Raw genomic sequence first — 55,254 nt, forward strand, 5'->3', positions numbered from 1 at the left:
TCAATATACTACACTAATAACGTTCTAGCGGGGCTATGGACTTCATGCACGGGAACATGGCTGATTGCTCATTAAGGAGCAAGGTTTCCAATGTAGCCAAATCTTATGCTTATACATGTAAGGTAAATTTGCTTCCATAAATACATACATTCATATATGATAGTGCAAAATGTAACTAGTTTCAGCCAACATCAAATATGTATGACATGATTCATTATCACATGCAAATTCTTCATATGTATAATCATACAATGAATTTAATACTAGCACAAAATTGGTTGCATCAGGAATGATTATGTTGCATCTAGTTAAGCAGTTAAAATAAAATAGAACACTCCATTTGCACCAAGTGTAATCAATCAAAATCATATGGAAATAACCATCCGTTATCAATGCTTCAACATATATTTCTTACCTTATTGGATTGCTCACCCTCCACGACGCAATGGTTGGCAACGTTGTCATGTGAATTTGATGAATTGTCGTTACCGACGGAAGATGGAATACAACATAGCAGTTCAGCGAAATTGCACTCTATTTACGATCTTCCGAGGGGTGATAGACGTATCAAAGAAAACACACTTGTGACCTTTCTATCTTGCGAATGACGACGTCGGGAGAGAGAAACACGCTGACTGCAAGGGAGGGGCTGCACGATTGGGGCGATGCGGGACAACAGGAACGACGCAAACAATCAGATGGTGCTGCTGAGCATTAGCATTTGCACATGTCGGTGTCACCCAGATCTATGTCGGACGGCGGTTGGTATTTGTGGCGGCGCAGCACCGGTGAGAAATGAGGAGACCGGGCGAGAAGGAGGTAACAACAAATAGGGAGAGAAAGGTCGTTTTTGTGTTTAGGTAACTGACGGGAATTCTAATTTCCTTCAAATTTCAAATTAGAAACTATCAAAAATTAATTAATTGATTATAATTTGAATTTAATTTCAATTTAACCACATTGTACACACTGTACACTACATACATTGGCTCCTAATATTTTCTCATTCTGATATTATCTGTAAGGTGCAACCCACCCACTTGTAGATATTATTTGTTCCGACACTCTATGTCTCACGATTTTGTTTTTGATAGTTGGAATGATGGCAAAATTTTTTACTCTCTCCCGTTAAAATAAATCCACAAAAAAGAGGTCTCTATATTTTTATAAGACATGTTTTGCTTCGTCTCTCTAATTGATATGAAACCCTAACCCCCTAATGAAGCCCAATATCTAAGTCTCACCATTTTATTCTTAATGACAAAAATAATGGCAAAATCCTCTATATTCACGTATTAAAATGTTAAAAAAAAAGAGGTTCTAACATCTGTATAAGACATGTTTCCATTGTTGTCAATTTCTTCTCTCATATATGTAATGTTGTGTTTTTCGGTCCAACTTAATCAGGTTAATTTTTTTGGATATGAAATTTAGGTGCGTGTAACGCAACATTATGGACGTTAGGGGTATTATACTCTCTTCTGACGGCGGTGAATTGATGGAAAAAAAATCGGATGGTCTGATTTCTTTGAGGAGAGAGAGGAACACAAATTGGACTGTTCGATTTGTGTTGAGCAACCATATTTTGGCTAGGAAATCGGACCCACCAATTTCATGCATACAAAACAAAGTTTTTTTGGCAAAGAAAATCAGACCCACCTATTTCATGCATGCAAATTTTTTTACTATGACGTAACTCTAATCGGACTGTCTAATTTAGGTTCTACAAAAATTTGAAACGGTAAAAAAGGCGGTCGGATGGTCTGATTTTAATGTTTATATCTAACCCACTAATCGAGCTCTCCATTTCATCTTATTCTTCTCACAATCTTCAAATCTTCTGAAGCTCCTCTCTTCTCCTTCTCTTCTTCTCCATTGTTTCAAAAAATTAAAACCAAAGTTACGAGTGTTCAATGTGAGTATATTATCATGGATGATAGAGTTATCTTAAAATTATATTATCTTGGACATATTTTATTACAAACATCTGAAAGAGTGAAATTTGTATGTGAAAATCTATTAGATATTATTATTCCATTCACATTATCATTTGAAGAACTAAAAGATGTGATTTGTCAGAAGATGCATTCTCAAAATCTAGGAGAGTGTCATATATTTTGTATAGATATCATATATCTGTATTTGGTGGGTTCGTTCAATTTCAAACAAAATACGTGACCGATGAAGCGAGCATGCAAGAAATATTTTCAGTATATCTTGAAAGTCGGTCCCGAATATCGTTGTATATTGAGTTCGAGCAATCTGCAGAGGACCTAGATATTGAATTGGAAGATTATAACAGTGATGGCGAGGAAGAGTTTGAAAGTAACTATGAGGTCGTTGATTCGGGTGTAGATGAAGGTCAAGATGACAACACTATGGCAACAGATGTGGCGGATGTGGCAAATGTACTGGCAAACCAGCATCCGTTTGAAGAACCGACTTTCATGCAGTTGTTGAATTTGGAGGTCATGCATGCACCGGAGTTTTCTCAATATATAAATACAGGTATGTAATAATTTTAAATTATGATTTATACATAGATAAAATATAGCATATAATTACCTGTTTAATTTTTATTTATCAAGTATTATGTATGTTGAGGAATTTATTATTTCGCATTCTTGTGTGGTTATTAATTTATTAAATAGTATTTGATGATGGTATTTTATTAAATACCATTTGATGACTTAATTTATTAATTTATTAATTTTTGAATGATTTATACTTGATTTATAGATCATAGATAGATTTTATTATTAAGACACGTATTTAAGAATTATTTATCAAAATATAAATTTTGTGGTGTGATTGCAGCAGAGTTTCCTATTCTGACGGATGGTAAATTCACCATGGGAATGAAATTCAGTTCTAGGGAGGCAGTGATTAAGGCGATGAAAGATTATACCATCCTTAGAGGTATAGATTATCAAGTGCATAAGTCGGAACCAATGACATTCTATGCTAAATGTACCCAATACAGCTGTGATTGGCTAATCAGGGTTAGCAAAATATCCAGGAAGTACTGCTGGGAGATAAGGAGATACAATGTTAGTCACACCTGTACTAAGGTCACCATTTCTAAAGATCATTCGAAGATGGATTCCAACACAATTACAGAAGCAATAAAGCCGTTGGTAGAAGTTGACCCGTCTATAAAGGTGAAATTAGTGATTGCGGAAGTACAGTCGAAGTTTAACTACACCATAAGTTATTGCAAAGCATGGTTAGCAAAACAGAAGGCAGTGGAGTCAACTTTTTGGAGGTTGGGAAGCTTTGTACGAAGCTCTGCCCATATGGTTTGAGGCCATGTATCACAAGGAGCCATCAGCAGTCGTTCATTTTGAAACAATGCCTGTGTACCAGGAAGGATGACTTGGTTCCTAATATCCGTGTACTACACCGAATCTTCTTGAGTTATTACCCTTGTATTAGAGCATTCAAACATTACAAGCCAGTAGTGCAGGTAGACGAGACTCATTTGTATGGAAAATATAAGGGTTGTTTGTTGGTTACAGTTCCACAGGATGACAATAACAACATCGTGCCTATTGCATTTGCGATAGTAGAGGGAGAGACATCTGAGGTTTGGCACTTTTTTCTTAGTAACTTGCGACAACATGTGGTGACACGTGATGGTATGCGCCTTATCTCCGATCAGCATGAATCCATCAGGTCAGCTATTGCTCATAGTAACGGAGCTTGGTCTCCTCCCAGAGCTTGGTCTCCTCCCAAAGCTTTCCACATGTTTTGTATCAGGCACATAGAGTCCAACTTCTTGATAAAGTTCAAGGCTCCATACCTGCAGAAGCTTATCGTCAACATCGGTAAATTTGCATAAAACGAAGTTTGTTATTGTTATAGTTACTATTATAGTGAATTTTGTTTATAGTTGGCCTTTTTTATCACAGGATATTCGAGGACGGTTCGCAAGTATGAGATACATTATCAGCGATTATGCGAGCGGGGTGAGGCTTATATTAACTGGCTGGATCGGATCCCACGTGAATAGTATGATTTGGCATTTGATGGTGGATACCGATGGGGTCATATGACTACCAATCTAGTAGAATGCATCAACTCGGTCTTAAAAGGGGCGTGCAATCTTTCAGTCACTGCACTTGTTAAAGCAACGTTTTATAGACTTAATGAATTGTTCACCCGAAAAAGAGTCAAGGCTAAGGCTCGTATTAATGCAGGACATTATTCTCTGAGCTTGTGACCTCCAAATTGCATGCGAATCAGCGAGCAGCGGGGAACATCCAGGTTAGTTGCTTTGACAAACAGAATGAGGTATTCGAAGTACGTGAGATTCCCAATGGTGTGGAGTATGCAGTTGACCTACATCGACAATGGTGTGAATGTAGTGAATTCCAGGTAGACCGGCTTCCATGTCGACATGTATTTGCTTGTTGTGCAAATCAGTAGCTAGATTGGCAACTATATGTTCATGATGTTTACAAGATGGACCAAGTTCGAAGAGTATACAGAGCTAGGTTTAGGCCACTAGGAAATCCCACAACATGGCCTCTTTATCATGGACCTCGATTTGTAGGTAATCTGTTCCTCAGACGAGTAGCCAAAGATCGCCCGAGGATGACCCGTTTCTTGAATGAGATGGACACTCGAATATTGCGTGGTCTTAGGCGTTGTAAGCAATACGGGGCTGAGGACCACAGCCATAGCAGATGTCATCAACGTCGTGGTGCAAGTGCTGGTCCGGCCACCCAATAGAGCTCCCATCTAAATTGCATTTCGTTTGTCATGTTATTGTATGACTTTGAATTTTTATATATTGTTGGTACATGTCGTTTGTGATATTATTTTATGACTTTGGCATTTTTATATATTGAATCGAAGTGGTTCTTAGTTGGATCATAAAGTGAATTCACATAGTTAATGACATAAAGTGAATTAACATAGTCATCATCATAGTCCAACAAACAACAAACAACAAACACATTCTAACTAAAACAATCCAATAAACACATTATTTTCTCATCGCTCACTTTACGTCTTTGTATAATTTTTTACACTTCTTTACAACCCTGTTAAAAGCTGATAAGGTAAATCGATTAGCGCTCCGATATGGAGGATCGACTCTAAGATTGTATCATTTTCCTTTTTCACCTGTGGTTGTACCTATGAAAATAAGACACATTCAATAACCAACTAATGAAACCAAAAATATCATCAAGTAGTATTCTATCAAAATGAATATAGCCAAGAAATTACTTTACCTCCAATAGGCGTTGGATCATCATCTTGACCGGCTGGATCATCATCATCGTCGTTATCCTCATCCTCATCCTCATCCAAATGGTCTACCAGGTAGTCATCAGCCTCATCGTCAACTTCCTTATTGCTGTCCTGAATTAGACCCATTGGAATACGACGTGGGTTCCCGCTCTGTATGATCCCTCCCGTGGCATCATCACTCCTCCTCGAGTCAACAGAAAGTATACCTCCAGAATTTCCAGAGGAAGTGCGAGGTCGAGGTCTCGAATCCAAGGACAATTTACCTGAAGCAATATCACTCGGGTGCGCGCTCTGGTCAGTGGAAATGTCTCCGCAATTACTTAGATGTGAGTGACCTGGCACAGGAGCTATGAATCCAAGCAGCTGACTAAACAAACCTTGATCCCCTGATTCAAACTGCGGGACACTCCAATACTGTTGATGTAATGGGACTGATGGTGTAAAATAATCCACAGAATGCGTGTCAGGAATATATAGTGTAAAATGCTCAGGCTCTTGTTGTGCTTGTGTTTGTGGCAGTGGTGGTGATGATAGTTGCTCTTGTTGATTCTCCTGATTATGCACAGGATTGTCCTCTTGATTCCCTTACAATACGAGATCTGACAAATGCAAGTGGGCACCATATGTACTTCGGTACTATTGCATGTAAATTTTTCAAAGGATGCTGTGAAGGCACCAGGGGCTCAACAAGAATATGACTACCTGGGAAACGTAATAAAAACCATCTCTCGATCAGAGCATTAACCAATGCCGACTGATATTGGACAATTCCAATCTGAAAAACATGATAAAAATCAGTCTCCCATAAATGCCCTTCCACAATTTGATTGTACAGATCCGGCGGCATTAAGTGGTTACAGTGCAACATCCGTAAACCCTACAAAACGTAGCCATATATCACATTAAATAAAGATAACCATTTTTAATTAACAAATTAAATTTAACAAAATCAAATTTTTATTATCACATAACCAGTAAAACATAATCATATTAACAACTATATTATTAACTACTCAAAATATACTAAATCTATTTTACAAAAAATTCACATTTATATTTATTAGATTCTAATAATCATCAATAAGCCTCAAATAAATCTTAAATATAAATCTAATTATTTTATAATAATAATTCTTATTCCTTATTTTCAATTTATATAACTAGAATAATCTTAAAAAATATTAAACACCTCAATTAAATTATTATTATATATATATATTATATCACCAAATTTACCAATAATCATAAATAATTTATTAAATTCATATTTAAAATTTAGTATTACTAACATAATTCATGACCTAAATTATACTAAATTTATTCGGTTTCCATTCTTCATGGTATTATAACAATAATATATCTTAATTAATTCACTTCCAACAATTATTATATTTAAACAATTTTAAAATTTTTACTTCTAACATAATAAACAAATATTCTTAAGTAACTATTCTAACAACACACAACAACAAATCATTAATTTTTAATTAAATATCTAAATAATATACTCATAATAATAATAATTAATTATTTCCACTTCTAACATAATAAACAAACATTCTCAAGTAATTATTCTAACAACACACAATAACAAATCATTAATTCTTAATTAAATATCTAAATAATATACTCATAATAATAATAATTAATTCAATAATTTTTTAAATATCTTCTAAATTTATTTTATTTTATTGACTATTTTTAACAATTAATAATAATTATTTTATCATACCTATAATCTTAATAATAATTATTACTACAATATTTTTACTAATCTCTAACATTATCATTATTATTTTTATTAAATCAAAATATTTGATAATAAAAACTTATATAATTAAGATAATCAAGATAATTAACAATGTAAAATTCTGGATGATTGACGTCTTTTATTTTACGTCTTCTTAACATTATTGAAGAAAGGCTTGTGATGATGGTCCAATTTTTCCTCCTAGATCCAATTTCTACATCAACAATGGGAGAAGTGAAGAGTAGATGGGGTTGGGAGTGAGTGAGGCACTAGTGAGAATGAGAGTGAAAGGGATGGAGGTTGTTTACTGGGAATACAAGCAGGGACTGGGAAGCGGTGCATGTTTGAGGTGTGACATGCAGTAGGCAAATCGGACGATTCGATTTGTATACCTGCGATGTGTGTAATCGAACCATATAATTTGTTAATCGCAGTCGTCACACTCTGATCATGCACCATACACTTCAATAAATGTGCTATACACCACTCCTATCCTAATATCAAAATAAATAAAAAAAGTGACTTAATTAACAATTACTTGGATCGTATATTCATTTTTTTTCCCAATACAACAACAATAATATAATAATAATAAAAGATTTAACGAAAAAATACACAATAACATGTGATACACGTCAAAGTTACCAAAAAGTTTTTATAAAAAAATAAATTGTTAATATATTTATTAAAATAAATATTTAAAAATTTTATTAATACTAATCTTAATATATGTGTTCTAAAAAACATGTTAGTTTAATAATAATAATAATAATAATAATAATAATAATAATAATAATAATAATAATAATAATAATAACTTTTCATAATATGCCGAATCAATTTTATTTTTTATTTCTCCATATTATTTCTCTACATTTTTCCCTCTCGTCGTTACGACAAATCTTACATTGAAATTGTTTGGTATACGACATAACTTTGGTATACTAACGTTAACATTGCACAGAAAATTAAAGTAAATAGAAGCCAGGTTTCATTTTACCTGCTCAAGAATATAATATGCATAACTTAACTTAATTGATGATAGCATTGATTATGCTGCCAAATCAGTTAACATACAAAATTTAGGTTTGATCTTGCTGGTTCGACTTTTATAAGAGATATGATCATTTTGCCACTAAGCCATTTACAAAGATATCATGTCTATAAGTTAATAGTAAGATCTCATCATTTTATAGTTTCTGGTTAAACTACCAATATTAATTTAATCTTTGGAATTTACAGTTCTAAAAAGAAAAGGATTTTCGGATTTGGCTAATAATGTATTGATTTACCTTGAAATAAAGTTTTTTAAATAATTTTTATCTAACTAGTTTCCTAATAATATTAATTAAGAACTTACAAAAAAAAAATTAATTTACTATAGAATTTTAAATTTTTTTATGGATTGTTTAATTTGTTAAGACACATATTAGGAAAATGTTCGTTTATTTTAATTTATGCGTATATAACTTTTAACTAGCTACTTTATGAATATATAGTACGAACCAATTAAACTAATAGTTAATAATAGAAAAAAATTTAGGAAGAATTTCTTAATACTCAATTTTATGAAGGATTGAATTCTAAATTTTTTGAACATAGAATTCTAATATCATATCATGAAATTATTCATATCAAAAGTTTAAACTGATAGAAAGAGACAACATAAATAACTATATCTCTAACAAAATTTTCTTTAATTAGTTTCTTCTATTCCTATTCTTATTCAAGAGTTTTGTCATTTATTTGATAAATAACCCAAGAAATGAGGATATTGATGTTTTTGTTTTACATGTTTATTATTATTTTTGCTAATAAAATTGTAAAATTATTATGAAATATTAAGTAAGCGAGTAAGAGTAACGCTTTGTAAGTAGTTGTTTGAGTATGTTATATATTATTATAGTTGTAAGAGTAAGAATAAGAATAAGAATAAGAATAAGAATAAGAATAGTAGGAAGATTTAAGAAGAGTTATAATGATGGGAGGAGATTTTGCTTTGGAATGGCTGCCATGAATGATCATTGTCATGGGCCATGTACGATGAGCTTTCCACGGTTTCAGTGTGTATTTGAGCGCCAAAAACATATTATTGACTGCTTCATTTTTACTACAAAAAGAAGCAAAAGATTGTATTGGGAAACTCTTTCAATTGGTTCATACTGTACATTCCTTCTCTCAATTCAACTATATATATAAAGGTATATATCTCTATTTTATAAAGCCAAAAACATATATCTCTATATACTTTGAGGTAGCCTCCCTGTATTATTATTGTATTTTTTTTTTTGTATAAATTATAATCTTATTGGATGGAGTTTCAATACAATTACTATTTGTAACAAGTAGTATAAAATCTTAGGAGAATCACATTTCAAAAGTTAATGATTATAGCGGAAGAGTTCATAGTTTTATATTACTACATATTTTAGTTAGTGACTTTTTTCATGTGACACTTATTAATATTTAATATAAAAGAATAAAATAAAATTATACTTTTATTTACCTACATTATAAGAAAAATTATTATAACTACTATCTTTTAGTTAATTTTTTTAGATAATTATATATTTATCATTATTATTATATATAGTCACTAGCATGCTTATTAATCCATGTTTTTATACATTATACGTGGATAAAAATAATAAGTTTGGTTTTAGCTAAGATAGTAAATATGTTATATTAAAATTAAAATGCCACATGGCTGGATTCAACTCTTTGTTGAGTCAATAAAATGTTATTTATTTATAAATTATATATGATAAAGAGTATTTTAAAAAAGAAAATTTGTGTATTAAATCTCTCTCAATCCCTTAAATATATATATAATGACAAGTTATAAATTTTTTATGACTATTAAAATAGTTTTTACTGATGATTGTTATAATTATCTTTTAAATTTTTTAATGATAAAATATAAAATGATATTATCAGTAAATAATATCAATAAATATGTTAGCGATTATTTTTATTGTTATTAAAAAAATATACTGCTACTAATATAAAAATAATTTTTTTGTAATAATATTTTTATATTTTTAAATATCGAGTCAAATTACTTTCCTCTGTTTTTATCCATCCATATTTACTAGCAGTGTGTCCATATATATATATAGGATTATATATAAATGTGTAATAGTTTTGGTATCAGTAGCATGTACATGGGTTACTCGTTTTATATATACATTTGGTCAGACTACAGTATAATAATTTGATTAATTCCTCCATTCGTTTTGATCACATGTTATCATATGATGAGGAAGTTTTAGATTCTTAAGAGCATCCAGAAGTCCTTCTTTTCACTATGATTTTATGATAAGAAATATATCTGTATTAAGAAAGTTCGTTGGTTTCTCCAAAATCTTAAACTATTAAAAAAAAACGTATGAATTGTTATATTTTTAATATAATTTTATGTAAAAAAAAATTTTAAGCTTGTATAAATTTTTATAATATTTTTTATTTTATTTACCTTATACTTATAATATTTTTTGGAATTCAATAAAGATCAAATACCAAATCTTTAATTTAATAAGTTATGTAAATTTTAATATCATATATGTCATAAAATTATTAATTTAAAAGATTTAAACGGATAAAAAAAGTAAATATGTCATAGTACCAGTTCTTTTAAAAATCTAAACGGATAAAAAGAGATAATATAAATGATTATATCTTTATATTTTTTTTAAATAAGAGCCTCTTTTTATATTTGTTTGAATTTTATGTATGTTTTCTTTTATCTTTTTATTTGTCTCATGTTATTTATTTATTTATATATTTTTTACTTCACCAAAAATCAAACTCTAAACCTTTCGAATATAAAACTCTCATATCATGTTATAATACTAGTTCTCCTAAAAACTTCAACTAATAAAACAAGACGATATAAATTGACATATCTCTATATTTTCTTTCAAGAAAAATCTCTTTAAATTTACTTAAATTTTATATAAATTTTTCTTTTAACATGAATAGTTATACATCTAATATTTGACTTACAATAAAAATTTTAATGTAATTACAGTGAACATCATTTCGAATACAAGTTTAATTTGTGTTTGATATATATTTGTATTAACGCTATGAGTTTTAGTAAATTTACAAAGCTTTTTTAAATTCGAAGGAAAACCTTATCATTATATTAAAGGTCGAGTGATATATTAGAAGAAATGATCGATATAGCGTAAACTATTATTTAAGTTGCAAAAGAGTGTCTTAAATTTAATGTCTCCAAATTGATTTCTAACGAATATTAGATCAGGGGAAAAAAAATATGCATGTACATAATGTCTCCATGTAATAATGTGTTTGTCCTTACATTTAAAAGTTTTTATTTGTATGTGATAAAAATTTATATTATTATTAATTTTCAATACAATGACAAAAAAATATTACATTATATATCGATTGAAATTAAAAAAAATCAAGTTTGCACAAAGAAAAAAACAAACATACAAATAATAATAATAATAATAATAATAATAGTTAATTATCCAATAAAATCAAGCCTCTAATTTTTTAAATATAAATGAGACTTTTAGTATTTAATAATTTTTTTTTAAAAAGTTGACTGAAATAATATATTATTTATTTATTATTTTATTTAAGTCTTACATAAAATAATTGTTTCAGTAAAAAAATTTAACCATAAATATTATAGAGTATCAACTTTGTAAATTGTTGAATAATTACTTAATTGAAAGATAGATATTATCTATACCTATGTATAAAAAAAATTATGGTGGTTTAATTTCAATGTTTGTTTTCTCACAATTTTGCTGTTTGCCGCCTCTCACACCATTACAGTGAAAAATCGAAGTTATTCCATTTGAGTTATATATGATATTATTAGGTTCTTTAACTATTGATATATAATTTTTTAATATTATATGAAAACAATCAATAAAATATTATTAGAGCCTAACAAGACACTAATATTAATAATAAACATATTATGCACCATTGTCAAAGATTAAAATGAGAAAAAATAATTTTAAATTAATATATCTTTTTAGCATGTTAATTAAATTATTAGAAACTTGGTTAATATAGTTTGGTGAAAACTCAAGTACAGTTGACTTCACGTGAAGTTGATAGTCGAGAGCCGTTAAATAAAAATTTATGCCAAATCAGTCAAATCATCTAACGGCTCTCAGTTATCAACTTCACGTGAAATCGACTGTATCTGAATTTCCATCATATACTTTAAAGTTTAGATATCTAAATATATTTATGTTAATTTTTTTTATTATCTTTTTATATTATTTTTGCTTCACTATTAAAATTTTTTAGATTCATCACTAATATAAATTAGACACTCTCGTTTATAATAAATTTTTATTATTTAAAAATTTTAAAAATTAAATTACTCACATCAAATAAATTAATCTTTCTATAGCTTTTAACAAAAATTTTCATATATATATTATAGATAATCAAATCTTAACAAATTTTATTATAAGATAATTAAATTTTTAAAAAATATATAAAATAAAATAATCACCTTTAATAAGGGATCAATCTATATTAAAAAATTTAAAATTAATAAAATTTGTCAATCTAAAATTCTTCAAAAGCTAATTTAGTGTGTACCTTAAATTTAACTTTATTAGCAATAATGTTAGAATAAAAGTGAGTGCACATATTTTTATTATATTTTTGGTGCATCTGACAGCATGCATGTGCAAGTATATCGATTTTCCCTTGGAGGATTAGGGTTCAGTATCTGAATTTGGAGGTATGTTGGTTAATTGTCATATCATGGTTGTTACAACTTTGGAAACCAGTTGCTAATAGCTTGGGCCCTTATAACAATAACCACACTCATATCAAATACGGGCCCAGGTTTTCAGATTATATATATTTCAATGTCTCATTTAATTTAGCCATTTATCATTTAGATCATTTGTTTTTAAAATTTAAGTTGATAAAAATATTTAGTTTATAGACAGTTAACAAAAACTGAGATTTAAATTCTAAATATTTTAATTGTAAAAATTATGTTATTATATTATAAAAATATTTATTCTAAAAAATTTAAACTGATAAAAGGATAGATTTAAATAATTATATATATGAAAGCACACCAACCACCACCTGAAAAGTTGTATATGTTTCTTTCTATAATTTGGTTGTCATCACTCATCATTCAATGACAATAATATACATGTATATATATACGCGAGAGAGCGTGTGTGACAGAGATAAAAAAAAAAAAAAAAAAGAAGATTTTGCATGAATGATAACATAAGTAATTAAATTTTGACTGCATAAACATAACGTCTTATTAAAATTAAAAATGAAAAAAAGATGGTGACTGGTTAAATGGTTGGACTAGTCAATTTTGAAAATATGTGTTTTTAGTTAATTATGCTAGGTGTATAAAAAATTAATCACCAATCAATTATTACACATAAATACATATTTGACATCTCATAAAATCTTTACATTATACTACTCTAAGTAATTAAGTTTGATTATTTTACTATATCAAATTTCATTATTCTTGTGATTGATTATTTAATTAAAAAATATATAAATTAATATATATAAACAGTCACAGATTCAGAAAATTTTAGTAGTGGGGTAAAATTTATATAACATCATAATAATTTTTATAATAAAAATAATGTATATATAAAAAATTAAATATTAAATTATCTATTAATCATTATATATCTGTGTATAAATATATGTATTGTTTAACTTATTTTTAATGTGTATTTTATATTTTAATATATATTTTATACAAATAATTATTTTTTATGTACATATAACATGATTATTGTTATGATTATATTTTATTATTGTAAAATATGATTAGCCTTCAAAATATCTAATATATAAATTACAATACTAAAATAGTAATTTAAATAATAATATATAATTTAAAATTCTATTATTTTAGGTTTTATATTTTAAAAAATTAAATAATTTTTCTCTTACACTACAATTAAAATTTCTTTTTTTTTATATATATTACTAAATAATTATTTAAAAATTCACTTCGTAACACAATTAGAAGTCGACTCTTATTGATATTTATAGTTAAAAAAGTTATTTCAATTAATACAGTTGCTATGCAAAAATTAAAACTAATTTGAAAAGAAGATAAATAATATTCTTTTGAGTTAATTTAAAAAAAAACACTAATTTCGTTTAAATTTGAGAATTGATTATTTTAACGAATTTCTAATATAAAATTTTTAAATTGACGATTAAGTACCAAAAATTGAGTAAAAAATTATTGTGGGATCAAATTTAATAATCTAATGGGGTAAATAAATATTATTATCATATACTACTCAAAAAAATTTCAAATTGTAGTAAAGGTGCTTGCCCCACACTGGTATACGTAGAACCGTCCCTGTATATAAATACATATTAATATATAGTAGTTTTTTATGTGCACATAATATTTTTTTGTTTACTATGTCAAAATTTTTAAATTTTAGCCTAAGAAGGGATTAAAAAAAATTAGCTTATGATCCGGGGATACTAGCCAATAATAATAATAATAATAATAATAATAATAATAATAATAATAATAATAATAATAATAATAAAGGGTAAAAAAAACGATTTTTTTTCATTTGAACAAAATTTAAGTAAATTCAAATTCAGTCAATCCATTAAAACTAATAAGTCATATGTCAAGGTTCAATGAACACTTAACCAAATGCTTATAAATTGCCTATTAAAAAAGCCTCTCACAATGACAATGAATTCAAACTTATATTCTTGTAAAATTGTTTTAAATCTTTATCATTTATGCCAACTTTCAAAAAAAGAAAAAAAAATCGATAAATACAATGTGGATTTAACATATACGGCTTAATGACAACTCTCAATATCTTTTGTACTCTACTAGTCTCTAGGGACGAAAGGTTCCTCACAAACAAATACATAAGGTAACAAAATTATATCTTCTAAAAATTTAAACTATTAAGTAAAAATATATTAATAGTTATATATCTAATATATCGTATTATATAAATTTTTTAAGAATATTTAATATATAAATAGTATTTTTTTATTTTGTATCAAAATATATATATATATATATATATATATATATAAGTTAATATTCTATCTTTATTTAGAAAAATTAGATAACAATAACAAAGTTCAAATTCTAAAGTATTTTAATTTAAATATAAAAATTTTAATAATATATTATGAAATTACTTTATTCTGTTTTTTTTTTTCACGGAAGATAGGAAAACTCGAATCCGCGATCTTTTAAGTAAGTATAGAAAGACGATGTCATTTGAGTTATAACTCGTTGGCAAAATTACTTTATTCTTAAAAAACTTAAAACAAATATATGTATATATAGCAGTTAGATAGTTATATATATCTAACCTATAACTTTCATGTATGGGATACCTGAACCAGTGGCAAGAATCATTATATTTTTGATGATGTTCTTGTTTTACTTTGATGTTCTTGCCATTATTCTAGGCCCCTACTGATGGATGCATGTGGATTGGTACGAAGAGATGAAAGGGGGCTCCAAGAGAATTAAGTTGGAAGAATAAGACACACACCAGCCTCATCCATGGCTCCATTTTTAGCCTCATCAACCTCATCACTCATATAATACTCGCATCATCAAACACATACATATAACTGAAATTTCATTCAGATCTTGCATGTGCACTGTAATCATTCCATCAAGATCTATGCATCCCAGCGAATCCAAACTTCATTGTTCTCATTCTCAATTTATATATTTATATATCACCTAGGATCATATGGAATCACTCTAGGTTTAATTTATATATAATTCTTTGTAGCATATATATTGATTTAACTCTTCAATCATAATAATCGATAACATAGATAATAATCTAGAATAATTGTTACTAACATATTTTTTTATTAATATGAAGTTTTATTGAGATAATTAAAGTATACATTTAGAATCCAATAAAGATATTTTTCTGCGAAAATTATACAGAAAAATGTTCAATAATATAAAATTTATCTAAATTCAGAAGACTAATATCGTTTGATATTAACTCTCCTATAATCATATATCGATGTATTTCCTTGCAATATTTAAGAAAAAAAAAAGCTTACAATTCAAAAAGTATCAAATAAATTTAATTGAGTATAATATAAATATGAATTCCATAATTTCACCTTTTTCAAACTTTTGCATTTTGATTTTTTTTTTTTTAATTCTGTTTTTTACACCCAATTAGATTTAGTTGTTGAACAATTCAAAGTTGCATAAAATAAGCATAACTCATCTTGCAAATGATCAAAATCGAGAAAATTGCATAAATAAATAAAAGATGAATCAATTTTACTGAATTGTAATTTTTTTAAATTGGTTATATTTTGATTCTATATTTACTTTATATAGATTGTTATAGGATATACAAATTTTAAAATTTATACATAAATCGCTAGAGGATATAGAATTTTATGTATAAAACACTATAAGATGTAAAAATTAATGTGAAAATTGGCTACCATCATAAATTACTACAGAATCTATCCGTTTATATGCTTTCTTTTATTTTAATTTGTTCTCTTTATTATCTTATACTATCCCTCTAATTTAATATCTATCTATCATTTTATGATATTTTTATTAAAATAAATATACTAAAAAAATAGTTTTAATTAGTTAAATTTTTAGTATAACAAGAATTTGATTAGTGTTTAGGAACCATCATTATTATTTTATTGTTCCATTAAATAATAAAAGAGTGCCTAATAATATTTGTAACTATTTTTATAATTTAAGTATTTTATTTTTTTGTAATTAAAACTAATCTTTTAATATTATAAAAATTTTATTACATCATAATTAATCTTAAAAAATAAAAATATTTTGTATTTACTTATATGTTTTTTATTTAAAAGCAAAAAACACTTGTCATTTTTAAAATTTAAAATTATATTACTCGAAATTTGAAATCAATTTAAAATTTAAAAGCAAGTGTATGTAGTCTCTTTTATTTTTAAATAATATATATAAATGCAATAATTAGTTAAAATACTAAACTAAAAGAATTAGACTAAAAAGTTATAATTGGATAAAATTATAATTGGATAAAATTAATTAATTTTTATTTATTTATGTAATTTGTACAATCAAAATCCATCACATCAATATCCGTTGAAGTGACAACAAACTATACATGCGGAAATACAGTAAAAGTGATTTGATAGATGCATGCATAGCCATGATCATAGTAATTATTTGAATTTGCACAGATCTTGTTAGCTAGATGCTTCATATATACCCTATCCAGTTCTGCTTCTACTTGTATTTGATGTAACTCGTTAAAGTACTTTGATCCTTTCCTTGAAATATTGTAACTCATCTTTGTGTACTTAAGTGAAAAATACAAGAAAGCTATATAAGGAAAAATATTATGTGGCACATGATTAAAAAGGCAATGTTACTTATTTCAAATGAAAGTGGGGTATTTATGCAGAATTTATTAAACAAAATAATAAATTAGGATACGATATATTGAATTTTCTTTAGTGGTATAAAAGAAGTGTTGTGTAACTAAGAAAAAGAAAATGAAATATCCATAGAATAAAGTAAAGTATTTGCTTAGAGATAAGCAATTAAAAAATTGAATTATATATATAACTGTGATGTAAGATTGCTTGTAATTAATAATCTCTTTTGGATTTTGATGCGTAAATTTTGCATAGACATTTTTTTATTGTTTTATTTTATACTTAAATTCTTTTAAGTAAAGTGACAAATAAATTTTTAAAAATTTACACTTTAGATAGATTAGTTTTTTAAAAAAAATATCAATAAAGTTCTTTAAAATAACAGATATAGACACACTATTTTTAAATTAGTCTCTATAATTAGAGTAAAAGTTTTTAATTTAAATTAACTTATCCATATTGACTATCTTAAATTGATATTTTTTTGAAAGATTAACCTTTCCAAAATATAAATTCTCAGAAATTACTTTGTCACTTTACTCAATTATTTTTTTTTAAATCAACAAAAGATATTTATTTTTTAAATTCTAATACAATATCAGAATTATTTATCTAAAAATTCAAATTAATAAATAGAAGTATATCAATGATTATATCTAGCAATTTCCATTTTTTAGTCATATTTTGGGCAGCTAAACTATTTGCTCCAAGTTCTAGATATATATGAATTTCAGCAATTCCTCTATTATTTTTCATTATACACAAATATTGAACACTTACAACAGAACCTAACACAAAAAAGTATTCAACTCTAGAGATATTGACTGAAATAGTTGTAATGCAGAATTTACAATTATATTACCTGACACTCTTTTTGGCTGCTCCCACCAACACTACACATTTGTTCCAGGCCACTTTACTAAAACTCAGCTATTCCATTATTCAGAGTTGTAAAGATAGATGTAGATTAAAAAATTGTGATGGTCATAAATGATTGGCAGAGATATCCAGTGTGGTCCTTAAAGGGGAGTGCATGAAGAACCTTCAACTTATCCAAAATCGCAACATAGCTAATTACCCTTTGTGTATATGCTTATGTATTTCTTACTGTGGGATGTCATTGTTGATAGCTGGAAGTAGAAGTCTTATTTATCATCAGAATGAATGAAAATATCGTGTTGAGGAATTTTGGTTTGTTGGACCTTTGATATGGATACAAAATACGTAGTGCAAAAATGGTTATAATAGTTGTGGCCTTGTGGGTATATGTTCAGAAATTATTATAACAAAATACGTAGTTACAAGAATATTATGACTACTTGGCCGCAAGGATGGCAAAAAATTTTAGGAGATTACAGGACCTGCAAAATTTCTATGGAGATGGGGATCCACCCCACGAATAAATAGGACTGGGCGGAGATTGAAATAATTGCACCATGGGAATTTACGAAATTTCTGCAAAAAAAATTCACTTAAATATCCTTATATATATAAGTTATGTACGCAACTCTAATTATTTTATTTTAATTTATATGTAAAAAATTGTATGGATATGTTATTATGTTAAATTTGTGTTTAAATTATGTTTGATTTGATATATCTAATTGAATTATATAAGATTTTATTATAATTGTGTTAATTTTTTTTAAAAAAAATAAAACTTAATAATATCGAATTTTTCATAGATACCCACGGGTATCTTGCCTTTCGAGTGGGAAGGGATAGGGGCATTTTAGTAAATGTAGGTACAAGCTGTATTGAGTCGTGTATAAATTCTCATAAATATAAATATAAAGTATGTGCTTTTGTGCACAAATTCCTGTAAATGTTGCAGAATATTCACTGACCAAGTGGTGGCCTAAAATCCTAATATCTACTTTGTAACATTGCTGTGTAAGGGGTTTTTTTGGAAAAATGTAAGGTTTGGGGAAGGTTTTTCAATTTTGAGAAATGAAAGGGTGCTCCCTTTTCTGTGAGAAACCTTGGTCTTTCAATGGCCGGAAACAAAGGCTGAAGAAACAAGGATGCTTTAATCATTGAGTAACATTCGCTGCTTTGTTTTCTTGAAAAAAATGATGTTCAAACAATGATTGTAATGTGGATTATTCGAATGAAATTAATTGGGCAGGGGAATTAACGAATGGAGTTAAAAAATTGCATATCGTAAGCATAACATAAGTGAGGTTTAAGGCTATGAAGCAGTAAAATAGTGGGTGCAGAACGCAGAAGCTAGCTACCTCTGATACACATAACAACATGCAGTATGCAGTTACACTTGTTTAAGAAGATGAGAGCAAAATCATTGTTTAACAAGATTGATTTGATGGCCATTGATTTGTGCAAATGAAATAAAGTATCATGAATCATGATCACCCACTTATTCATCGTCCAAGGCTAAATAAATAATGATGTAACATCATTCTCAGTTTCTCACAACTTAACTATACCAAAAGTATTTTACTCTAGCATTTTACAGAATTAAAATGGACCCAATAATGGGATATAAATATAATTTTTCACAGAACTGTTCAACTTTTATTTATCCCACAAAACCTTATAGACATACAACCACCTATCAAAAGAAATCAAATCACCCAAATAACTTGCAGTTTATTATAGTAACCATAACTATGCATTCTCACTTTAATCAACAGTTATTTAAATACAATTTGTAACCAATGAAAAGAATAATGTACTTGTCCAAATTGAATTCAATGAAGCTGATCTTGGCTAAGTTCCCCTGACCTTGGTGGTAGAAATAGTCCTGTTTATGGATTGAGTCTTGCTATTAAGTCTTGCTGCTTTCCCTTCACCTTGGTCTTTCCTCGGTGCTGCTCTCGCTAGACTGGACGATGCTGTTCTTTCTGCAATTCTCCGCTGGCGCTCGAGCGCCAATTCTTCCATTCTCTTCCTAATTTCATCTTCCTATTTAACAAACACCATTGAGAATTAGATTTAGGACTATTCAATTGTTATCCAAAACAATAATATGCAAAGAAACCAAGATATAACATAATAGATATATAATCATTCGTATACTTCTCCTATCAGCTTAAGCTTTTGGGACAAGTGACTTTATCAGAGGTTTTGTATACCTGTTCCCGTTTGCTCTTTTGAACTATTGGTCTACTCGTGAGAGGTGTCCTTTTGTTCCTAGGTGTGATTTCAGGCCTGCTCTTCACGGACGATCCGCGAATACTCTTGGAATTAGGCTTGTCCTTCTCCAAACTCCTAGTTCCTGAAACTTTGCTTTTGGTTTTGTCATTCTCAGGAGTAACAGGAACATCCTTGTTGACATCAATAGAAGACCTTCTACAAGTTTCTGTGAAAGAGAAGTCAATTTCGTAGTCCATTGTCCTCGAAGCCTCAACAGAATCCAATCCAGAATCCCGTTGTAACACTACATAGAGGTCACTGGGCTCTTCCTCACGCTTCTGACTCGAAGCAGCCGTGTCGGCTTCCATCATGTTCGCGGAAACTAGATCTTCAACAACTATGTCTGTCCTCCATTGTGAATCAGAAGGACTATTATCAACCAACTGACCTTGTATCATAAAAGAATCATCAATGAAACTTTCTTGACTTCTTTTTTCAGCATGGGAGCTATCATTGACTGATGACAAAACACAATCACCATCAACTGTGGGAACAGGACTCCTGTTCTTATCCAAATTATCAACAATAAAACAATCATCTGCTGCTATGCTCTTTGTTACCAATGACGAATCGGCTACAAAAGTAGATAATGGATTGCCGAGTTCATTTCCGGTTTCTTTTAGCCTATTAGACATCAGCATCTCTTCTCCTATGCTGTCCCTCCTCTTGGTAACCGAACCACGGCTGTCTACATATTCATCCAGCTTGAATCCACCTTCATTTGCTCCATTTCTGTTGGCCACAATGAAGGAGTCACTCGGGACTTTAGGATTCTTCGGAACCTCTTTGAAGTCCATGTGTGGAGATGAACTAGAATATGGCATTGGTTCTATGGAGTTTCGCACCATAAGATGTTCATTGTGGACATCAATTGTTGGCTGCACCTTTTCTCCAATATCTTCATCTATCTTCAATAGGTTCTGGAAAGCATCCCAGTTGTCATTTTTGTTTCCTTCTTCAGATGCATTGCCTGAGTTTTCAGTGAGATCATGATCAGTTGAATCACTCGATTTAGTTAAACTGCGCCGAGAATGTGCTTTCTTTCCGTTAGCATGTTTTTCAACTTTATGAACCTTTTGCAAGGACTCAAGAGCAGCACCAACTTTCTGTTTGATGGCTTCTTCGCTGCCACCGTCATCACCATCATCTAAAGATGATTCATCAGAGCTTTCACCATCATTTCCATTTCTCCTTTTTGGAGTAATGTAGTTGATGTTACGAATCACAACAGTTCCTGAAGACTTTCTTCTGTTCTTTTTCCTTTTCAGAGCATCCTTCACCGAATGATTCGACTCCTGCTCTTCATCTGAATTAGACTCACTCCCTGAATCAGACTCGCTCGACTCGGTCTTCTCATCTTCATCTTCTTCATGCCCTTTCTTATTTGTTGATTTCTTCTTCTTGGTTTCTGATGGTTTCTGATTCATTGCCATGTCAGAAGACCATTGCATATTTCTTAAAAGGTGAGGAGGAACAGGCTGCATATTAGTCATAGGATATCCTTGGTATGGCGGCATTTGCTGAAGATTGTACATATATGGAGGAGGTACATTGTAAGGCCATGGCATCGGCATATGAACATTCGCCATGTGTGGTGGTTTCGGATCAGTTGAAGCCAAGTTCACATCTGCAGATTGTAGAAACTCGGTGTAAACTTCAATATAATATGGTAAAAGAAAATTGAAAAACAATAAAATGATACCTTCTTTTTTACCAGAATTTGGTGTTTCCAGTTCTCCAGCATCCTTAGTGCTATTATTCTCAATAGTATCGTTTGCTAGCACAATTCCGGATGTCTCGGAAAATAAGATCGCCGGAGGTAAGCATGATTGCATTGCAGCAACTTCTTTTATCCAAAGATCATCAGCATGCTTTTTGCTCCATAAATCCTTGAAGTTAATGCAGGCTTCCCTATAAGCATGTAAGAATCAGCTTTCTCTTAGTGCATAATAATACACAGAACCTTCTTAATATGCTAATCAATTCCAGTTCATACCTCAAACGCAATGCTCCAAATGCATTTGCAAAATGCATGAGATCATCAATACTGTTGATCTCAAATCCGGCAACTAGACCACGTGTATAGGCCATAGCTTGCTCTTTCCGGAGTAGTGCTATTCGAGACTCCAATAGTCGTTGCAGGGAGACCCTAAACGATATGGAAATTGAAAACTTAGGAACAAATTTAAAACTAGCAAAACAAAGAAGATTACACTTCAATTGAAGAGGTAGAAACTTACTTTGAGCTTTCCTCTTCTTTATTGTCAACATCTTCAATTACTCCATTTAACTGAAACAAATAACAAACATAAATCAATAGAATTCTTAGAGACTCTTAAGTAATTTTGACATACATGTTGGGAGATAAATACCTTTGCAGAATCACTCAACCTCCTTGTAATTCCATTGGCTTGTGGCGCGGTTCCTATACAAAGGAATTTTAGTAAGACAACTACTTAAGAAGTGCGGTTTCTTGGAATTCAATTCTATTCTAAGAACAATTACTAATCAATTCTCAAAGAAATATCTGCAAAACATGCTTGAAATTGCAGCTCCTAGCCATACCTTCATCGGAAGATGCAGTGGACATCGACAAAGCATTTGCTTGAAATGAACTTTCAATCTGCAGGATTTCTTTTTCAAGGCTGACGAACCTCTCCAAAATCGCAGGTGTGCTAACGAATCGCACAAATCTAAAAAAAATTGCACAGCATGTCTTAATACGATGAAGAAATTGGATTGATGTGAATTGGATGAAGGATATATAGGTCATGAACAGAGCAAAAAATGCACAACATGTCTTAATTTCCAAAGCCTCACCACTCTCCGGGGTAGACTACTTTCCAAATTATACTGTCGAAATAGTTTGAATCAAAGTATCCAACAAAAAATGAATCCCTATTCTCCAAATCTATAAAACCAAGTAAACTAATTCCATGACTAATGTGATAGTCATCATTCAACTAGTTGGATTTCATTCATCAATCCCTGCTTAATTAACTAATAATTAAGAACATTTAGAAATTCCTAAGTCAATATGCATTTGAAAAACCATTCCCAATCATATCTAAAGCACTTAAGCACTTTCAATGCAAAGGTAATTGATTCATTGATTCATTGATTCCGGGGTTCTTCAAACTTAATTGGAAATAGGATAAGTACTCTATTGAAACCAAAGAACAAATGAAGAATCATTTACAAACACCGTGATTATCCACAAAAGAATAAAAGTGAAAAGAGGGAAAACCAGATAAGGGGGAAAGGAATAATCACCTTTCAAAGGTGGCCTTGGAGAACCAGAATGCAGAATTGTTTGGAGGGAGAAGCTTAATTGAGTATCCACCTTTAGAGATCTCATCTTTCACAAACTTGAGGTGAGAAACAAAAGGCTCAAACAACCCTGAAGCTATTTTCTCACGAACACCACCACAAAACACTACCAGCTCACATCTGCAGAAGAAAAAGGATCAAACCCAAAATTCCAAAACCCATCCACTAATCCTGGAAACCAAAAAAGATTAATTCTTGAGATCATAGAAATTCTGGGGTGCCTCAAAACATTACCTGGTCCTGGTTGGTGTGAGTTGAAACAAAGCATAATCCAGAACAGCCTTGGAATCCATGCTAAGAAGAAGCAGAGAAAACTGTCAGAACATAACAAACTAAACACTGAACAACGTTAATTAGATTTGTTTGTGCTGGTGAAAATGCTAGAAAGTTGATAGTAGCATAGTATCTACTACTACAACTAGTTGTGAAACATGACTTATGAGTTATGACAGTGTCATGTGATAGAAAGAATAGAAGAAAGAAAAAATAAGAGAGACAGCAGAGAGATTCAGCATGGCACATGGAGTGTGAAGTGGGGTAATGTTATTGGATTTCAACGCCAAAAGTCACATGCAACGGTGACACCTTCTTTCTACTAATGTCTACCGTATCTTTTTACTAACCCACACTCATCTTCTGTGCCTAAGCTTTTGTATCAATGACGCCAGCAGCCACAAAAATCAAAAAGTCATCAAGTGAATGGTGATTATCAAGGTTTTAAAAACTCAATTGATGATCGAATTTATAAAGTTCAAAGTTTAAAAATTTAAACATTCAATTGAAGTTCAATTAATGTTAAATTAAATATAATAAAATAATATATTTATGTATAAGATATATAATTTAAAAAACTTTTTTTTATAATTTATTTTTTTAAACATGTTTAACGTTTAACGCTAAAAAATTATACCGGTTAATTCGTTTTTTATCTGTATTTTTATTTTTAACTGATTACTGTCAAATAATTTTTGTTTTAAACTAGAATTGTCGGATGGTAAGTTTTTGATTAAGCAGATTGAACGGACTGATTCGATCTGGTTATTATTTATTAGAGCTATGGTGATTATTCATTATAGTATGCTTGTGCAAGTTTTCCTCTCATGACTAGTGTTTGCTATGCCTTTAATATTAATGATTTAATATATTTGAAACATTATAAAGAAATAAATATTGATCGTATATATGTGTGCTTTTAAGACCATTTAAGTGTTTATCCTTAAAAGTTAAAAGACAAGACGGTGGAAGCATTGGCAAATGTTTGGTTTGGCACCTCACACCAGTTGTCTTGCAGTGGTGATTGATAGGATATGTCAGGTTGGAAAGGAATATGCTTATAATTTTAAATGCACTTTTCCCTTTGTTTGATTGATTAATGCCCAATATTAACAATTTATTTATGAATACAGCACAGATTTTTTACTTGCTTTGCTTGAGACAGGAATCAGACACTTCACTTCACAATTCATTATTAAGACTTCACAATTCACATTAGATTTATTTCTCATTTTAACCACCCCCCCCCCCCTCCCCCTTCTTTTTTTTCCCTCCTTTTTATTCCTATTATATGAGGAATGTCCACATATCCAAATTCAGATATATTTTTTTCCCTAAGGGGAAAACATAAATCTGAATGCATAGATTAACTGAATGGATTTTTATTTTATTTATCAAAATATACGGTTTATAGTATTTTTACAAAAATTACCGTATCTCTTATCTCGTAAATAAAATAAGAATGCATGTATCTCATTTACACTATAAATGAGATAAGACACAAAACGATACAGTCGTATCACGTTTGTACACATGACGTATAACGGTCCTATCTCCTTTACAGTGTAAACGAGATAAGAGTGGATGAAGTCTATATACATGTATTTCGTCCATAGCGCCATTTGAGTCCTTGTTATATCCATTTCTTCAACTTTTTTTTTTCTACTTGTACCTTTTTTTAATCATATTATTGAATTACTAAGAGATTATGGTGCACGCCAATGCACATCATACAGACATCAATCAACTGAACGCAACATGATGATCACCACCTGTATTACCATGATAATCAGCACCAATGATATTGATATGTTTAGGATGAATTATATGGTAAAGATGTAAGTTTATAGATCTTTCCTTTTATAGGATGAAAGAGAGATTGAAAAAGATAGGACTCACATTTTGAACAACAATAAAATAATAAAAAATAATTATAAAAATAATTTATATTCTCTCTCTATACAACTTTAATCTGTATAGTAGAGTGTCCCTATGTATAGACTTTACGTTATTTTATTTGTTATTAAAGTTGTAGCTTGGCACAATATTTAAGTTCGTTAGCATCGTTGTTGTAAATTGTGTCCTTGCTATTATTTATATTGTTAGCCACCTTTTACGTAATTTTAGTTATTGTTGTATGTAAATGTGTTAACGTGCTAAATTCAAAATTTTAGAATTCAATAATGAAGAAAAGTGCATTAAAGTTTAATTTAATCAAAATAAACCCTAAACCTAAAACCCTAATAACAAAAACATCGTAAGGATCTAAACAAGAAACTAACATTCAAGTACAAAATAAACGAAGTAAATAAAGAACACACTAAATGTTTTTTGACAACTAACAAACAACTGCATCGTGAAACTAAACTAAGCCATTGGTTTGGACAGTCTTTTCGAGTATGCCCGATTTGTCTGCATAGACTACACATCTTCTCTTGACGCTTACCCTCATCCATCTCATTACGAAATCTGGTGAAAATAGGTCTGCCAGTAGTCTTCCTACGCATGGCTGGATTAGGATGCAGCCGTGTTTCGTACCACTCCAGCCAAAGCTTCGCATCTGGTATCGGTGGAAACTCCGTCTCATACATCTTGAATACAACAGACTGCAACTACACCGGATGCACATATTGAACCTACCAGCCATGTCTGCCATCTCTCGCGACAAACATCTTAAGGCATCTATGTACCACTGGTACCCAACTTTGCTTGGGCTATAAGCAACGTTTATTAGATATTGCTTGTTCTCGACAAACTTGAAACGAGATGTAAAGTTCGCAGCCATGTGCCTGACATAATAAGCATGAAACGCTCTAAGAGGATGCCAGCCACTATCGTCGGCTCTTAGTGCAACCTTGATCACCTGGGATCTGTTAGAAATAATCAACAAGCCATCTTGTGGGGTCACATATTGTCTCAAATTCGTAACAAAGAAAGACCAGGACTCGGTGCTCTCAGACTCAACAATTACAAAAGCAACAGGAAGAATGTTGTTGTTACCATCTTGTGCTACTGCAATAAGTAAAGCACCACCATATTTGCCATACAAATGTGTGCCATCAACAGAGACGAATAGCTTGCAATGCTTAAATGCCTCCACACAGACAGGGAAGGCCCAGAATACCTTATCAAACATGCTACAGTCGCGCACCATAAGGTGTCCATCATAGTACAGTATGACCTTGAACTCACATATTGTTCCGGGATAACAACTTTGCAGTGCTTGCAGCAACCTAGGCACTTTATTATGTGACTCCTCCTAATCTCCATATATCTGCGCAATTACCTTTTACTTCGCCATCCAGACATTTCTATACGAAGGTTTGAAGTGATAGCTTTGCCTAACTGCACCTTGTAGTATAGGGATGCTGACGGATGGGTTGGACTGTATCAATGGCAGGATGGCATAGCAGATGAGGCTACTGTCCAACTGTCGATGGTCCTGAGACATGGTTGGTAACACGTGTGCACTCCTCCAACCCTACGTACCTCCCTAACAAAATAACACATACATGGTTGGTATTTACACAAAATATAACAGTGATAAATGATGTTAATTACACCACAGTTAAACGAAGCCTCACCAATATCCAAGATTCTGTCAGAGGGCAACATGGAGACTCCATGGGCATCCAACTGCATATTGCCGGCAATGAACATGGTATTTTAATCAGTCCGACTCCACTACTCAGTACTCAACACTTCTACGAATGTTGTAATTTTTCACACCCTGCATCACTGCATCTCTACTCTTGAATCTATGGCCAACCTAAAACTCCACACAACCGTCTAAGTTGTAACCATTTTCACCCATGTTGAAAAATGGAGTTTTCTCATGCATCGCGTCCAGATCCAACGTCTGATAGTGATTGGATACAGCTGATAAGGCCAGAATTAGGTCGCGGGGTGGGGGGGGAGGAAGAAGATATCGAACTGATGCCTCCACCGGCATCTCGGGTACAAACTCCTCCTCATCATCATCTTCAGAAGAACCACTATCGTTGCTATTCGCAACATACTCCTCGTCGGATTTCTCACCATCCACGTCAATGTCTTCCATTGGACTTGCAACGTGTATTGATGGTAGTGCGAGAGGTAGGTCGTCCTGCACAAAATCTGAGTAGCCAGATTCACCGCCACCAACATCACCGACCTCTGTAGAAAACTCCATAACTTGTTCCGCCATGATTCTTCCATGGATGTCAAACATGAGACACACATGCTCGTCGCTATGTAGCCAAAGCAGACGAAACCGAAAAACTCCATTTTCCATTGGTGGTAGCAACCTATACCCCACTCTTTCTATCTCTTTTCTCCCGCTACCACCAATACTATTCAATATCAGACTCTTCAGCTCGGACAAAGAACTAACTCGTCGGATGCACAACAAAATGAGATGATCACATTGAAATATGATCCTGGTGTCACTGTTTCTCATATGGCAATTGGAATACACATTTATAACCATATATCCACCATCATTAGATATTTTGGCTTATTTTTCAGAAGAAAAACAAAAGAAAAGTAGTGAGATGTTTGTGAAAAATACAAAGGGTTGTACATTCTTTTATAACTGCTAAAAATTTTTCATAATATATTTCGTTTACACAGTAAACGTCATAATTTTTTACGTATTTCGTTTACAATATAAACAAAATAAGAGTACACGTATCTCGTTTACGGTATAAAAATGAGATAAAACAGTCTAGTGTTTCGTATTTTATCTCGTTTACAGTATAAACGAGATAAGAGATACGGTAATTTTTTGTAAAAATACTATAAATTATCTATTCTGATATATAATAAAAAAATTATTTTATTTATTTAAAAAAAATCCATAACTGAATAGATAATAACAAAGGAGCTAATACATAATTTTGTTGAGCTAACTAGTGAAAATGTGTACGACTAAGTGTGTGTTTGGATTACAGTTTGCAAACCAGAGTTTGCATAAAATTGATTTTATAAAATTGATTTTGATGATAAGTTAGTTTGGGTTAACGTGATTTATGTTTGGTAATCTTTGTATTAAAATTGATTATAGTAAAATAAATGTTGTTTGGATTATACTACTCAAAATCACTTTTAGATGAAAAATTACTAAAATAGACATCAATTTTATATACCTGCAAAATCAGAATACTATAAAAAATATTTATCATATAAATAAAATAAATATAATAAAAAATAAAAATATAAAAGAGAGTACTATAAATTTTATAATGTCACACAAAAAGAAAATATTCTATAATTTTTTTTAGTATTTCAGTACTCTTTAATTTAGTATTATTTTAGACTATAAATTTTTATTATTTATGACTCTATTGTTACTTATAATTAATTTTTTATTTATTTTGTCATTTTTTTATAGGATCATAATTTATATTATTCAAAATTTTGATAATAAACGTAATATATAATAATTACAATTACAAATTTTACAAATTCAGAATAAAAAATAAAAAAATTAATACAAAACAAAAATAGAGTACATCAAAGAATAGAAAAAAATTATACAGATAAGAAATAATAAAAATTCTATAAAACCAACAACATATATTATATGAACAAAAAAATACCATAAAACGTAAATAAAATTCATATGAATAAAATCAAATAAAAATAAAAAAATTTCAATTTGTTAGTGATTGAAATAAATCTGAACGATTTTGATGAAAAAAATGGAACTAAAAAATTATGAAGAAGTAGGAAGAACTACAAAGAATGACTGTGAAGATAATAGTTACTAGTATCATTTTTATAGAAGAAAATAAAGGGTAGGGTTGATAAAAAAGAAATATTTGAGCTTCTCCTAAACGTGAACGTAAAACGTGAAACGCAGAAGCTACAAATTTGAGCTTCTCCTAAACGTGGGTTCAGAGGCAGAATCAATTCGCGTTCACAAAGATAAAAATGGCCAAACATAAGAGTGAAGCTTTCAAGAAGCTCAAACGTGCTTCTCTCCGTCCCAACGTGTTTGCCAAACACACCCTAAATATTGATTATGACTTCATGAGTATATATCCCTATAATAATTGTACATTTATTACGTATGAATTATTTTATTGATGATTGATAATTCCAACTAATCGGAGTATTATTGATCCATAATAATTAATACATATCATATAGTATAGTAGAGTATATAGTATACTATGAGAAAGTGCTTAACTAATTAAGAAATGGGTAGCTTAAAGGAAGCAATATATATAAAATGCAGCTGATGATATTTTAGTTGAATAATTATAAAAGTAGAGAGATCGATCTGAAGCCAACTATGAGACAGCTGTATAGCTCACTTTAGCTGGAAAAAGGCAACGTGTGTGGATGTGTGGGGTTTTGTGAGTTGCGCATTTGACAATTACCACCTCTTAAACAATAAGACAAATTACAAGACCAAAATAAATAAATAAATAAATAAATAAGACAAATTAATACAATAATTAACGCACTAATTTATTTAAATAAGTATTAAATTTTTAAATTTTATTTTATATATATAATAATTTATTAGTTAGTCATAAATTTTTAAATAAAATTATAATTTGTAACGAATTAGTTCTTAGTATATTGAGTTAAGGAATATCACGGAAAAGAGAACTCGACAAATTAAAATTTCTCATGCAAATTGACAACTCCATCGTTCAGTTCCTGTGGCCAAAAATATTTTCTCTGCCAAAGATTTTTAAATATTGATAGGGAAAGAACCATAGGAAACATACGCATTGCATCACTACTTATATATCCAACGTGTGCCAAATCCTATTTTTGCTTCATTTCTCATAATTAATACCCTTTAATAGTTAGAATTCAAGAAACAGAACAGCTTTTATATTATGTTATTCTCATATATACCCGTTACTCAAAAGAAAAATACAAAAAAAAAAGGCTAAATGGATCTAATTCTTAATTGTCAACAAAACCATCCAGTTGGACTTTTCTGGATCTTCTAATACAGTGTGATGGGCCTTGATAAATATGGCCATTACCTCATAACGCAAAGCTCATATATATATATATCAGTCAGTGTATAAGTGAGGCGCATGATATTACAAGGTCCAAAAATACCATTGTATATTCTCAATTTTTGTAGAAACACTGCATTAGTGCATTTAGCATGTATTTTTGTTTGTGCCACCGAGTATCGAATAACCCACTGTCCACATCTCCTCTTTTATATTAATTGAATATACTTTTTTGAGCTAAATTATTTGGTTAGGGATATGTAATTTTAACTAATATTATTTAAATAATATTTATTTTATTAAAATTAATTTTAATATAAAATTATTAAATATAAATTAATTTTAATTTTTATTAATAAATTGAATAAAAAATAACATATAAAAATTTACTAATTTATTTAATTTTAATAACATAAAAATTTAAAAACTTTTTAAATATTCTTTTTATAATAAAAATTAATATTTATTTATTAAATTAAAAATGGTAACACCCTACCACACAGAGTTTTACGCTTAAGTCGTAAAATAGAGGTGATGAGGTATTACGATCTCTAAGAATAAAATATACATACATAATATAATTGAAGAATTATAATATTCGAAGAGTCTTGAAGAAAGATTTAAGCAAAGCCAAAACAGAAAATCGTTTCTCACTCGCGTGAATAATCGTAAAACAGATAAGTAAGCTCAAAAGAAAGTTAAAAACAAAATATACAGATCAGAGTTCCAAAAACATAGATATCAAGCTTCGGATGCAACCTGCAAAACTAAGGCTGGCCAGAATATAAATACATATATAAACATAAGTATATATCCCAAGATAACCCAACATGCATAAAGAAAACACCTAGTTCTCCATAAAGTCTCTAAGAGGATTAAACATCATTTATATATATATATACACACACACACACATAGGAGAATCTATGAATAGAAAATACATAACAGACAACCCCAAAATATAACTTCCCAACTTCGCTTGCCAAAGAAATCTTCAGATGCTCACCGAGGCACATCTCGACCTGCATCTGAAAACAATAACATAGATATGGAATGAGAACTGGAGGTTCTCAGCATGGTAATGGTGCCCACATACATAATATATAAGGTCCCGAAAAAGTCAGAGGCAATCCCAGAACTCCGACACTCAGATTTAAATCTTGAAGTTTATAAATAGAAAACCATAAACAGAGTAGGTTATCTAAGGTTCTTATTTATAATTCCTTTCTAACTTAAGCCCTAATTTCTGCCTTCCTCTAATCCTCCAAAACTTCGGTGCACAGATAAACAATACAGATAAATCAAACACAAGTAGGATACAGATATAGCAGATAGCAAATATAACAGGTAAGCATAATAATCACGAGGCAAGCCCAATTAATGCACAATCAAACAAAACACACATATGCAAATGATGTATGTCTGCCCTATGGCTGATGAGTCTCATCTGTCGGTTATATAGCCAACCCGACATGTCCAGTAGCTAACCTGGACATCGTCCTCTTGAAAACTGGTAAGCGGTACAATACCACGATCCTCACCTGATGGGCGGTAAACCACCCCGATCCCCACCATTTGTGGACGGTAAACCACCTCGATCCCCACAGACGTTTTCAATTGGAAAACAGCACACACGTGGGCGGTAAATAACCATGATCCCCACAAAATAATTTTATATCAAATTCATCCTCTTCATCATTCAATTCATTCAACAATTATCATCATCACACCTCCCATTCCGTTCATCAATAATTCATACTCAAAACATAATTCTCTTCTTAACTAAGTAAAACTCAAAACATAATACTTTTCTTAATAAATCAAGTTCCAAAACATAATGTGATGAGTTTGAAAAACTCCAAAATTAAATTGATGATGATCAAACATTATTAATATAATTAATTACAAAAATTATTAATTTAAATTTTAATTCATATTTACTAATTAATAATTTTTGTTGCTTGCATATTTTGTCTTGGGCTAAAAGAAAAATTAATAAGCCCAATGTGAAGTTAAAATTCAGCTTTGGTACAAAATGTTCTTAATTATTATAGCTGAATCAATGCTTGGTTAAATGGGCCAGATTTTTTGAATAAGCCCAAATTAGTATTTGCTACTAGACCAACAAGATGTGGACCGAATTAAAAAGAAAAGGGAAAGAAGCTTTGCTTGTTTGGTTTCGGTTACCATTACTCACCTTGGATAGAATTCAAATTTTATAAATTAGCTTTAAGTGCCTTGGTAAATGGAAAGAGAAAATCTGAAATTGATTTGATGGCATTTATTGAGTTATGCACGTTACAAGGCAAAAGCATGGGAAGTGGGTTTAATTGATTTTAATTGATTATAATTGATATCACACATTACTTCCATTGCTTTTCTTTTCTCTACTCTCTCTTCTCTCTCTTTGTATTCGGTCACCTCACTGTCAGAGAAGAAGATGGTAGAAGCAAGTAATCAAAAGAAGGAAGTAGAGGCTAGGCATGGGTAATGTAAACGTAACTCATTTTTATTTTCTTCTTTAATTACATTGCAAGCTTTTCTCTGTTCTCTCTCCTCTCTCTTTCGGTCTTATCTAGCAGGAAAGGAGGGATGAAGCAAGCTATCAGTAAAAATCACAGAGAAGCTAGTTACAAGCAAGAGGCCATTGTGATGATGACATTAGCAAAAGGAAGATCCACAGTAGGGTGTGGCTGAGATCTTTGCCACTTATGGTAATAAGTGATGAGGAAGTCTCAAGCTCTCCATACCCGAAAATGGAAGAAGATCCAGCTCAGTCAGAGGAAGAAGATCCATTAGAAGTATGGCTCGTCTCTACCTTTGCTCAACCACTACAGAAGGTAGCTACTGTAGCTACGTGGAGGATGAGGCAGAAGATTAGAGCAGGAGGAGCTGTCAAACATCAAGGAAGCATCAAGGGCTAGGAATCCTTCTTGAGGAGCAAGTCAAGATGGAAGGCCCAGATTGATGAAGATTGGTGACAAGGGATGACACAAAGGTAATTGCATGTTGGGTTTTACATTCGGTTTCCTCTACTCTCTCTCTCTGGCCGAACCGGTTTTTGCATGAAGAAGAAGAAGATAGCTCGGTTCATCAGTTTCAACCTTGGAGGCTTTCCCTTCTATAAATAAGGGAGAACAGCCAGGGTTTGAAGCAAAGAGTTAAGAGTGCAAAGCACAGAGTTCTCATAGCTACCCAAGCTAACAGAAATTCTTCTCCTTCAATGTTCTTCATTTTGTAATTTTTCTGTTTAGTTTTGTTTGTCTTGAGTCTCATGGAAAAAGGCAAACAGTGAGGTTTGTAAGAAAAAGACATAGAGCATAAAAAGGTAGAGTATACAAAATTAAAAGAAAAAGCCATAGATGTCCTAGAGGTCCTTTGTACATCTGTGTTGTGTTTCATGATTCTGTGGGAATCTCCTTGCAAGTTGGGTTAGCACTTAGCAGTTGAAAGCTTGGTAGGTGACCAAGTCAAGTTCAGGATTGGGGGTTAGATTTTGGACTTGTTCCGGATAGGAGGAATAGTTTCTAGGGAGAATTGGTGTATGTAATAATGATGATTATAGTGAAATTCCATCATTTTTGTGATGGAGACTGGATGTAGGATACATTGCACTTGGCAGCTGAACCAGGATACTTCGTGGTGTGATTCTCTCTCTTTCTTCTACTCCATTTCTGTTTCTGCTGCATAGGAGATAAAACTGAAAGACATCTCTTACCTGGTTACAAGATAAAAAGAAAAAGTCTCGTGGCTAGGTACGAGACAAAAAGCAAAAAATCTCCAGAAGTTATTTCAAAGGCCAGCAAGTGTTATTAAGCGAAAAAGGGGCTAAGATTCAACCCTCCTTCTCTTAGCCACTGATAAACCATCAATTGGTATCAGAGCTTGGTCTCAAAGAGATCAAGCTTTGCAGCTTGGAGAAAAGATCCAGATGGTAGAGAACAGTGGCTCAAACCTGGTTTCCTATAATCTGACAGAAGGACAGTCAAGCAACAGACCTCCTCTTTTCAATGAAAAAAACTACACCTATTGGAAGGAAAGAATGAAGATTTTTGTGCAAGCAGTAGATTACAGACTGTGGAAGATCATCCTGGAAGGTCTTCAATTTCCAACCACCAAAAGTGCTGAAGGAGTAGTCTCTCTTAAAGCCGAAGCCAGTTGGACCGAAGAAGACAGAAAGAAGGTGGAGCTCAATGCCAAGGCTATCAACTTGCTCAATTGTGCAATCAGCTTTGAGGAATATCGACGGATATCACGATGCACAACGGCAAAGGAAATCTGGGACAAACTTCAAGTCACTCATGAAGGAACCACCATAGTGAAGAAGACCAGGATAGATATGCTGAACAGAGAATATGAAATGTTCTCAATGAAGGAAGGAGAATCAATAGATGAAATGTTTGAAAGATTAAACACCATCATTGTTGGCTTGGATGCTATGGGGATTAAATATCCTGAATCTGTGCTTGTGAGGAGAGTTTTGAGATGTCTCACAAAAGAGTGGGAAACAAAAGCATTGATATTATCTGAGAGTAGTAGTCTTGATTCTATGACATATGATGACTTGAGAGAAAATTTACTTGCTTTTGAAAACACTTATTTGAAAAAAGACTCAAAAAGTAAAGGAATAGCTCTTACATCTGTTTCCAACCCTCTGGATGATGAATCTAGTGATAACTCCTCTGAAAATGAATTTGTTTTGTTTGCCAAAAAGTTCAGGAAAATGGTAAAACTCAAGGAAAGAAGCAAGGGAAGCAACTCAAGAAACAAAAGAAAGATTTCAGCAAGGTAACCTGTTACAACTGTAAAGAGACTGGACATTTCAAATCTGATTATCCTAAGTTGAAGAAAGAAGAGAAGCCAAAGAAGGGAAAGAAGAAAGGACTGATGGCTTCTTGGGAGGACTTGGAAAACGACTTAGAAGATGATGAAGAATCAGAAACCAGGTCTCAACCATGTCTCATGGCAGATCACGTTGAACATGTAGTCTTTTATAACCCTAACACTGAAGATCTTCATCTTATGATAGACCACCTTTCTGAAAATATTAGATGCTTCTTGCTTGATAACCAAGATCTTGAATCACAAATCACCATTCTTAAAGCTGAAAATGGTTTTCTCAAAGATAAATTAAGGGAGGCTGAAACTGCTGTTGAACTTGTTGAAGAAAACAAGCAGTTAAAAGCTCAACTTAAAAACTGTGAAAGTAATCATTCTGTAGTTGCATATCTAAACTTTTTTAAAGAAAATGAAGAGTTTCTTAAAGAGGTCAAAAAGCCTAAAGAAGACTTATCCAAGTTCACTCAAAGTTCTAAAAATCTAAATCAAATCTTGGCTAGTCAAAAACCTCTTTATGATAAAGCTGGCTTGGGTTTTCATAAAACTTTCAAATCTATTGAAAATCCTTCTTTTGAAAATGTGGCTTCATCTTCTAATGATACAAGGTTTCAAAATCCAACAAGCCTTAACAAAATAGCAACTCCAAGATTTTGTAGACTACGCAACCAGAATGGCCACTTTCCTATTCGATATTTCTTTGGTGAAAGAATGATTGGTAACAAAGCTTGCAAAATTGTTTTTGACTACAATGGTTTGGGACAAAGAAGATGGTTTAACGTGAAAGGATCAAAGAAGATTTGGATACCTAAGGTCACTTGAGCTCATCTTGTAGGTATGCCTAGCATCCAAGTGGAAGGACAATATGTGGTACATGGATAGTGGATGCTCTAGGCATATGACCGGAAAGGCAACCTTCTTCATTAAGCTTGATGAATATGATGGAGGGTTTGTCACTTTCGGTGATGATGGTAAAGGAAAGATAGTAGCAATAGGCAAAGTTGGTAAAAGCTTTTCCTCTTTTATAAATGACGTTCTACTTGTTGATGGGCTGAAACACAATTTACTAAGCATTAGCCAATTATGTGATCTTGGATATGAAGTTATTTTTAGAAAATTGGTTTGTTTAGTTGTTTGTAAAAAAATTGGGGATATTTTGTTTGAAGCTAAAAGGTATAAAATGTGTATGTATTGACTCTTGAGAATCTAAAAGATTAAAAGGTGACATGTTTTACCTCACTTGAATCTGAAAAATGGCTATGGCATAAGAAATTAGGTCATGCAAGCATGTACCAAATTTCTAAGCTTGTTAAGAAGAACTTGGTTAGAGGAATTCCAAACATTAAATTTGATAAGGATATTACTTATGAAGCTTGTCAATTAGGCAAACAAGTAAACTCCTCTTTTAAACCAAAAGATGGAATATCTACCAAAAGGCAATTAGAAATGTTGTACATTGATCTTTTTGGTCCCACAAGAACTCAAAGTTTAGGAGGTAAACACTATGGTTTGGTAGTGGTAGATGATTACTCTAGATTCGGTTGGGTACTTTTCCTTGCTCATAAGAATGCTGCTTTCCATGCTTTCTTAACCCTTTGTAAAAGAATTCAAAATGAAAAAGATTTGAAAATTGCCCACTTAAGAAGTGTTCCGAGGGTTACCTGAAACTGTAGGTCGATCTCGGATGAGATCTTCTGTGCTGGTCGGAGCTGTTGTGTCCGACTTGTTGATGGTGGCTGGATCCGCCGCGTCCGACTTGTTGGACTAGCTGCACTGCTGATCCTTGGTCACTGGAGGGTGGGGGTACCTGCAAGAGACTCTGATACTTAAGTTAGCATGGGTATTAAATAGGTTTTTAGTAGAATCAGAGTATGAGTTATACCTGGGTGCTCCAGTGTATTTATAATGGTTGTAGAGTGACCTTTTTAGATAAGATAAGTTAGTTATCTTATCTTATCTTTATCTTTGAGTTGAGGTAAGCTTATCTTCTGGGGAACCACCTTTATCTTTCTAGGCTTTAGCTACCTTTAGATTTGGGTCGTGTCCCTCTATTTGGGCCCTTATTGGGCCTCTATAGCGTTTTGGCCGAGCTCTTTGTGAAGAGGTCGGATATTGGCCGACCTCTTTTGTAAAGAGGTCGGATTGTCTGACCTGAAGAGGTCGGTCGCTTTATCTCCAATCATCCCAAGTCGGATAGCTCGACCCAGGGTATGAATAGTGCCCCTGCTTGAGCTTGGTCTTTTTGTCGAGGTCGAGTCCTTGACTTCGGTCCTTTTCTAGTGAAGCCGAACTCAAGCATTTTTTCGATTCCTTTCTTTGTAGAGTCTTTTTGAATGTAGAACGTTTTCCTCTAAAAGCGCGCGTTTTTATACTAGGGCTTTGTTCTTTGGAAACGTGCGAGGGTTTAATACCTTCATTAATTGGTATTAATTGCCCCGTTTTCCCTTGGCTTTTATTTTGGATTTCTCAATCAAAAATGGTTTCTCTTCTTTTGCTCTTCTTCCCTTTACCCTCTCGCTCTCTGTTTCTTGCCTGGAATTTATAGTTCCTTTTCGCGACGCCTGCTTTACTACTGCCTTTCGTGGAAGAGGAAGGGTGATTCTGGATTTCCGCTTTTCTGCTTCTGGTGAGTTCGAGGGGTGGCCCTTTCGTCTGTCGCTTCCATTTTCTGCTTTTCTTTGCGGCTTTCTCCCATTTCCCAGGTTTGGTCCTTCTTTCTTCCTCTTTCTATGTCACTTTTTGTGTCTGTTTTGGGAGAGCTTGGAGAAAGTTTGGATCTTTCTGCCTTTTTGCTGTGCCTGATTGCTGTGTGTTTCTTTATCTTTTGCATGAGTTTTTTCGCCTTTCCTGTTGCTTGATATTTTTAAGGCTTTTGCATGTTATCACCGTTTCTATCTGCGCCTTCGATGATGGGTTTTGCCTGATTATGAAAAAAGGTTGTATCTTTGATGATTTTCTGCTTGGCATTTTTGATGTTTGATTGGACTTTTGCTGGTAGACTGTAGAAAGACAGTGGCTTGGATGACTTTTGTATTTCTACTTCCTTTGCATCATTTGAAACCTTCTTTTCTTGTTTGCTGAATGCTGGGACGTAAACTGTAGGAATTTCCTGAAACCTTGCGTTGTTTCTACCTCCAAAGGATGCCCCAGGACTTTGGTCTGAGTCTTGAGGTTTTCCTTTTCTCTTTGTTCGCCTGTGTCATTTTAGTCGAGTTGTTTTGCCCCTCATCCGAGATATTTTTTAGTAATTCAATCTTCTTTTCTTATTTGTAGGATTAGTCGACGTCATGTCTTCTCGCAATAACATTGTAGAGGTGTCTTCCAAAGTTCCCGAGGGGATGTCTGATTGGCTGGACTCCCTTGTCCTAATGTGTGTCTCTGTCGTGGATGCTGAATTTTGTGTAGAAATGAGGAAACGTCATAGGATTTGTAGTAGCAGTGCCCGGGAGAGGGATTACGAGCTTGTAGCTCCTGACTCTGATGAGAGGACTTGTTTTCCTACTTTCGTCGAGGGGGAGCGTCCCTTCTTCTACGCTTATGAATACTTCTTTAGCCAGTTGGACGTTACTTTTCCTTTTACTGCTTTCGAGACCGACTTGTTGTGGTAATGTAACATTGCTCCATCCCAGCTTCATCCAAATTCCTGGGATTTTATCAAAATATTTCAACTGCTTTGCCAAGAGTTAGGCGTAACACCTTCTGGAACCCTTTTCCTTTATCTTTTTGTCTCGGCCAAGCCCGGAGGTTCCTCCAAAAAGAAAGCTTCCTGGGTTTCTTTCAGATCGGCCCAGGGGCATAAAGTTTTTGCCATGTATGATGAGTCTTTTAAAGATTTTAAGAACTATTTCTTCCGAGTCCGTGCTGTTGAGGGGGTCCGCCCCTTTTTTCTTGATGAGAATGATGAGCCTGCTTTTCCTCTAGAGTGGCAAAAGAATGTGAGAGTGCCACGTTATACATGGGAGATGCTTAATGAGGTTGAGCGGGCTTTTGTAGTTGTTCTTGAAGATTTGTGGGGGAAACCACCCCATCTGGATACAAAAAGATTCTTGAGTGATCCATCTTTGGTTCGGACTGCTTTGGGTACTGGCTGACTTGTTTTTATACTTGCTTCTGAGCTTTTCTTCTCCTATGTTGTAACTCATCATTATGGTTGATTCTGTATTTTCAGAGATGTCAAAAAATAATGATTCCATGAAGGCCTACAAGAAGGCGAAGAAGGCTGCTGCTGCTCAAAACATCTCGGCCAAGGCGACCAGAGAGGAATATTCACAAGTTCAGGTGAAGCCGTCCGTACCGGGCTCTCCTGGGCCTAGGAAGGTGATTCCGACTCCTCGGGTTCGTCTGGCCGATCCTCCACAGTCTTCAGCTGCTACTTCTGGTGCTCCTCCCAATAAGAGACAAAAAACAATTGAGCCTTTCAATCTGGATGCCCCTGATTTTGATGCGGTTGTAGTTTGTAGATCAGCAGATCGGCCCTTACGGTATTGTCCCTACTGACGATGTCTCTCTCCTTCGCCATTTAGACTTCATCACTCGGAGTAGTATTAAGATGGCGCATATGGGGGCTGCTATGTACCGTACTGTTCAAGATCTCCCTTTTCATGCTACCAAAGCCTTTATGGAGGAGGCCAAACGGGAGTTTGATCGGATGAAGGGCTTGAAGGAGGAGCTTGAAGTGAGGGTGGCTAAGCTGGAGAAGGATCTGGAGAACGAGAAGGTGATTCCCTTTCTCTGGCGGCTTCTGTGAGGCTGGCCGAGGACACTGCACTGAGGCATAAAGACAGCTATGTCACATCTTATCGGGAAGGAATGCGTTTGAAGGAGGAGTTGGAGAACGCCCAAGTTGATTACTCCGAGCTCCAAGGTCATCTTGTTGGTAGCGTAACTGCTGCCTATGAGAACCTGAAGGAGCAGGTTCAGATTATTGCTCCCGAGGCCAACCTTACTCTCTTCAGCCTGGATAATGTTGTGAGGGATGGTAAAATTGTCCCTGATGACCAGGATGATGATGATGTTGAACCTCCCCCTGTGTCTTCTGCCAAAGTGTCAAGCTCTTCAGTTCCTGCAGTTGTGTCTGATCCAGATTGCCAGATTTTGAACCGGGATGATGGAACCGTGGATGCTGTGCCTATTCAGACTTGACCTCCTTCTCCCCGTACTGATGCTGCCGGGAAGGCTCCCGATCTTTGCTGATTTCTCTTTGGCTATTTGTGTAGTTGGCCCGGCTTGTAGGATTTTAAACTCTTTATTTGTAGTTTGAATATTTTGCTGACTGTTGACACTCTTTCTGGTTGCTTGTTTAGCAACCTATTATTTTGAAAAACACAACGGGTAGCTTCTAAGCTTTTGGGTCTGACCCTGAAGCTTGTTATTTTGTGTCATGGTTGTTTGCACCTGTCTTAGCTCCTTTCTGTGTTTTGAGAATGTTGAAGCCTTGCTGCTTAGTCTCTTTGAGCTGTTTTGTACTTGGAGGTCGTAGATGCGTGGATCCAATTAGCAATCCATAACCGACTTCTTTACATCGTCCTTTTCCAAGTTATTTTGTAATTGGCCGACGTCGTCATGTCGATTTTTTCTCAGTTATTTTTAGTAATCCATTTTTAGTTGGACCTTAGTGAGTCTCTTTTATGGATTTACTTTTTATAACTTTTGTAGCTCGGTTGAGCCGACTTCATCATGTCGGTTCTTTCTAAGTTATTTTTAGTAATCCTCTTTTTGGACCTTGGTCAGGTCTTTTTCAGGGATTACTTTTATAACTTGTTTGCAGGAGACCGACTTCGTTAGGTCGATCTCTTCTAAGTTATTTTTGTAATTCCTCTTTCTTGGACCTTTGTCAGGTCTCTTTTAGGGATTACTTTTATAACTTGTTTGTAGGAGACTGACTTCGTTAGGTCGATCTCTTCTAAGTTATTTTTGTAATCCTCTTTCTTGGACCTTTGTCAGGTCTCTTTCAGGGATTACTTTTATAACTTGTTTGTAGGAGACCGACTTCGTTAGGTCGATCTCTTCTAAGTTATAGCAATTCCTCTTTTATAGGGTTGGCCAGACCTCTTTCCAGGGATTTGCTGATAACTTAGGTTGACTTGGTCCGATTTCTTAACGTCGGCCAGTCTTTAAGTTATTATTTAGCAATCCATAAGACCTTGTCAGGTTCTTTTTCGGATCACTTTCGATAACTTCTTACATTATTCTGTGTTCATCTTCGCCGATTTGTAGAAGATGGTTTTTGTTTTTGTTTGGTCGACCCTTAGATGAATCGCGTTTTCATCTTTATTGGTCTTCCATCGTGATCGTGCAGTGAATCTGTTTTTCACTTTTTGCCGATCTGTTGCTTTATAATCGGACGATGAATGCTTCAGATTAATGCGTCTTGAGGATTTGTAGAATATTCCAAAGGAAATGCAAATATATACATGCGGGAGTTTTTCATCCCTTTCAGTCGAATAATTTCTAGATCTTATCTTGGTGCCTCATTAAAAAACCTTTTCAGGAAAAAGAGTGCATCCTATGACGAGATCTGTTGTTCCAATATCATTTTGGATTAGGATGAGATCATTCTCAGCAAAACTTCTTGGCACTACCCTTTGATTATATTTTGAAGCCATTCGGCGTTTTAGCGATTCTTCCTTGATCCGAGCTCTTTTTTGGACTTCTGGAAGTAAGTCGAGCTCTTCTCTTTGAAGTTGAGAGTTGGCTTGTTCATTGTAGTGGACCACTCTAGGGGACCCTTCCTCGACCTCTACTGGGATCATTTCCTCCACTCCGTACGCTAATCGAAATGGTGATTTGTTTGTGGTGGAATGTGGTGTCGTTCGATATGCCCATAGGACCTGTGGGAGTTCCTCGGCCCAAGCTCCCTTTGCTTCTTGCAGCCTCCGCTTCAGTCCAGCCAATATGACTTTGTTGGCCGCTTCGGCCTGTCCATTGGCTTGAGGATGTTCGACGGAGGTGAACTGGTGTTTTATGTTCAAGTCAGCAGCTAATTTTCTGAAACCTGCATCTGTGAATTGAGTGCCATTGTCTGTGGTGATAGAGTGCGAGACTCCAAACCTTGTGACAATATTTCTATATAAGAATTTCTGGCTTCTTTGAGCAGTGGCGTTGGCTAGGGGCTCTGCCTCGATCCACTTTGTAAAATAGTCTATCCCAACTATGAGGAATTTGACTTGTCCCGATCCCTGAGGAAAGGGTCCGAGAAGGTCGAGTCCCCATTTTGCGAATGGCCAAGGTGAAGTTACGCTGATGAGTTCTTCTGGCGGGGCAATGTGGAAGTTGGCATATTTCTGGCATGGTGGACATGTCTTTATGAACTCTGTAGCTTCTTTTTGTAGAGTTGGCCAGTAAAATCCCGCCCGGAGTACCTTTTTGGTGAGAGCTTGTGCTCTGAGATGATTACCACAAATGCCGCTGTGTACTTCCTCTAAAACTTCCCTTGTGTTGGAGGTCGGCACATATTTTAACAACGGTGTTGAGATCCCTCTCTTATATAGGGTGTTGTTTATGATAGTGTAATACTGAGCCTCCCGCTTTAACCTCTTTGCCTCCTTTTCATCTGCGGGGAGTGTTTCTGCTTTGAGGTAGTTAATTATGGGGGTCATCCATCCTTGGTCTTGATTTGTTATGGCTAGGACTTTTTCCTCTTCCGAGATTGACGGGTTCTGTAGCATTTCCTGTATGAGGCTTCTATTATTGCCCCCTGGTTTGGTGTTGGCTAGTTTCGAGAGTGCGTCAGCTCGGGCATTTTGTTCGCAGGGTATGTGGCAGATCTTATATTCCCCGAGTTGTCCGAGCTGTTCCTTGGCTTTATCCAAATACTTTTTCATGGTGGGATCTTTGGCTTGGTAGCTTCCTGTTATTTGTGAGGTGATTACTTGTGAATCACTGAAGATGTTGAGTTTTTGAGCTCCAACCTCCTTAGCCAGCTTCAAACCAGCTAGTAACGCCTCATATTCCGCCTGGTTGTTTGAGGCCGGGAACTCAAAGTTGAGGAAAAGCTTAACTTGGGTTCCTTGGTTACTTTCTATTATCACGCCTGTGCCGCTTCCGATTTTATTCGAGGAACCGTCCACATAGAGATTCCATTCTGTGGGGGCTTATGGGGTATCTGTGAATTCCGCAATGAAGTCGGCCAAGTACTGTGATTTGATGGCTGTCCGAGCTTCATATTGGAGGTCGAACTCAGATAACTCGACTGCCCATTGTAAAATTCTGCCTGCTAGATCTGTTTTCTGCAATATCCCTTTTATGGGCTGGTCGGTTCGAACCTTAATGGTGTGAGCCTGGAAGTACGGGCGAAGTCGTCGAGATGTTAATATGAGAGTGTAGGCGAACTTTTCTATTTTTTGGTAGTTCAGCTCGGATCCCTGCAGCGCTTTACTAATGAAGTATACAGGTTGTTGCCCTTTGTCGTCCTCCCGGACCAATGCTGAGGCTACTGCCCGACTTCCTACCGCCAAATACAATATGAGTGGTTCTTCCTTTCGTGGTTGAGTTAGGATAGGTGGTCGTCCCAGGAAATTTTTGAACTCCTGGAAGGCTTGCTCGGATTTCCTCGTCCATTCGAACTTCTTTCCTTTCCTTAGAGTGGCGTAGAAGGGGAGAGATCTTATTGCTGATCCTGCTAGGAATCTGGATAAGGCTGCCAATCTCCCGTTGAGTTGCTGTACCTCTCTGACACAAGTTGGGCTTTTCATGTTGAGTATGGCTTGACATTTGTCTGGATTCGCCTCAATTCCTCTTTGTATGAGCATGAAGCCTAAGAATTTGCCCGCTTCTACTGCAAAGGTGCATTTCGCGGGATTGAGTCGTATGTCATGCTTCCTTATGGTGTCGAACACTTGGGCTAGGTCAGACAATAATGTCTCTTCGCTTTGTATTTTTATCAACATGTCGTCCACATAGACTTCCATGACTTTTCCGATGTGATCTGAGAAGAATTTATTCATTAGCCTTTGATAAGTAGCTCCCGCATTCTTGAGACCGAAAGGCATCACAATGTAGCAGTAATTTGCTTTTGGTGTTAAAAACGAGGTCTTTTCTTGATCTGGTGGATACATGGGGATTTGGTTGTATCCCGAATATGCGTCCATAAACGAGAGGTATCTATATCCGGAGGAAGCATCTACCAGAGCGTCGATACTTGGGAGTGGGTAAGGATCTTTTGGGCAGGCTTTGTTGAGATCGGTGTAATCGGTGCACATTCACCACTTCCCATTTGATTTTTTCACCAAGACGACGTTGGCTAGCCATAGTGGGTACTTGACTTCTCTTATGAATCCTGCCTCCAGTAATGCTTGTACCTGTTCTTCCACAGCTTGGGATCGCTCTGGCCCAAGTTTTCTTCGCCTCTGCTGTACCGGCTGAGATCCTGGATAGACTGCCAACTTGTGACACATGAGCTTGGGGTCTATGCCTGGCATGTCTACAGCTTTGACATTATCTCGCAGGAACTGTACTAGTAATTCTTTTGCGTCTCCTTTCAGGATCGTGCCAATATTAGTCATTTTGTCCGAGGTGTCTCCGATCTAAACTTTCTCTATTTCACCTTCGGGCCGTGGACGGAGTTCTTCTCGTCTCTGAACTCCACCAAGTTCAATTGTATGGAACTCTTCTCCTCTGCCCCTGAGGTTTATATTTTCGTTATAACAGCGACGTACCATCTTTTGATCTACTTTTATTGTGGCTATCCCCTCTGTGGTTGGGAATTTCATGCATAGATGTGGAGTCGAGACTATTGCACCGAGTTGATTTAGTGTTGTCCGACCTATTAGAGCATTGTAGGCTGAACCCACGTCGACCACAATATAGTCTATCTTGAGTGTTCTGGATTGGTTCCCTTTTTCGAAGGTTGTGTGTAGTGACACGTATCCCAGTGGTTGTACTGGGGTATCCCCCAGTCCGAACAGGCTGTTCGGGTATGCTCTAAGCTCCTTTTCTTCTAAGCCGAGTTTGTCGAAGGCTGTTTTGAATAAGATGTCGGCAGAACTCCCTTGGTCTATTAATGTGCGGTGGAGATTGGCGTTTGCCAGTATGATGGTGATGACCATGGGATCGTTGTGTCCTGAGATGATACCGGATGCGTCTTCTTTGGTGAACGTGATCGCCGGGATGTCAGGTGCTTCTTCCTTCCCTTCGACATGATATACTTCTTTGAGGTATCTTTTTGCGGGATGACCTGGAGACTCCACCTCCTGCAAATCCTCTGTGTATCATATGGACATGTCTTTCTGGCGTACGAGGTGATCGCTCAGCTGGTCCGACATCTTCATCTCTTCGTCGTTTTCTTTGTTCATCATCTCGGGTGGCTAGATACCGATTTAGTTTTCCTTCTCTTACTAATTTTTCTATGATGTTTTTTAAGTCAAAGCATTCGTTGGTGGAATGCCCTCGGACCCGATGATATTCACAGTACTCATTCCGATTTCCTCCTCCTCTTTTGCCTTTGAGCGGTCGAGCTGGGGGTATCTTTTCTGTGTTACAGACTTCTTTGTAAATGTCCACGAGGGACACCCGAAGAGGGGTGTAATTGTGATACTTTTTGATTTTGTCGCCCGTTCGATCTTCCTTCTTCTTGGATTCTTTATCTCGGTAGGTGAAACCGGATTTCGAGGCTTCTCCAAGTCGGGAATTTTCTTCCATGTTGATGTACTTCTCTGCCCGCTCCTGCACCTCGTTTAGAGATGTGGGGTATTTCTTTGATATAGATTGGCTGAAAGGCCCCTCTCGTAAGCCGTTGATGAGACCCATGATGGCGGCCTCTGTTGGCAAGCTTTGTATATCTAGGCATGTTTTGTTGAATCTTTCCATATAGTTGCGAAGACTTTCTCGATCTCCTTGCTTGATACCCAGTAGACTGGGGGCGTGCTTGGCTTTGTCTTTTTGGATGGAGAATCTGGCCAGGAACTTTTTGGCCAGGTCATCAAAGTTTGAGATGGACTTCGAAGGTAGGTTGTCAAACCATCTAATTGCTGTCTTTGTGAGAGTCGTTGGAAAAGCTTTGCAGCAAACGGAATCTGAAGCATCGGTGAGGTACATTCTGCTTCTGAAGTTGCTGAGGTGATGGTTGGGATCTGTAGTCCCATCATACAAAGTCATATCCGGAAGTTTGAAGTCTTTAGGGATTTTGGTCTTCATGATTTCCCTAGTGAATGGGTCTTGATCCTTGCGAGAGTTATCATCAGGGGTAGACCAGGTAGCCTTTGTTTTAAGATCGGCTTCAAGTTGTAGGAGTTTATCTTCTAATTCTCGACGTCGCCTTACCTCTCTTTGTAGATCCTTGCCAACTTCTTGCTGGTACTGGCTTTCTTTTTTGAGTTGCTTTAGGCGATCTTGAAGTGCTTCTATTACTCCCAGATGTGATAAGTTTTTGTCTCCGTTAGATTCTGGAGTATCCTTTGGTGTAGCATCTGTATTTTTATGCGGTGTTCTGCCCTCCAGATCTGAGTTGTGGTCGTTGTCATGGTCGTCCGCCATGGTGATAGGATGACTTCCAGGTTCCCCGGCAACGGCGCCAATGTTTCGAGGGTTACCTGAAACTGTAGGTCGATCTCGGATGAGATCTTCTGTGCTGGTCGGAGCTGTTGTGTCCGACTTGTTGATGGTGGCCGGAGCCACCGCGTCTGACTTGTTGGACTAGCTGCACTGCTGATCCTTGGTCACCAGAGGGTGGGGGTACCTGCAAGAGACTCCGATGCTTAAGTTAGCATGGGTATTAAATAGGTTTTTAGTAGAATCAGAGTATGAGTTATACCTGGGTGCTCCAGTGTATTTATAATGGTTGTAGAGTGACCTTTTTAGATAAGATAAGTTAGTTATCTTATCTTATCTTTATCTTTGAGTTGAGATCAGCTTATCTTCTGGGGAACCGCCTTTATCTTTCTAGGCTTTAGCTGCCTTTAGATTTGGGTCGTGTCCCTCTATTTGGGCCCTTATTGGGCCTCTGTAGCATTTTGGCCGAGCTCTTTGTGAAGAGGTCGGATATTGGCCGACCTCTTTTGCAAAGAGGTCGGATAGTCTGACCTGAAGAGGTCGGTCGCTTTGTCTCCAATCATCCCAAGTCGGATAGCTCGACCCATGGTATGAACAAGAAGTAATCATGGAAAAGAATTTGAAAATCAAGACTTTGAAAAATTTTGTGAAGATTTTAGAATTGCACATAACTTTTCATGCCCTAGAACTCCTCAACAAAATGGGGTAGTTGAAAGAAGGAATAGAAGCCTTCAAGAAATGACTAGGGCTATGCTTTGTGAAAATGATGTTCCAAAATTTTTATGGGCTGAAGCTGTAAATACAGCTTGTTATATTTTGAATAGGACCATCATTAGAAAGGGTTTAAAGAAAACACCTTATGAGCTATAGAAAGGAACCCCACCAAATCTTAAGTATTTCCACATTTTTGGATTCAAATGCTTTGTACTTAATAATAAAGAGAATCTTGGTAAATTTGATCCAAAATCCTATGAAGGAATGTTTGTTGGATACTCTACCACTAGCAAAGCATTTAGAATTTACCTCAAAGAACATAGGACCATAGAGGAATCCATACATGTGTCTTTTTGTGATACTAATTCAATTCCCAGTGCCCCTTTAGATGATGATACAGGTAGGGAAGCAGAAATGAACCATCAACCAAGTCAAGAAAGTCCCAATGCTGTCCCAAGTGAAGAACCTGTCCGTCTAGTTTTGTCTCATCAGGATGGAGGAGACATTTCTGTTTTGTCTCCTGAGGCAGTAAGAGAATCTAGAACAGAACAACCTGTTGAAGCTCATCAAAGCTCAACTTTACTCCGAAAACCAAGAGAATGGAAGTCCATGAGGGGTTATCCCCATGATTTTATCATAGGTGACCCTTCCTCAGGAGTAACCACAAGATCTTCATCCAAGAAGCAAGCCGAGCCAAGCAATGTCGCCTTCTTGTCTCAAATGGAGCCTAATAATGTGAAGCAAGCTCTTGAAGACCCTTCTTGGGTCAAAGCCATGCAAGAAGAGCTAGCTCAATTTGAAAAGAATAAGGTTTGGATACTAGTACCTCATTCGAATGGTAAGAAGGTAACGGGTACTAAATGGGTTTTTAAAAATAAATTAGGTGAAGATGGTGAAGTTGTTCGTAACAAGGCTAGATTAGTGGCCCAAGGTTACTATCAAGAAAAGGGTATTTAGTTTGATGAGTCTTTTACTCCGGTAGCAAGAATGGAAATGTTCCGAGGGTTACCTGAAACTGTAGGTCGATCTCGGACGAGATCTTCTGTGCTGGTCGGAGATGACGTGTCCGGCTGTGAGTGGAGGCCGGAGCTGTCGTGTCCGACTTGTTGGACTGGCTGCACTACTGATCCTTGATCACCGGAAGGTGGGGGTACCTGCAAGAGACTCCGATGCTTAAGTTAGCATGGGTATTAAACAGGTTTTTAGTAGAATCAGAGTATGAGTTATACCTGGGTGCTCCAGTATATTTATAATGGTGTGGAGTGACCTTTCTGGAGATAAGATAGTTATCTTATCTTATCTTATCTTTGAATGAGGTCATATTATCTTCTGGGGAACCACCTTTATCTTTCTAGGCTTTAGTTGCCTTTAGATTGGGCTGTGTTCCTTCGTTTGGGCCTACTTGTGCCTCTGTGGCGTTTTGTCTCTTTGTGAAGAGGTCGGTCATTGGCCGAGCTCTTTGAGAAGAGGTCGGATAGTCTGACTTGAAGAGTTTGGTCGGCTTGTCGCTAAACATCCCGGGTCGGACAGCTTGACCCAGGGTATGAACAGTGCCCCTGCTTGAGTTCGATCTTTCCGTGAGATTGTGCTTTTCAGAGCTTCGATCTCTTTGAAAGTCGTGCTTAAGCATCTGTCTGGCTTGTTTCTTCATGCTTTGCAATCTTTTGCAGATTTTCTAGAGGTTTGGTACTTCATAGTCCGTCCTCTTTTGGGTGGTAGTGTGGGTTTTCTACCCTTGCCTTCTGTATCACGCCTTGCTTTTGTGTTGATAACCCTCTGCTTTGGCGAAGTTATCCTTGCGACTTGATATCCGGGCTTTTAGTGACTTGTCCAATGACTTTTTAGTGTTCTTTATATTGAACCTTTTTAGTCTCGGATGACGTACGTAGCCCTGTTTGAGATTGTGCCTTTTTTGAGTGGAGTTGTATCCCTTTTAGCTAAGCACATTTGAGCCTTAAGTTGTTTCTCAACCTTTTGGCTTGTTTCTTTTTTGAGATCGTACTTGCGCCTCTTCTTAGCTGACGTCGACCTGTACGACTTTGCCCCTGCTTGAGTTCGGACCTTTCCGCGAGATCGTGCTTTCGGAGCTTCGATCTCTTTGAGGAAGTCGTGCTCAAGCATCCTGACTTTGGTCGATCTTGAGTAGTTTCTCCTTTGTGCGAGTCTGGTATTGCCTTTTTGAGAGGTCTTTTCAGCTTTCTTCCGACTTGTTTGTCTTCACCGCTCAGGCTTTTTAGTCATAATCCAACAACTTTTTAGGTAGTGTTCCGATGGGAAACCTTTTTATAGTTTGTTTGGATGACTTTTTAGCTCCGTTTTTGAGGCCGTGCTTTCCGCTTTTTAAGTAGTGTCTTTTTTCAAGACTTCGTACCTTTCAGTGAAGCACTTCTGGCTTTGGTCTTTTGACCTTTCCTTGGCCTTTGTGAGATGTTTATAGAGTGTTGGTACTTTGCTGTCCGACCTCTTCTTGTTTAGTCCGTCTTCTGTTTAGGTGGGATGACCTTTGGGGCTAACTTGTCCGAAAACTTTTTAGTGTTCTTGGTAGAACCTTTTTAGTTGGTCTGAACATTTTTGATAGCCTTGTCGTGGAGCCATGGTTTTTTGGGCAAAGCTGTGTCCTTTTTAGCGCACGCTTTCCGTTGGTTCGACTTCTCTTGTCGATCCTTCTTTAGCTTTCATTGTTCCGACTTCTCTTGTCGGTCCAAGCTATAGCTTTCGTTGGTCCGATTTCTTGTGTCGATTCGAGCTGTAGCTTTCGTTGGTCCGACTTCTTCTTGTCGGTCCAAGCTGTAGCTTTCGTTGGTCTGACTTCTTCTTGTCGGTCCAAGCTGTAGCTTTGGGCCGACTTCTTCATGTCGGTCGCTTCTAAGTTATTTCTAGTAAACCATTTTATTTGGACCTTTGTCAGGTCTCTTTTTATGGATTACTTTTTATAACTTTTTGTAGCTTGGTTGGGCCGACTTCGTCATGTCGGTCCCTTCTAAGTTATTTTTAGTAATCCTCTTTTTTTGGACCTTTGTCAGGTCTCTTTCAGGGATTACTTTTTATAACTTTTTGTTTATGGGACGACTTTATCATGTCGGATCCTTCTAAGTTATTTTTGTAATCCTCTTTCTTGGACCTTGTTCAGGTCTCTTTCAGGGATTACTTTTATAACTTTTATGTTTTGGGCCGATTTCGTCATGTCGGGCCCTTCTAAGTTATTTTTGTAATCCTCTTTTTTGGACCTTGTTCAGGTCTCTTTCAGGGATTACTTTTATAACTTTTATGTTTTGTAGGAGACCGACTTCGTCATGTCGATCTCTTCTAAGTTATAGCAATCCTCTTTTATAGGGTTGGCCAGACCTCTTTCCAGGGATTTACTAATAACTTGGGTTGACTTGGTCCGACTTCTTAACGTCGCCCAGTCTTTAAGTTATTATTTAGCAATCCATAAGACCTCGTCAGGTTCTTTTTCTGGATCACTTTTGATAACTTCTTGCATTATTCTGTTTTCATCTTTGCCGATTTGTAGAAATTGGGTTTGATCCCCGTTTGGTCGACCTTTTGATGAATTTGGTTTTCATCTTTGTTGGTCTTTATCGTGATCGTGCAGTGAATTTGATTTTCACTTTTTGCCGATCTGTAGCTTTATAATCGGGCGATGAATTCTGCTTTCACTTTTTTGTCGACCTTGTCGAAATCGGGCGATGAATTCTGGTTTCATCTTTGCCGACTTTTATCGTGATCGGGCGGTGAATTTAGTTTTCACCCCACCGACCTTGTCGTGATCCGGCAGTGAAATTTTGCGTTTCAGATTAATGCGTCTTGGTATAGCAGTGAATTTTGTTTTCACTTTGTCGACCTTTGTCGAAATCAAACGATGAAGTCGGTTTTCATCGTGGTCGGGCGGTGAAGTTGGTTTTCACCTTGCCGACTTGTCGCTTTGTAATCGAACGATGAATTTGGTTTTCATCTTGCCGAATTTGTCGTGATCGGGCGGTGAATTTGGTGTTCACCTTGCCGACCTGCCGTAGTCGGGCGTCTTGGTAGAAAACTTTTTAGGGAATCTGCAATCTTTTAAACAATAAAATGAAGATAAGAGTGTGTACATGTTAGTACTTACCTTTCTAAGTCGGGTAATCTTTTTGGATCTTGGCCTGACGCCCTTTTTAGATTGCAGGCATGCCATAACCTTGGTAGCTCTCGCCCCTCGAGTTCGGACAGTCTGTAGTAGCCCTTCCCAAGTACTTCTATGACTCGGTAGGGTCCTTTCCAGTTTACTGCCAGCTTTCCTTCTCCAGGTCGAGTTGTTCCGATATCATTTCGGATTAGGATGAGATTGTTGTTGCTAGATTACCTTCCGATTGTATTTTGAGGCCATTTGACATTTTAACGCTTCCTCCCTAATCCGATCTCTTTCTCGGACTTCTGGAAGTAGGTCGAGTTCTTCCCTTTGGATTTGGGAGTTGACCTCTTCATTGTAGAGGATCATTCTGGGGGATCCTTCTTTGATCTCTATTGGGATCATTACCTCCATTCCGTAAGCTAATCAGAAAGATGATTCCTTCGTGGTGAAGTGTGGAGTTGTCCGATATGCACAGAGGACTTGTGGGAGTTCTTCTGTTGGGGCTATAGGGAAGTTGGCATACTTTTGATGTAAAGATTTGACTTTGTATTTGGGTTTTTGCTATGAAGAATTTTGGTTCTTTCTGCAAAAAGTTTGCATCTTTAATCGTTTGTTGTGACTTTTCTTTTGTCGTTCGCCTTTGAGAAGAATGTGTACTTTGCTTAGGGTTTGGTTGCTGTTCCTGTTTCTTTTCATTGTTGCCTGACTCATTTTGTACAGAAGTTCTAGCTTTTGCTTTGACCTTTTGTTTGAGAGGTGTTCGGAATGTTTGTGTATAGATTGTCGACTTCATTTCTCTGTGTTCTTGCCCTGTTGTTGCCTCCAAAGGGTGCCCTTGGACTTTCGTGTGAGTCCTGGGGTTTCCTTTTTACTGCCACGTCTGTCACTTGATGTTCTGCTATTATTGTTCGAGTTGTTTCCTTATTTGCTCGAGTTGTTTGGTAGTAATCCCATAGTCGACCTATGTCTTTGAGATGTCTACTAAGATCCCGAACAGCATGTCTGATTAGCTGGATTTCATAGTTTTAATGCGTGTTACTGTGGCTGACCCTGAGTACATCCCTTATACCGCCTTCGAGATTGACTCGTTGTGATCTTGTAATGTAGCCTGGATGAGGCTTCTGTTATTGCCCCCTGATTTGGTGTTGGCTAGTTTTGAAAATGCATCAGCTCGGGCATTCTTTGTGTCGGACTTTATTTTCCCCGATTTGTCCGAGCTGTTAGTGCTGGTTGGTTTTGAAAGTGCATCAGCTCGGGCATTCTGCTCCTGAGGTATGTGTCGGACTTCATGTTCCCCGAATGATGAGTTTGGAAAACTCCTATTTAATTTTTGATGATGAACAAACATTATTGAAATATTTAGTTACAAAATTATTAATTTGATCTTAATTCATAGTCGCTTAATTAATAATTTTGTTGTGTAGATTTTGTGTTGGGCCGAGAATGAAACTCTGGTTTAAGCCTAAATTGTGTCAAATAATAAACCTTGTTACATGTTTCTCATGCTATGAGGCTGAGTTATTAATTGGGCCAGAATAAATATTATTGCTGCAAGCCCAAATAAATGCTTTCTTATGTGCTCAATGAATGATCCGAAAAATATACATCAGGAAAGCAAATGTTACTAATTGGGCCAGAAATTAAAAGTTGTTGCAACTAAGCCCAACTTCATATTTGATGAAAGTTCCCAATGCATGATCCGAATCCACTAAGCATAGAAAGCAATGTTCCATTGCTTCTAACGGATCTCAATGTTTTCCACATGATGGATTTCAAATGAATTCAATTATCATTAATAGCATGGGAACTATGAGAGAGAAAATGAAGTGACATGATTGATGTGCTCAAAGCTACACGCCACTCTAAGGGAACTGAAAGCACTTTTTCATTTGAATTGATCAACTCATTTAATCACTTTCTTTCCAAAGTTATATTCTCTCTCATCTCTTTCTTTCTCTTTTTCGGACATTGTCCATGAAACATTGGTAGCCATGGAAGCAAAAATAAGCTACCGAAAGGAAGGGAGAGCAAGCCTAAAGACCATCACAATGATGGCAAGAAAACATACTAAAATAAAAAGGAGCTGTGGCTAAGATTCTTATCACATATGGTAAGATATGGTAATGATATCTTAGCCTCTTCATACCAAAAATGGAGGATGAAGATTCGGCCAACAAGGGAGATTCTTGAAGTATGGCTTGTCTTTGATTCTGCTCAACCACCACAGGAAGTAGCTAGAGTGGCGAAGTGATGGTTGAGGCAGAGATAGAAGCAGATGAAGTAATCATCATCATGAAGCATTAAGGGCCAGAAATCCATCTTGGAGAGCAAGCCAAGGATGGAGAGCTCGGATTGATGAAGAGTGATGATCAAGAAAGGACTAGAGGTAATTGCATGTTGGGTTTCGCATGTTTATCTCTTCTCTCTCTATGTGGCCGAACCGGTTATGTTTGTTGAAGGAGGAAGAAGTTGGTTTGGGTGTTGGCTTCAAGTGTGGAGGCTTCCTTCTTCTTTAAAAAGAGAGAACAACTACTGTTTGGAGCAAGGAGAAAGTTTGAGAGTGCAAGGCACAGTGTTTTCAGAGCTACCTGAGCTAACAGTTTTCTCTTCTCCTTCAATGTATTCTGTTTTGTATTTTTCTGTTTAATTTTGTCATGTCTTGAGTCTCATGGAAAAAGACAAGACAGTGAGGTTTGTATGAAAAAGCCATAGAGCGGAAAAACGCAGAGAGTGCAAAATTAAAAGAAAAAGCCATAGATGTTCTTAGAGTTCCTTTGTTCATCTATGTTGTGTTTCATGATTCTGTGGGAATCCCCTTGTAAGTTGGGTTAGCACTTTACAAGTTGTAATCAGATTGATTATAGTGAAATTCCATCATGTTTGTGATGGAGACTGGATGTAGGCTGCACTACACTTAGCAGCTGAACCAGGATATATCT

The 55,254-nt window shown here is 34.9% G+C and overlaps 1 protein-coding gene across 2 annotated transcripts; it reads right to left on the minus strand.

Annotated features, from left to right (window-relative positions):
• Nucleotides 1-19,958: 19,958 nt before the first annotated feature.
• Nucleotides 19,959-24,622, minus strand: LOC107644108 (disease resistance protein (TIR class)). 2 transcript variants are annotated; one of them, XM_016347910.3, is made up of 9 exons: nt 24,167-24,622; nt 23,876-24,052; nt 23,168-23,295; nt 22,975-23,027; nt 22,843-22,892; nt 22,599-22,751; nt 22,305-22,513; nt 20,542-22,229; nt 19,959-20,371 (listed from the first exon to the last, which is right to left on the minus strand). In XM_016347910.3, the coding sequence occupies exons 1-9, from the start codon at nt 24,223-24,225 to the stop codon at nt 20,177-20,179; spliced, it is 2,712 nt and encodes a 903-aa protein (XP_016203396.1). In that variant the 5' UTR covers nt 24,226-24,622; the 3' UTR covers nt 19,959-20,176. The 2 variants fall into 2 exon arrangements, with proteins under 2 accessions (XP_016203396.1, XP_016203397.1); XM_016347911.3 differs by having other exon boundaries at nt 22,317-22,513; nt 24,167-24,592.
• Nucleotides 24,623-55,254: the final 30,632 nt, after the last annotated feature.

The sequence above is a fragment of the Arachis ipaensis genome, chromosome B5 (genome assembly GCF_059453495.1).
Source record: "Arachis ipaensis isolate K30076 ecotype BB chromosome B5, ASM5945349v1, whole genome shotgun sequence".
Taxonomy (NCBI): domain Eukaryota; kingdom Viridiplantae; phylum Streptophyta; class Magnoliopsida; order Fabales; family Fabaceae; genus Arachis; species Arachis ipaensis.

Excerpts from the sequence above, each read along its gene's own strand:
- LOC107644108 (XM_016347910.3), bottom strand. The coding sequence starts at position 24,225 with ATGGATTCCAAGGCTGTTCTGGATTATGCTTTGTTTCAACTCACACCA. Across the intron at positions 23,028-23,167 it reads CACTGCATCTTCCGATGAAG|GAACCGCGCCACAAGCCAAT; the intron begins GTATGGCTAGGA and ends TCCTTTGTATAG. Across the intron at positions 22,752-22,842 it reads AAAGAAGAGGAAAGCTCAAA|GGTCTCCCTGCAACGACTAT; the intron begins GTAAGTTTCTAC and ends CATATCGTTTAG.